The 62,675-nt window shown below is 37.5% G+C and overlaps 9 protein-coding genes across 15 annotated transcripts in view; 6 read left to right on the plus strand and 3 right to left on the minus strand.

The window, feature by feature from the left end:
• LOC137708858 (GBF-interacting protein 1-like) overlaps positions 1–6,410 on the minus strand; it is an 8,515-nt gene extending 2,105 nt beyond the window's left edge. The window contains exons 1-8 of one of the 4 annotated variants that reach the window (XM_068448016.1): positions 5,959–6,410; positions 4,490–4,533; positions 4,176–4,281; positions 3,435–3,899; positions 3,145–3,318; positions 1,965–2,358; positions 999–1,299; positions 546–704 (exon numbers count right to left, since the gene is read on the minus strand). In XM_068448016.1, the coding sequence (XP_068304117.1) occupies positions 546–704; positions 999–1,299; positions 1,965–2,358; positions 3,145–3,318; positions 3,435–3,899; positions 4,176–4,281; positions 4,490–4,533; positions 5,959–6,121 (1,806 nt within the window). In that variant the 5' untranslated portion in view covers positions 6,122–6,410. Of the gene's footprint in view, positions 1–545; positions 705–998; positions 1,300–1,964; positions 2,359–3,144; positions 3,349–3,434; positions 3,900–4,175; positions 4,282–4,489; positions 4,534–5,958 lie in introns of all 4 variants that reach the window. The other 3 variants (XM_068448015.1, XM_068448014.1, XM_068448013.1) reach the window with 3 other exon arrangements.
• A 5,931-nt stretch (positions 6,411–12,341) lies between these two features.
• LOC137708284 (heterogeneous nuclear ribonucleoprotein 1-like) lies at positions 12,342–15,014 on the plus strand. Its single transcript, XM_068447328.1, has 6 exons — positions 12,342–12,492; positions 12,609–12,649; positions 12,955–13,118; positions 13,493–13,592; positions 13,702–13,871; positions 14,151–15,014. Exons 1-6 carry the CDS (start codon positions 12,437–12,439, stop codon positions 14,655–14,657), a joined length of 1,038 nt encoding a protein of 345 aa, XP_068303429.1. The 5' UTR covers positions 12,342–12,436; the 3' UTR covers positions 14,658–15,014.
• A 1,382-nt stretch (positions 15,015–16,396) lies between these two features.
• On the plus strand, positions 16,397–21,838 carry LOC137708330 (long chain acyl-CoA synthetase 8-like). 3 transcript variants are annotated; one of them, XM_068447388.1, is made up of 13 exons: positions 16,397–16,596; positions 17,124–17,224; positions 17,439–18,033; positions 18,163–18,243; positions 18,382–18,651; positions 18,971–19,102; positions 19,178–19,351; positions 19,462–19,691; positions 20,044–20,161; positions 20,509–20,640; positions 20,748–20,882; positions 20,995–21,201; positions 21,291–21,838. In XM_068447388.1, the coding sequence occupies exons 3-13, from the start codon at positions 17,494–17,496 to the stop codon at positions 21,453–21,455; spliced, it is 2,184 nt and encodes a 727-aa protein (XP_068303489.1). In that variant the 5' UTR covers positions 16,397–16,596; positions 17,124–17,224; positions 17,439–17,493; the 3' UTR covers positions 21,456–21,838. The 3 variants fall into 3 exon arrangements, with proteins under 3 accessions (XP_068303489.1, XP_068303488.1, XP_068303487.1); XM_068447387.1 differs by having other exon boundaries at positions 17,124–17,204; XM_068447386.1 differs by lacking the exon at positions 17,124–17,224 and having other exon boundaries at positions 16,399–16,596.
• A 3,695-nt stretch (positions 21,839–25,533) lies between these two features.
• Positions 25,534–29,805, plus strand: LOC137708347 (ribulose-1,5 bisphosphate carboxylase/oxygenase large subunit N-methyltransferase, chloroplastic-like). The gene is made up of 12 exons (XM_068447403.1): positions 25,534–25,976; positions 26,630–26,793; positions 26,920–27,003; positions 27,154–27,211; positions 27,329–27,382; positions 27,706–27,777; positions 27,870–27,950; positions 28,049–28,221; positions 28,358–28,460; positions 28,538–28,669; positions 28,788–28,910; positions 29,293–29,805. Exons 1-12 carry the CDS (start codon positions 25,614–25,616, stop codon positions 29,377–29,379), a joined length of 1,494 nt encoding a protein of 497 aa, XP_068303504.1. The 5' UTR covers positions 25,534–25,613; the 3' UTR covers positions 29,380–29,805.
• A 1,910-nt stretch (positions 29,806–31,715) lies between these two features.
• LOC137708170 (indole-3-glycerol phosphate synthase, chloroplastic-like) lies at positions 31,716–34,809 on the plus strand. Its single transcript, XM_068447180.1, has 8 exons — positions 31,716–31,957; positions 32,068–32,337; positions 32,504–32,680; positions 33,049–33,123; positions 33,218–33,262; positions 33,362–33,526; positions 33,815–33,893; positions 34,436–34,809. Exons 1-8 carry the CDS (start codon positions 31,814–31,816, stop codon positions 34,669–34,671), a joined length of 1,191 nt encoding a protein of 396 aa, XP_068303281.1. The 5' UTR covers positions 31,716–31,813; the 3' UTR covers positions 34,672–34,809.
• Positions 34,810–36,139: 1,330 nt separating this feature from the next.
• On the plus strand, positions 36,140–39,200 carry LOC137708825 (uncharacterized). Of its 2 annotated transcripts, none has more exons than XM_068447982.1 (6): positions 36,140–36,676; positions 36,780–37,082; positions 37,662–37,701; positions 37,931–38,198; positions 38,418–38,496; positions 38,701–39,200. In XM_068447982.1, the coding sequence occupies exons 1-6, from the start codon at positions 36,353–36,355 to the stop codon at positions 38,884–38,886; spliced, it is 1,200 nt and encodes a 399-aa protein (XP_068304083.1). In that variant the 5' UTR covers positions 36,140–36,352; the 3' UTR covers positions 38,887–39,200. The 2 variants fall into 2 exon arrangements, with proteins under 2 accessions (XP_068304083.1, XP_068304084.1); XM_068447983.1 differs by having other exon boundaries at positions 37,946–38,198.
• A 1,481-nt stretch (positions 39,201–40,681) lies between these two features.
• Positions 40,682–42,693, plus strand: LOC137707750 (transmembrane emp24 domain-containing protein p24beta2-like). The gene is made up of 5 exons (XM_068446662.1): positions 40,682–40,828; positions 40,956–41,185; positions 41,762–41,948; positions 42,028–42,135; positions 42,435–42,693. The coding sequence occupies exons 2-5, from the start codon at positions 40,964–40,966 to the stop codon at positions 42,566–42,568; spliced, it is 651 nt and encodes a 216-aa protein (XP_068302763.1). The 5' UTR covers positions 40,682–40,828; positions 40,956–40,963; the 3' UTR covers positions 42,569–42,693.
• A 503-nt stretch (positions 42,694–43,196) lies between these two features.
• Positions 43,197–46,121, minus strand: LOC137707747 (protein NOI4-like). Its single transcript, XM_068446661.1, has 3 exons — positions 45,991–46,121; positions 44,484–44,666; positions 43,197–43,568 (listed from the first exon to the last, which is right to left on the minus strand). Exons 1-3 carry the CDS (start codon positions 45,994–45,996, stop codon positions 43,533–43,535), a joined length of 225 nt encoding a protein of 74 aa, XP_068302762.1. The 5' UTR covers positions 45,997–46,121; the 3' UTR covers positions 43,197–43,532.
• A 1,179-nt stretch (positions 46,122–47,300) lies between these two features.
• Positions 47,301–51,624, minus strand: LOC137708063 (acetyl-CoA acetyltransferase 2). The gene is made up of 14 exons (XM_068447046.1): positions 51,500–51,624; positions 50,471–50,539; positions 50,242–50,340; positions 49,953–50,126; positions 49,735–49,840; positions 49,510–49,648; positions 49,277–49,420; positions 48,813–48,898; positions 48,497–48,596; positions 48,280–48,390; positions 48,149–48,190; positions 47,917–48,003; positions 47,613–47,724; positions 47,301–47,474 (listed from the first exon to the last, which is right to left on the minus strand). Exons 2-13 carry the CDS (start codon positions 50,517–50,519, stop codon positions 47,635–47,637), a joined length of 1,227 nt encoding a protein of 408 aa, XP_068303147.1. The 5' UTR covers positions 50,520–50,539; positions 51,500–51,624; the 3' UTR covers positions 47,301–47,474; positions 47,613–47,634.
• Between the last annotated feature and the right edge of the window lie 11,051 nt (positions 51,625–62,675).

The following is a 62,675-nucleotide window of genomic DNA, read 5'->3' on the forward strand; positions in this document are numbered from 1 at the left end:
TTTCATGAGAAAAAACCAGAGTTGAATGGACTATTAATGTCAACATCAGATATTTTGGTGCTTGAGTATGCGATGCCTTTGTTCCATTCATGCTAGCATCTTTGGTTGATACTTGGTAATATGGAAAAGTTGCTATGCCTAGTACGCAAGTAGCGGTATCAGAACAACATAATTTTAAAAATTAATAAATTAGTAAGGTGTTATTATCTGTGATTTCCTTTGGAAAGAATTATGATGTTATAAAAAATATAATTTAAGGCTCACTTTCAATATGACCATGTATATTAAGATGAAATCTCTTATGCTTGGATAGGCTTCTTTATAATCTTCTCAATAAGAATTACATCTAGTAGTGAACACATATTAATCAATCAAGACAACTCGGTGCTCAAATTTTGGAAATTGCAACTAAGTCAATTAAGAACTAATCTATATCGATTAAAGCTATAGAGACATGGCACCGAGGAGACCTCAGATAATGCGATTACGTTACAAACCCACAACTCTCTTAACTTTTAAAAAATGAAGGTGCTATTTGTGCAAACCTCTTGGGGAGACTGAGAACTTTGAGGCAATACTGCAACATTCGCATTGTACTTGGTGGAAACCCCAGGAGAAGGAAATGGAGAAAGGCGGCCATCACTATCAGCACCTGAGCGGTAATATTGGGCATAATAACTTGCTGGGTCAAAGGGTGGTTGTACCTATTGACAAACACAATTAAAGCCACTATCAATTGATTGCAAAATCAAAGAAAATTCTATTTGCAAGGAATGTCAAATCATATTTCACACCAGATAAGGCAGAAAACGTTTCACATCAATCAACATGTGAACTTTAAAAGTCACTGGACATTTAATCTCGCACTCCAACTAACTGAGATCAAGGATTAGTAGAATTGGGTTCTAGACATAAGAAATTAAAGTAATGCACAAAATATAAGCAGTTACAATATGGCTATAACCAATAGTATAGGAAGCTTAGGTTTGAGAACTCACTACAAAGCTTGGAAGGCGAGAAACATCACGTGCTTGAGACTCAGAGTTTTCAAATGGTGCAAGCTGACTCCCTAAAATTGGGGGCACAAACCCAAAACTGTAGTTCGGAGAAGTATGAGCCACCGAGAACTGATGGCCCCCAGATGGCAATGCAGTGTCATGCTTAGATTCATTGTGTCCTGGGGCTACACTGGATGATACATCACCCTCACCGGATGATATATTTTCGGATACTAGAGGAGGTGATTGCGGATGATCGGGATAATCACCTTCATCAGCAGTTGCCGAAGTATTTTGATTGCTGCTCCAAGAAGAAAGGAAAGCAAACAGTAATGAATTAACATCAGCACACATTTAGTACAAGATAATAATACAAAGAATATACCACACTAAAGATGGAAATGCAGGGATCAGAAACATGTTTGTTTACTGATGTACACTATAATGGCTAAATCCAAGCACAGGCTAAAACAAAATGATGGAAACGGGGAAAGGGATTGCTTGCGAATGAACCTTATTGGATGAATTAGGATCTGATGAAGTTTGTTGGTTTACCACTAACCCCAAAAGCTTAAGCCCTTAGAATTTGGATCAACAATTATTTTATATTCTAATATTCCCCCCTCTAATATAGGACTCTTTCACATACTAAAGTCCAAAATGTAAAATTGGGATGTCGCAATTGCAGAGATTTGAACTCAAGATTTCCTACCAGGATGAGGTTTGATGCTTTACCATTATCGTGAAAAAGCTTTAGTTGGAATCGAATTGATCAACAGTTTATCTCAAGATAGGTCAAAGTTCAAACACAAGCCAATTAAAAGCGGATTGATAAATGAACATGCTCCAAATATCTGGGGCAATGATCAATCTTCTTTATCCAGAAAGTTCCTTGCAAATGAAATTGCAGTAAACATAAAAATCATGCCAAAGTAAAATAAATAATGATCACTACAAAGGACAAACCTTGAGGATTGTTCCTCCACAGATTCTTCAACAACCTGAGAAGTCTCAGATCGTGGTGTTGAGCTCCTATCACTCTCAGGAGCACTCACATAGCCAGTACTTATTCCAAACATAGCACCAAAACTTCCAAAACTCAACTTGGTTCTTTCAGATTCTGGAACATGGATGTGATTTGGAAGAATAACTACTTTGCGCTGAGGAAGGTGTAATTCCTCTAGTTTTCTCTGCAGTTTTGAAGTTGCTTCTTCTGAATCAAGGACTCTGGAGACCAGCTGTGACTGGGAAGGGGCCTCTATGGAATCGGCAGAAAGCTCAGATGCGGGAGCAGTTCCCAGACCTTGGACAACAGCAGAATTGATTGGTTTTGGTTTCCACTCTTTGTTGGTACCAACTGCTGAAGAGAAACAAAACATTACAAAAACAGTGCAAGTCAAAAGCTATCATAAATTATTATGCATGGTAGAACACATCAAATCGTCAAGCGTAATTTTTCTTGAGAAAACTTGTGTACCAAGTAACCAACTTAGGAATTATGTCCTCCACGCAGATTCCTGTTATGATTGATTTCACTTTTCTAGTAGTTAGAAATTCACCCTGTATCATGATACTGATTATCTCCAAATTTACTAAAGACTGAACTGACTCTTATTTCTTTCTTTGCAAAGGAGAAATGAAAAATCTAAAAGTGAATTAAGCAGTAGGGACCAAACACAGAGACAAAACTCCATTTTGTCAAGCAGTAAACCATGGCTATCTTTCAGAAGAATGTAAGTCAACCATTCTGACCATGAATTACCTTAGTTAGGCAGATTCAGCCATGTCAGAATCAGAAGCCACATTAACACACACGTAAGGACAAACAGTTCGAGGACAATTGTCAATGTTTTAAATGCTTCAAACAGATAAGAACAACTTCAATACTAAGCTCAGTGTATTAGTATAATGCAAAATAACGTCAATAAAATAACAAAAGCAAAAGACAGGTCACCATATTTTCTTCTTTTTAGGGAGGAAGTTTGGAGGTGAAGTCTAACTTTTAATAATACCCCTAATGTTTGAAAGAGACTCATATGACCTCTCGACAATTTCAAGGACACAACACAATCATTATGGCAAGAAGCATATAGGATTTTATACTATATACACACTCGCACGCAAACAAATGAAACCAATATCATACCTTTTTGAGTGCCAATCAATTGTTGTGACCGGCTACTGTAGTTAGATGATGGTCGACTACCCGAACCACCATGAGTTGATGTAGATGAAGAGCGTGAAAGATCAGAAACCTGACTTTTCCCAACTCCGTGAGTCTTGCTTGCCACTTTACCTTGTGCAGGAGAGCTACCAACCTCTGAAGCTGTTATATTGTCATCCAAAAATGCTAATTCGGTTTATAATTAACAACTCAGTACTAAAGGCGGAGGGTGTCTCTGAAACTAATAATCACAACAGTTACATTTGACTCACCTGGAGGATGATGGCTCCCTACTTCACGTTTAATTGTGCCCACAGAACCTGGGAGCCGTGAATCATTAGATGGCACGAGTACAGGATCTGAAGTTGAGAAACAAGCTGCCAGTGTAGATGCTGGGTTTGCCAACACTGAGTTGTTACTGGAGCTTGGTGCGGGCTGCTCCTGCAAGTCCTCAGTGCCAAATTTAATGCTGGCGCTTTCTTTTGCATCCACTGGGGGGAATGAACTACCCAAATTATCCCCAACCCGTGACAAACTTATTTCAGGACCACTTCCAGCAGACAAATGGGGGGGATGCACAACACTAGGACTTCCAGAAGCCACATTGGTAGGCCCATGCACACTTCCATCTTTATTTTTTGTCTCATGAGAGGGTGGGAAAGAGAGAGAACCACCTTCGGCACCCTGACTGGGTCCATTTTCCGTTGCAGGACCAGCATTTCTGCCACCACCAGCATCTGACAAGAATTATGCAGAAGACAGTTAGCTTGGACATTGGTGGCACAATAAAAGTCAAACTCTTAGAACAGTTGAGGAGCATGTAAGTAAAAATTTTGAAATCTATTAAGTGCACTTATATAATTATATTGGAGAAGAGGTAGAGATAAACATTTTATCTTAATCAACAAACACACAGAAATTTCATATAATTGAACCGAGATGCTTTGCAAGGGTAAAAAAGACCGTACAAGAAATATGATCCTGACACAGGATCTAACTTGAGCATCACCTACCATGTGGCATATGACGAGGTGCAAAATTCACCCGGCCACCCCTACCCCCCCGTCCCTGCCCTCCAGGTCTCCACCGGGATTCTGCAGAGTCTTTGTTGTTCAGATTCTGAATGATAGAAGACAACTAATTGTTATTCAAAATAAAAAGTACCAAAAACTAACTCCGCATACTAGTATCGAAACCACCTTATAAATTTTGTTAAAAAAAGGCTTGATAATAGAACATGCTAAAAATTCACGACCTTAACTACCACTTTCCCAAATTAACTGATTTAGCTGATGAAAAAACTCAACTTGTGATTAGAACTTCGTACCTCTTTTCTCTTGTCGCGTTTCCTTTTAACCTCATGGAATGGATCTGCATACCAATACATAAAATTTAATTTCAGTTAAGAAAAAATAAACAGAAGGAGAAGGAACAACAAAAACATAAAAAAACAATAGCCTTTCGCGCAGAAGAGATAGACACAGATACCATTAAACATATTATCACCTTCGTTTCTTAGAAGCTACTACATAGAAAGTGCACAACAACATGCAACCATGAATACCAGAACCTAAGGGAATAATATTTGCAATAGTATGCAAAGATGACAAGTAGAACCTTCGCTTAATCTGTGTGTGAGTGTCTTTACACACACGAAAGAAATATATGAGAGAAAGGAAAATATGGGAATCCATATAGATAGAAAGACACTGCAGGTCAACAAAAACCAGAAGACAGCAAACCCAACAAGCCAACAACACATATTATCGATATCAGTTCCATCCATCATCACAACAAAGCCAAGCTATTTCTTTCTACATGGATCTATAACGTTGTTATTAGTTCCCTCCGTCTGCAAAAGAAAATACTACTGAGAATCTTTTTTGGATAATTTTTGTGAAATATAATTAATACAAAAGTGTGAGCAATAAGTTCACCCCACACATTCATCATAAACCTACATTACCTCATTTAGAACACTCACAACTCTAAGGCAAGACTAGACGAAACCAGCTAATCTACAATGGCCTTCCAATCTAGTATAGTAGTATATAAAAGAGAAAAAGAAAGCCCTAAACTCTACGGTTACAAATGACCCCACTGAAGCCAAATCCGACTCTGTTCTAGGGATCCTTCACCCAAACCCCTGAGTAGTCTTAAAAAATCCTCCTATTTCTTTTCATCCAAAGGGAGAGTAAATTTAGGAAATGACAAAGCAGATGACTTCACTGGCCGCAATGCAACTAATTTCAACATGAATGTAGCTTTCAAAAAGTTTGAACCAAAACGACAATGAATCCTAAACTTACTTTTCTTTTCACCTAAACGGAGAACATGTGTTCAGCTTCAATGAAAGCTGTAGGCTTGTAGTTTACTTCTGGTCACCAAATATAAACAAAGTTTAATGTCAAATAAAGTCCCTAATTTTACCCAAATGCATCTCACTGTTGCCGTAATCACTCTGAACTGCCTGACCATGATTGCAAAGAACCAACGTAGAACCAGCTCAATCCCTAATGATTTCAGAATCCAACCAAGCCCTTATAAAAGCAGACCACAAACAGTGAAAACCCATTACAGCAAATAAAAAACACAACTGTTTTCCCACTTCCCACACAACCAAAACAAAAAATCAAATCAACCAAACAAAAAATCAAATCACCAAACCAACACGACCCAGAAGAAAAAAATCAAAACTTTAACACACCAAATCACCAAAAGCAAAAACAAGACAATCCCAAATTAGAAAAACGAGCAGAGGAGAAGCAAAAGCGGAAAAAAGCAATTATGGGTTACCCTGAAGGAGAAGCTTCTGGGCGGTCTCGTTAGGATCCATGTTGCATTCTTTGAGCATTGCGTAGATTTCCTCCTCACTGTGTTTGCCGGTGATCTCCTTGATGTCCTGGATCGTCTTCCTCACACTGTTGGGGATTGAAACCCTAAGCCCGCCGCCACTCATGGTTGCGAACCCACAAAGCGAAAGGACCCAGAAGACTTGGGAGTGTATGTGAGAATGTGAGAACAGAGACTTCAGATGGAGGAAAGGGAACTGCTGGGTTGGGAAGATTGGGGCTTTTAGATGGCCGCTATATGAAACATGGACTAAAATAAACAAAAAATTCTCGAAGGGAGAAAAATATAAGCTTTTGTGGCTGTTCGAATTGATCTGCCACAAATAAGAGAAGAAGAAGAAAGAAAGGGGGAGAGAGTTGAGGGAGAGGGGGAGAGGGAGGAGGGAGCTAAGTGCAAGTCTGTTTGGAGTGTAGGGCTTTTTGGTTTACTTGCCTTTTCCTTAATTTTAATTATTTCATTACGAAATAAAAAATAATAATAATACACACTATATATTTACACCAAAAGCAAGTGGAATGTTATTTACTAGTTCCATCTAATTATATTTTTTTTTAACAAACGATATTATTTATATTGAGAGAGATATGGGCTTAGCTTCACAATAGACTTGTAATAGTGTGGTTTAAATTCGCTTTTAGCGATAATCGAACCAATTTATTTTTCTATCATTTAGTGTAAATACATAGTAGTATAAAAAAGAAGCTAGAGAATAAATTGATTTCGAATCGCCGTTACGAGATTTGAATATAAGATCTTTTACTCACCTATAAAAACACCATTGGATGATTGGACCGCATATTATGTACCAATTTCTTATTATTATTATTATTATTATTATTGTGTGTTTGATTCCATTTCCCAAATGGGGGAAATATTTGTGCTAACCACCGTTAAGTGATAGTGATGTTCACCACTCTATTTATCACCATTAGATGAGTTTAAATTTTGAGATTTGATTAAATCTAAACTCATCTGATAGTAATAAACAAATTGGTGCGCGTTACAGTTACTTGAGAGTAGTGAACAAAAATACACCCTAAATGGGGTGTGTTGTTTTTGCTTAGGGTTAATTTTATGGACCAAGTGCAATCCTTTCTATGAATGCAGTGTGCACTTTTCAATGCGTGTGATCCCTAGCTCAACCATACCTTGACAATCAAATCTAATACATATCACCATATAAATTTTTTCTTAATAAAGTGATATTCTAAATTACGTTGAAATAATTTCTTTTTTTAATCGCAATAACTACATTGAAAAAAATTCAAATAGTACAACTCAAACACTAACAAGCCCAAACATGCAAAATGAAAGGGGATAAAAACTGCTCAAACAACTAAAAAAGCTCACATCACTAAAATTACATATGATCTCAGTTTCAAGTCCATAAAAACACATATAACTACCGTCGTAAACAACTCATAAACCTAAATGAAAAGTATCACTATCACTTCAGGGTCATCGTCAAAACCTACTACGTCTAGTCATGAAGAAAATAAGAGAAAATTCGTTATACTGTAACAATTTTGCATGTGGTATAATATCCTAGTGAATTGGATGTTGGATTTTTATCTATGGGTCTCAAGTTCAAAACTCCTCACTCTCTTAAATTACTGTAATAGTTTCGATTTCTCCTCCTTCTCCTTATTATTGCAATGGTTTCTTTAATTTATGGATCGAACTACCAATATGAACAAAAATAAATAAACTTCGTGAACGAAAGTGAAAATTTAAATAAAACAATAGGAACTATGAGCTCGTTTGGATGTGTTTTTAAAATAACTGAAAGCGCTTTTTGTGAAAATATTTTTGGAACCAATCCTTAGTTTAAATGCAAGTTATCGGAAAAACATTTAAAGTGCTTTTGGAAATCGAAAACATTTTCTCTACAAACGCTTTCAGTCATTTTAAAAGCACGTCCAAACAAGTCATATATTAGTAAAATTGGGCTTTGAATAAAATTGCAAAATATAATATTATTTTATATGAAAAAAATATACGATGAGCGTATGAGAATTAGCTTAAAAAGGTTAATTAATTGGCTTATCCTAAGACCAGTTGAAGATAATGTAATATCCGAATATACTTGAGTAGTTAAAAAGGTACCATTCCCATGGTGCGTGCGTATGTAAACAATGGAATGAGATGGGATTAATAGGGTTTGGGTGGTCAAGAATATACGCCCACTATGTTAATCTATGTCCTATTACTATTAGCAAAGTTGATGTTTCTAAATCATGGCCATTACTACCTAATAAAGTCCTAAATTATATGCAATAATGACATAATTTTTGTGATTTACTTTTTAAACTATATGATTAAAGGCTTGTTTCAAAGTGCTTTTAAAATGACTGAAAGTGCTTTTGGTGAAAGTGTTATCAGGGGGTTCCAAAATCATTTTAAGTGCTTTTATAGGATTCACTTGCATTTTACTAAGGATTGCTTTCAAAAACACTCTTATCAAAACTGCTTCCAGTCATTTTAAAGACACTTTCAAACAAGTCGTAATTCGATAAATGTTTGATTGACCAGTTGACTTCTGTAGTGTGTTTGACATGTATTCCTCTTTCATGTTTGTTTTAAGACCAATTGTTAATTATCACTTAGTACTACGGTCTAATGATATTTTTCTTTATTTATAAGTAAGAGGTCTTAGGTTCAATTCTCGCCGAAGGCGATTTTGAACCATATTATTGCTAGTTTATTATGAGGCTAAGCCTACCCCTCCCGCTTAGTGTAGATAATATCGTTTGTAAAAATAAAAAAATAAAAAAAAGGACAAATGGTTAATTAGCCATGCAATAATTAAAACTTACACCTCTTTGAGTACTAATTTTAACGGGAGATAACACTTTTCCTATTTTATACGAGAAAGTTTAAGGAGGCTGTATTCAATTGGGAAATTGAGAGATTTTGATGGATTTATAAATTTATGGATTTTTATGTTAACTGATTTGTAGATATTACATGTAAAATTTTGATTCAATTCCCTTGAAATTTCATGGGAAGATGTGAGATTTGTGGATGCTTAAAATACACTACAAAATCCTTCTAATTCCTCGACTTTTTCAAATTCTTTAAATTCTAATTCTAATTGAATACATCTGGAATGTTATAAACTTCTTTAAAATTCTAATTGAATATATCCGGATTTCTAAGGATTTTAATAAACTATCTTAAAATTCTGATTGAATACACATTGAATTCCAGATAATCACTTAAAATCCAGATTTAATACCCTTGGATTCATTAAAAGAATTAAAATCCCTTAAAATCTCAATTGAATACACCCCCTAAAGGTTAAATGACTCTCGCACTTACATTTTAGTAAACCCATGGAACTCAATAAATAATAATCAAATTGATTTAAATTTATTCTTCATTGTGCCACTTACCACAACATAATATGATCCAATAATATTATTTTAAATTATTCTTGTATACAAGTATCAATTGTGATTTGTGGGTTGAGACAAAAATTAAGATAATAATTTTGTTTTAAAATAAGACAAATAAAGAAAATTGGGTGAAAGTATAATATCATCTCAAAAGAGATGTCAAATTTAAAACATCAAAATAATGTTTGATGACTTATGTGCAATTTGATATGACACACCCCGACCGAGATCAGGGCGTGCTGCCCGTCACACAAAGGTGACGTAACCATGTGCACGTGCGGAAGCTAATAAGATAGTAATGTAAGAAGTACAATTAAATTAAAACTAGCATGCAAGGTACTAAAAACAAGTGCTAGCGTAAGTGAGATACAAATTCAGAGCAAGACTACAGCAGTCCAAAAGAAAAGTTGCGACATAAGTACACCCAAAGGTGACCCTACGCTGGTGAGTGTCTGTCAGAAAAGCCGGAAGAACCCTCTGGGAAAACCACCGAACCTGCTAAGCAACTAGAACCTGGAGGGGCGCAAAACAAAAGCGTGAGTGGGCAAAAACAAATCTTTTCTAAAACCATTTAGTAAAATACTTTCTAACCCCTCGCCGTAAAACCTGTATACTTCCCAGAAAATAACATATATACGTATGTATATAGATGCGCCAAACATGCTCAAGGGTATGCCAATCATGCTCAAGATATGCCATGTCGAATCTCATGATGAAATGCAAGTGCTCAGGTATAACTCAAATCAATAATATGTAATCTGGCAGCCGGAGTCACCTAACGTGACCTGTACGGCTGCATATAGAGCTCAAATCTCAAAATCAATAACTGAACCTGCCCACGAGTCGGAACCACCTAAAGTGGTCTGTACGACAGGCCTGGGTGTAATACATATGTACGCTCTAGTGCTACGATCACGTGAAGGCTGTGCGAATAATCGCGGGTCACCTACGAGTCGGAACCACCTAAAGTGGTTTGTACGACAGGACTGTGCACCTAACTTGGATCCAAGCTGAGCGTGTGGTGCGGGAGGTGAACATCACGTGAAGGACTGTGCCCTACTCTGGGCGGGAGCACTAACACGGGGGGTGCAGGTTATGAGCTCTCTAAGCATTTCAAATCGCTACTGAATATAAACATGTATACCACTTACCTGGCACTTACCTGTGCGTCCACAACACCAAATATGCATATGTATATGTATACCACTACTAATGTATGCAATGATGCATAAACTATATTAATATGGTGCATGGCATAAAACACTTAACCCTTATTAAACAATTTCTGGGAAAATAAATGTATATAGGTATATACGGAAAACAAAAGCCCACTCACTGGTAAGTGGAAGGGTCGTAGCCCCCCTGCCTCGAGTGCGCACGCTCGTCCTCGGGGTACGTGTCACCTATATGCGAAAAAACTATAAAAACATTAACTTTAAAGCACATAACCAACTTCTCGTAATAACTTCTCATACATTGCTCAAATTGGACAAATGAATATACCAACGTGCTCTACACAACCTCAGGATCACAACCGTATTTTTAGAAAAATTTTCCTCCGCCGCACGCGCCCCCACGTGCCGGCCAAGGCACGGCCACACGCGTCGGCCACGCGCAGGCACGTGCGGTGCACACGGACGGCGTCAACTGACGCCGTGAGGAATATTCCGTTATTTCTAACGGATTCCGTCAACGGCGTCAGGAATATTCCGTCAACTCTGACGGAATATTCCGTCAACTCTGACGGAATATTCCGTCTTCTTCCCCGTTCAATCTCCGGTGCCGTCGCCGGCGCCGGAAAACTGGAAAACCTGTAAACTGTGTTTTCTCACTCGTTTTTCAACCTTTTTCCACGATTCTTGAACCAAAATAACACCTAGAACTAGGAGAACACGACCCAACAACTTTTAAGGCCTAAAAACTACTAGATCATACCTGTCCACAAACTCCAAAATCGGCCAACTTCGAACCAGGCTATCCCGACGTCCAAAATCGTCCAACGAAGTACTCCGAGGCTCCTTGGGACACCACCAAGCTACCTACGAGCTTCAAAATCCCAAAAACGTGCTACAATAAGTTTGCATGAATAGTACCCAAATCGGACCACCTCGAATCGACATGAAAACATTAGAGTTCTCACCTGAAAATGGTATGGTTGCACTCGCACGAGCCTCACGAGTTCAAAATTGTACTTGGTTCCTTCGATCTGTGAACGTTTGAGGGAGTTGTGTGTTTGTCCGTACGTTTATGGTGAAAGGGAAGGGAGAGAGAGACACGGGACAGAGACAGAGAAAGGGATAGAGACAGAGAGACAGTGAAGATGATTGTGTGTGTGTGTGGCCCAGCACCTGCCAACCCCACACCAAGTAACCAAAAACATAACGAAAACGAACTAGGGGCAAATTTGTAATTTCACACGTACGTTCTAATAATCTCGGGACGGGATGTCACATGATATTTATACAATTTTTGCTTCACCTGATATGTTAATTAATAATATCATTTTATAATTTTTTTTTCTTTTTTTGTAGGGTCCAATTATTGAGATAATCAACCAAATACGTGAAACGCATAGTAACATTTATTTTATATTGCATCACATTTCTTAAAAAGTTATTAAATGGATATGACACTTGCTGTCAAATTTGACAGCAGAACGCCTTGCCTTCAAATGATTCAGCACCACATAGGAAGTTGAAAGCTCGGTTGAAAAGAGTTTGCTGCTATTTTTTACTGTTATATATCTATGTCGCAGTTTGATATTTTGTTTGGAGATGTTCTAATTACTTAGGAATTAATTTACCGCAGTACAATATTACAAAATTGATCAGTATTTAACAACACGAGGCCCAAACTCAAGGCCCAGGCCCAACCCTAGCCTTCAAACTCTGATCGCTTTCTTCCCCTTTGCTTATAGATAATGAGCAGAGTGTGTTTTTCCACTTTTTGGTTCCTCGTTGGCTCTAAAAAACCAAAATTCGCTGGTAATTTCAGGATCGTCGACCACTCAAATCCCGACGGACATGGCTTACAAGAAGAGTAACTATAACCCTCTCTCCGGCGATGGTGCTAGCCCCGGGTTCTTCCTCTCTCTCTCTCTCTCTCTCTCTCTCTCTCTCTCTCTAAGGGTTGTTTCATCTCCGACTGTGATAATAAGCTAATGGGTTGTATGTTTTGTGTGTTCTTGTTTTGCAGAAAGATCTTCATCGGTGGTTTAGCTAAAGACACCACTTTGAGTAAGATTCCTTCTATTAACTTTGATGGGTTTTCTTTAGTTCCGTGATTTTATGGGGTTTTAGCTTTAATTAACAGTTTCTATCAAGATTATCCATCGAAATTTTGATGGGTTTTTTGAAGGTTATGTTTTTATTGCTTTCTAGTATGATTTTAACTACAATTCGTATGAATTTTGGTGAATTATGATGTTCAATGGACTTTGTTGACAACTTGTATCCGTGTTTTGCTTTAAAATTTTGATGGGTTATCGTCGAATTTTGCTCATATCTACCTGCAATGTGTTTGTTGTATTATCTGGTTACAGATACCTTCGTTCATTACTTTGAGAAGTATGGGGAGATAATTGACTCTGTGATCATGAAAGACCGTGAAACTGGTCGACCTAGGGGGTTCGGGTTCATCACCTACGAGGATCCTGCTGTTGTTGACCAATTAATTGAAGAGACTCATGTGATCAACGGAAAACAGGTAAGCAGCATCCTCTTCCTTCTTTTGTTATGATTGGTTGTATGGAGAATTGTTTAGTTCGCTTAAGTGTTGAATCCTTCATTGGACTGTGCGATTGAGAATGAATGCAACGGACATTATATGGAATTGGTGTTCCTTTTAATATCCATAAAGATAAGGAATTGTTCCTTCTATTAGCAAATATATGTAGGCCTGTTCTGCAGTACAATGTCTAGATTCGAGTAGTAAATATTGAGGTTATTTTTATCAAATTGTGACAGTTGATGTGAAGTTTGTATTCAGATTAAAGCTCCTTGATGTTTCCACTGTTAAATTGATTTCAATGTTCCTTTAGGAATTTTCTTTTACATAATTTTGTGGTCAATTTCAACCAGGTTGAGATAAAGAGAACCATTCCAAAGGGGGCTGGTCAGGGAAATGATTTTAAAACAAAGAAAATTTTTGTTGGTGGGATTCCACCGACCTTCCCTGAAGGTTTGTTGTAATTATTTTTCTTTTGTTGGATGTTTACTAATGCTATATTTTTCGTTGCACAACTGATGAATTGTTTGCTTCTAACTCAAATTGTCCATTTGAATATCAGATGAGTTCAAAAGCTTCTTTTCACAATTTGGTAAGGTGGTGGAGCATGAGATCATACGTGATCATGTCACTAAGCGCCCTCGAGGATTTGGATTTGTTGTATTTGACAGCGATCATGTTGTTGATAATGTTCTCGCAAATGGAAATAGGATTGATATGGCAGGTACACAGGTGAGTTATTGGCAACAGTCATTCATGGTGTTGGCTATATATTATGGGCGTCTTATGTATAAAGGAATATTTGAAGGTTTTCCTTTAAAGTATTCTCAGAATTGTGAGATTTTTGTTGTATACATTTGTCATAGTTTCAGTCACCCTAGTTTTATCCGGATTTCATCATTAGTGGACTACTGGACTTGAATGCAGGGTTTTCTCCCTCTACATAAATCCAAGTCCTACAGAAAACTTGTGAAGTATAAAAACCTAGGTTAACTCACTTCTTTATTGTAGGTTGAGATCAAGAAGGCTGAACCAAAGAAGGCCTCAAACCCCGCACGTGTTCCTGCATTTGGTACTGACTCTAGGGCACACCCTTACAATGATAGATTCGGTGCATTTGGCGACCCCATGAGTAGTTTCGGTCCTGGTGGTTATGGCCCTCCTCCTTATAGGTCACTTGGACGTTTTGGCAGTAGATTTGGTGATTATGGTGGATATCCAGATACTACTGATTTTGGAGGTGGTTTTAGAGGTGCATTTTCTGTTTATCATGGGGAGTCATCATTCGGCTATCCTAGTCGCTTTGGTTCCTACGGTGAAGGGCTTGGTGGGGGATATGATGGTAGTGGGTTAGGTGCATATGGGCATGAAGTTAGGGGCTATGGTGGTTACGATGGTTCAGGCTCTGGTGATGGCTATGATTCAGGCCCTGCTGCTACTTATGGTGGGCCTCGAGGCATGTATGGTAGTAGGGCAGGTTATGGTGGGAGTAGTCGTTACCATCCCTACGGAAGGTAGAATTATGCTTAAGCTTCCCAATAGGTGTTGCATGCAGGTTACTGCAAGAGGCTCTAAGCTAGGAGATCAAATCAACCATTAGTTTGTTCGATGGTCTACTCTATCGCACGGACAACCAAAGTTAGATCATCACTAATTTAGAGACCTCTGTCGTTTATCAGTTAGGCATCTTATTGTCGTCGTATGTTGGGATTTAGAAACTTACTGTTATGTTGTAACATATTTTTGGTAGAATCAGCCTAGACTAGAGTTATCTGCCTATTATCTTTCGTTGCATTGGTTTCTCTATAGTGTGCACAGTGTGAAATATTCAAATTAGTTTCAACTCTTTTGTTGATATACAGCTACTTTCAGTGAGTTGACATAACTAATATAAATATGTCTAGATATATTACAGGCCTGTTTTGAAGTGTTTTTAAAATAACTAAAAACGCTTTTTGGTTACAAAAATTCCTTTCAGATTACCAAATGTTCGACAGAAAAAGTTGAAGGTGCCTCTTAAACATTTGAATGTACTACAAAAAGAAGTGCTTTTACTGGAAGCGCTTATGAGCATAAGTGTTTTTTAAAGAAGCATTTCCAAACAGGCCTATAATTCGAATGATATAAGATTTGGTTGAAACTATGTTGGTCTTGCTTCCCTTGCTAGCAAATAGGCTAAGAGACAGTTTGAGTCTTGTGCTTGGTTAATGCAACCGCATTGTAGGTTTTCTAATTCTTTGTAAATCCTGTATGATTTGTATTTTCTCCAAATCATACAGGATTTACAGTGACAAACTAATGTCATGTCCTGGTATGGTCCAACGAAACTGAGTTTCTTTTGTTTCGAGCGGCATTCTAAAATAATCTAAATTACGGAGTGAGGGATCATGCTTGTTGAAATTGTACAAGATTCTCACTAAGATTGACACATTGCCGGTGGCCTTCTCTACAAATTGATCTGAGAATTAGTAAATATCATATGCGAAAATTTTATTATGCTCCTGTGTACGACGTGCATTGGACAAATTAACCGATTTGATAATGGATAAGGATTCAATAGTTGCGGATTATGCGATAGACCTGTGCATACTAGAAAATAATATCAGACTGGAACTTCTTACTCAGAATATTAAACCGGATTTGTATTTAGTCCGGCTTAAGGGTTGGACTAAAACACATTCGATGTAAATACAATTTTGTGAGCCATTGTTAGGATTAGTTCACTTCATTAAATTACGCCTAATGCTTGAGACTACGTAAGTTTATTTTTATATTTTTACCAAATTAATATCAAAAGCTCCAATATATGTGGAACGACAAATGCCGAAGCCAGATTACAAAATCTTAGTAAAATGGCAGGTTATGTAATCGCTCACGTGTCACTTCTCGATACGTCACTCAGTACGCCAGCCGTCCGCCTCGTGGCAGTTGCTTGTCCCTGGAAGTGTTCTATTTTATTTTCTCCTTTTCCGGAAACATCCGATTTTGCAAAGATTATAATAGAATATTACGATATTACGAGATCTCAATTACATCTGTAATTAACAATCGATAATAAAAAAAAGAGCCTGTTTAAAAAATATTGGACTCAAACTACATGACAAATCCAAATAAGACAAACCATTAATAAATTTTCTTTTTCACAATTAATATGATGAATTCACAAGTTTAACAAAGTTCTTTTTATTTTGCACTTTGGACCCTACGGTTGGAAGCTAAACGGAGAGCATGTCCGACGAAGTAAATTACCGAAACCACCCCTCTCTGATTCTAAAGTCCATTGAATTCAGCACTGTCGTTTTCGTAATTTTACCATAAATACGGTGGCATAAAAGTAAAGGCAAAAATCAGAGCCGAGCAATCTGTCTCGCTGCCACCTTCGATACTCTGCTCTGCTTTTTTCCAAGCTCCAAAGATTGTTCCTTCTCCTTTGCAATCGCCTTCTTCGATTCCAGAGGTGAGCTTTTCGGGGTTTTTTCATCTTTTAATCCCAGACCCATATATTTTTTTGCACTATTTTCTCTTGGTGATGATAAATACTGTTGTTTTTGTTAAGATTTGGTTTATTTAAAAGTTGATTGTTTTTTCTAGTTGATGCAGAATACTTTTGTGTGATAATCTGTGGGTTTTTGTGGCAATTGGGTTATTGATTTATTATTTTTCTGTGATATTGTATTGGAATCTGTTGATTGTGTTTGCTAATAGTGAGGTGGGGTGGCTGCCTGCCTGTTCATGTTCGAGTGAGCATTTGATCGAATTCAACAATTTTAGATCATGGGTTTGGGGTTATATTCTTTGATTTTAATACCGGAGGAAGAAATATATGGACTTTCTGCCATCTGGGTTTCGATTACGTGTGGTATCACCGTTTGATCGTATTGTTTTGTTCGGGTTGGTAGTGTTTTGGAAATGAGGAGTTCTTCAGTTGGATGGAAGTTGTTTTGGATTAATTCGGGTTTTTATTTGTAACTGTGGAAGTTGCAGAATCGGCTCGGTGGTTTGCTGAGAAAAAAGTTATGAAATTCCATTGTCGATGATGTTGCACTTCTCATTTGTGCATTCCATGTGGGTGACAACTTGCTCTTGTACGGTGGAATCAGATTTAGTTATATGTTGTGTACATGGGATATAGATGGAATACTACTATAGTAGTGACACTAACCATTAGACATTGCAATCTTTTTTTCGTCCACACAGATTAGTGGACGTCTGCAATTTTTTTCTAACAATAGAATTTATTTCCTTATTTAACTGCCTGTAGCTATTGATGATATTACTAATCAGTGTCATCTATATTAGGTAACTATTCGGTCTATTGAGGGAGGAGTTATTTGTTATTAATAAACATTTAGTGATGGAGGATTCTGAGAAAATTGTGTCGGTGCAAGACAACATGGTTGCTGATGATCACTTGTCAGTTCTGAAAGGCTATGGAACATACGGCATTGTTGGTGCTGTTGTTGTTGCCATACTTATACCTGCATTTCTGTCCACTCTGTTTGGGGGAAAGAAAAGGGCGAAGCAGAGAGGAGTTCCAGTTGAAGTTAGTGGTGAGGCAGGTTATGCAATGCGCAATGCTCGAGAAACTGAGTTGATTGAAGTTCCTCAGAAAGGAGCCACAACCATGGCAGCCCTTTTTGAACAATCTTGTAAAAAGTACTCGCATAATCGATTTCTTGGAACAAGGAAGTTTATTGGAAGGGAATTTGTTACAGCTAGCGATGGAAGGAAGTTTGAGAAGCTTCACTTGGGAGACTATGAATGGCAATCTTATGGAGAAGTGTTTGATCGTGCTTGCAACTTTGCATCTGGGCTTATTAAGTTAGGTCATAATATGGATAACCGTGCAGCAATTTTTTCAGAAACCCGCGCAGAGTGGTTTATAGCCTTTCAGGTACCTTTCATTATTTTTTTCTTTGTCTGCCTTGAGGTGTCCGTTGTCGTTCTTGGAAATTTCTCTATTTTTTGTCTAAGGACTTGCAAGTGCATGGCCAGTTCTAAAATTAGTTGGTTTTGATTCCAGGGATTCTTCCGGCAAAATATCACCGTTGTCACCATTTATGCTTCGCTAGGAGAGGAAGCGTTAATTCACTCCCTCAATGAGGTGTGTGGCAAAATCCCTGCTTTTCTATTCTTTATGAGTTTACTAAATTTATTTAACCGGCTATAGTACTGTTTACCTATAATGACTGAAAATGGAGAACATGGATTGTCCTCATATAGAGCTTTTATACTTTGACAGACCCAAGTTTCGACATTGATCTGTGATTCCAAGCAGTTGAAAAAGTTGGCTGCTATAACCTCAAGCCTAAACACTATTCAAAATGTTATTTATTTTGAAGATGAGGGAAGTTCAGATGCTAGGGTATCTGGAAGTATGGGCGATTTGAAAGTTGCATCCTTTTCTGAAGTTGAGAAGCTTGGACAAGAGAGTTGTGTTCCTCCAAGTTTACCTTCCAAGAATGATATTGCTGTTATTATGTATACAAGTGGAAGTACAGGTCTACCGAAGGTTTGTTTCACTAGCCCTTCATTGCAAACTTATTGTTTTCTATTTGAGCAGTAAGGCTGATCCAGAATATGGTCTTGGAAATCTGTCCATTTGGCCATCTGTGAAAAACAATATTTATTAGTGTGTCTTCTTTTAAATTGTAGATTCCCAAAGTTTAAAAACTTGAGTACTTATTATGATTTAAGAATTTCTATCTGGCCATGTGGCATCATCGTTAATTGAATAACGTAGTGTGTGATGTATCCGAACATGACTATTTATTTCTAAAACCCAATGTTGTTTATTTTCCTTTAACACGATCTGGTGTGTAATGATATAGGGAGTCATGATAACTCATGGCAACGTTGTAGCCACTACTGCAGCGGTTATGACAGTGGTTCCAAGTCTGGGTAGCGCTGATGTCTACCTGGCATACTTGCCATTGGCTCATGTTTTCGAATTGGCAGCTGAGGTACGCTTGTTTTCGTATTTGTATTACCTTACTACTGTACATATGTTAAATTGTAATCATGTTGTGGTTGTCCAGTCTGTGATGCTGGCTGCAGGCTGTTCAATTGGTTATGGTTCAGCATTGACTTTAACAGACACTTCAAATAAAGTTAAAAAAGGAACCAAGGGAGATGCAACTATGTTACAGCCAACCATCATGACAGCAGTTCCTGCTATTTTAGATCGTGTTCGAGATGGAGTTCTGAAAAAGGTGAAGTTGATATTATTCACCTTGTACGCGGTTGTATAGCATCTGTTATTCACTCATATAGATTCAGTCACAAAGGTTGAGCTTGCACTAATCACTACGGTGTATTACAGGTTGATGAGAAAGGGGGCTATGCTAAGAATCTTTTTAATCTTGGGTTTAGACGGCGACTGGCGGCTGTAGAAGGAAGCTGGTTTGGGGCTTGGGGTTTGGAAAGGATGTTGTGGGATGTCGTTGTCTTCAAAAAAATACGCTCATTACTTGGAGGACGCATTCGTTTTATGCTCTGTGGTGGTGCTCCTTTGTCTGGTGATTCACAGCGATTCATCAATATTTGCATGGGGTAATTGCTCTCTCATCTTGAGATAACCAGATAGTTGGAAGAATAACCTATTTTCATTTTATTTTTCCTTCGAGATAACCAGATATCTGATCAAGGAAAATGAAATTTCATGGCAGGAAGTGCTTTATATTCTTATTCTAATATTGGTAACAGAACACGATATGTCCAATGGGTTAACATCTCTTTGTTTACAACAGTTAGAATCAACATTGATCTTTCTACTGTGTTAGGATTAGTATCTATACCTATTCTTTTAGTTTTATTAATGTGCGGTCAGTATTGTCACAAAGGTTCTGTTGATTCTTATCGTGTATGCAACGTATTTAATTTGCATGCCATTGTTTTTTAACAGGGCTCCTATTGGGCAAGCATATGGTTTGACAGAAACATTTGCTGGAGCTACGTTTTCCGAGGCGGATGACACAACTGTGGGCCGTGTTGGTCCTCCCCTTCCTTGTGGATACATTAAGGTACTAATTCCTGGAAAAAAAATTGCTGCAAGTTTATGATCAGAGCAGGATGTTTAACAGGAGAGAATTTACCGTGTGTCATGGCCAGCACATTTTTCAGTTATTCTAGCTTTTGTTCTCAGAGTACCGCTTCCTTTTTCTTACAGGATGATATATCATCATATGAGTAGGAAAATATAGTAATTTAGTTTCACTGAACAAGAGAAGATGTTCTTGTTTAGGTCGAAAAACAAGAGAAGACATGATGGTGTACAGTTTTAAGGGTTTTATGTTGTATATTATGTGAGATGTGCCAGGCAGGATTTTGAAGAGTTCAATATGACAGTTATCCTTATTTGATAATGCAGCTTGTTTCTTGGGAAGAAGGAGGATACTTGCCATCTGACAAGCCTATGCCTCGTGGGGAGATTGTAGTCGGGGGATACAGTGTAACTGCTGGTTACTTTAAGAACCAAGAAAAGACTGATGAGGTGTTTAAGGTAAAATTCTAAAGATCCTGTACGTCTTTTTGTGTGTGTACATGTTTTGCTTCATGATCGTCACTCCTCAGAGGCCCTAATGATTAATGACTTGCTACATGCTGCAGGTTGATGAGAAGGGCATGCGTTGGTTTTATACCGGTGACATTGGAATGTTTCATCCTGATGGATGCCTTGAAATTATTGATAGGAAGAAGGATATCGTTAAACTCCAGCATGGAGAGTACATTTCCCTTGGAAAGGTGCCTTTTTTAAGTTTCGTACTATTTCTGATAAATTATGTTTCCAAATGAACGCTCCCCATAAATTTTCTTCTCTGGAATACTAATTAAATTCGTCACTGACCTGCTGCAGGTTGAAGCGGCATTAGCATCAAGTAATTATGTGGACAACATCATGGCATATGCTGATCCCTCACACAACTTTTGCGTAGCTCTAATTGTCCCTGCACGTCAGGCCCTCGAGAAGTGGGCACAGGAAGCTGGTGTCCAGTACAATGATTTTCCCGAGCTGTGTGAAAAAGCCGAAACAGTCAGTGAGGTTCAGCAATCCCTCTCCAAGGTCAGTCCGTCCATCCTTATAACCTAGTAGACGATTGGGCAAGAGTTGAATCCTTTCGTTCCATAAATAAATTTTTAGCATCTTTACAGGTAGCAAAAGCATCGAAATTGGATAAGTTCGAACTTCCTGCGAAGATTCGGTTGCTGTCCGAGCCTTGGACGCCCGAGTCCGGATTGGTTACTGCTGCTATGAAGATCAAGAGAGAACAGATCAAGGCCAAGTTCAAAAATGAGCTCAACAAGTTGTATGCTTGAACACGAACCGCTAAGGTCTCTTTTACTCTGCTGTGCTACATTGTTCTTGATTTTTAGATATTTTTTCGGTTTAAATTTTTCGATATTCCAGTAATTCAATGCTGCTGTTGCAGATGTTTAGTTTGATGCGTGTATGTGGCTAAAACCTTCATGGACAAGGAATAGGTCTAGCATGTTTCACATGATAGTTAGAAAGCATAATGCTCTAGCACAACTTTACGTAACTGTGTTCGAAAACAGTATTACAACACGAACACGAGAACACGAATATGTATGGTAACAACTTTGTCAAGTGGTCGTTACAACACAAATCGTTGTTACGTATACAATTCAATGAATCTTGTCAAAAAAATAAAGGGTAAATTACATAATATCTTCTTAGATTTTGGTGCAATTACAACTTCATACATTTTTAAAACATTTCAATCTCATACATTTACTATTATTATTTTTTAATATCATAACCGTCTCTTTTCCTGTTAATCCTTCTGTTAAACTGCCTACGTGGCTGAAGCAAGTAGGACATGTTAATTAAAAAATTAAATTTTTATTATGTTTAAAATTAATTAGAAATTCAACTAAAAATTTGAAAAGATAATTGAATAATTAAAACATAGAAAAAAGTTTCAAACACCCAGAAATTCATCTCTTCATGTTCTTCCATCTCCACTTGGTCCACTCAAGGACCAGAAGTCCCAGCAGAAGCTCAACCTCGAATTCGACGAAGCCGCACTGAGATCTAAACCTCTGACGGAAGGGCAGAGGTCGTCCAGAAGTCGTCGAAGGTGAGCTGGACGAAGCCGCACTGAACCTAAGAGCAACTCCACCCCTATCCACTTTGCGTCAGCACCCAGCCCATTTATTCACTTAATTGAACAGTAACAGACTCAATGAACAGTAATAGGCCAAAGCATCTCCACCCCAAAAAAAAATGTGCTGGCACCTAATCTAAAAATGCGCTGGCACAAACGATCTCCACCCCTACAAAATGCGCCGGCACCCAGTCCATTTAAAATATTAAATAATTTTTTTATAAAATAATAAAAAAAAATAGTTTTAATTTCGGATAGGATTTTTAACCAATCTCGTCACGTCACGTGTCATTATCCGAACGTACTATTTTTTGAATAGATTTCCGCTAAGATGGAAGATGAGGGTTAGGTATTTATAGAAAAAAAAAATTAATTTTTTAAAATTTTTCTGTATTTTTTTAAAATTTTTGACATTTTTTAATTAATTTTTAATAAATTTTAATGTTGTAATTAATCGGGACCGTTGGATTTGAAAAATAATCAAATCCAACAGCACTCATTACGCCACGTGGCCAACGATCAAATTTCTGACCGTTGGGCCTTTTTTTTTTTTTTTTTTAAATTTTTGGTGAAATAAACGTGGACCGTTGATCTGTGATCGGACGGTCCAATTTAAAATTTAAATTTAAATTTTTTTTACCGTTGGAAATCCAACGGCCTAAAAAACTAGCCGTTGGAAATCCAACGGCTCTGAGGAGGCTACGTATCCTTCACCCCGGACGACTGCAAGTGGGCCTGCACGCGGGCCCCAGCGCCTGCACAGCCTGTCGGCTACGCGCCCCGGGCACCGCGTGTGTTGCACGCGCCAGAAACAGACCGGGGAATGGGTCTGTCCATTTTGGGCTGGGCTGTTGACTGGCACGGGCTGGGTGCCAGTCAATTGCACGGGCTGGAGCAGAAAAATGTGGTGCCAGTCCATTTTCTTCACTTGGTGCCAGTCCATTGGGCATGGGCTGGAGTTGCGCAGCCCTTCGATTTCGTTCCAAGCAACCGGTCGAATACCAAAATCCCCAAACTCCCCTTCGATTTCGTTGCTGGCTGCGTCTCACGGTTCCGATCGACGCAAATTCGAGGTTAGAGTGAGAGAATGAAGAAAAGAAAGAGATGGAGGAGGTCGCCGGGATCAAGTGGGAGGGCAGCAATGGTGTTTGTAGGGGAGGGGAAATAGGTTCCATCTTTCTTTCTTTCTTTCTTTTATTTATTTATTTATTTATTTTTTTTTATGGGTAATCTGTTTCAGATCTTATATATTTTTTTGGTTGATTCTTGTGTTGAAAACAAATATGGGTATTTTTTTTTTATGGCGGAGAAATTGTTGTTTGATCATGCTGCTGGTTGTTGTTTGGGTTGCAGATGGGGGGAAGAAATGGGTAGCAGGTGAGGACACGACTTGGAAGAAGAAATCGAGGCAAGGGTTTGAGGTTGTGAGGAAGGTGGGGCAAAATTCATAGTGAGGCCTTGGGGTTTTCTGGGTTGCTCCGGGCTTTGCAGATGAGGAAATTGATGGTGGTAGTTCTGGAGGAAGAAGCTTTGTTGGTGCGGAAGTGATGGGGGATGGGGGTGGTTATGGTAGAAGGGTGGCTCGGGTGGGGAAAGGGTTGGTGGTGGTGGTGGGAGAAGGGGTGGCTCATGTGGTGAAGAAGATGAAGATTTGTGTTTTTTTTCTTTAATTAATTATTTTAATGTTTAATTTTTTTTATTAAGTGGTTAGCCATATGACACAAATGTGGTAACCACGTCATCACAAATAGGACTTTATATTTGCCACGTTATCACTTAACGGTTAACTTAACAGATTTTTTAACGGTTGTATGCAATTGAAAAAAAAAAAATAGTAAATGTATGAGATTGAAATGTTTTAAAGATGTATAAAATTGTAATTGCATCCAAACTTGACGGGGGTATTATGTAATTTACCCAAAAATAAAAGTTGAAAGAACTGTGAAATGTAGGGGGTGGGCACGGTTTGGTTTGGCCCAATTCCACCCTCAAAATGGAATCAGAATCGGAAAATTTCAGCGGTTCTGCTTAAATTTATTACTAAAATCGTACGATGGTTCATGACGGTTTACGGTTCTACCCAAAATTATAATATATGGTTTTTTCTAATTTTCTACTTCTAATACCAAACACATATTTCAACCACAAATTCAAGTAAATTTGAGTTTCCACTACTAGATCTACAAGATTTGTGACCGAAAGATAGAAAGTGGGCATATAAATATAAATCAAAAGATAGAAATGCTCATATCAAAACCGTAGATCTTAAATTAAAACTAAAATGTACATAATGCATAATATATTGAAAAAAATGGAGAAAAATAATGTAGGGAGAGAAAAGTGATAAAACAATGAAAGAGGGGGAGAGAAGTGAAGAACAATATTGGGCTTATGCATATGGTCTTCTTGGAAAAATGTCTTATTAATATAAATATAAAAATAAAAAAAAATAAAAAAATAAAAATTTATATTAAAAGCGGTTCGGTCTGGTTCCTCTGGTTCTTAATATTTTCAAACTAGAATCGAAACCATTTGAAATGATTCGGTTCGGTTTTTGTTCTGGTTTTGACTTTTTTGGTCGACGTGGTTTTTACCGTTTTTTTTGTTACAGTTCAATTCGATTTTCCGGTTTGGCGGTTTTTATGCCCACCCCTATTCAATTAACAATGCTTCTTAAACATATACCCGAGTTTCGTTTTCGTCCTCTAATTTAGTTTATAAATTATTGCATGCTCCGATTATGTTACGCGTGACTATTTCATCATTTAATCAAACGTATCGTTATAATATAAAAAATTATGTAATTGAAGTATCGATAATAGTAACAGTGAAACATATTGAAGAGTGACATCGAAATGTCTAATATGATAAATGCAATGGCTAATTTACCCCTAGTATTCAAAGAGAAGTTAATAAAATTGACGATAGGAGTAACTTGACCCTTATTTTTTACGGGATGTGATATCCACACACCTCTTTTACTTTTCACAGATCTTTCTTATTTTCGGCTGTCGGATCAGAGGAATTGAAGAAGATAAGTAAAAAAAGGTGTGTGAGAAGTAAATTATACAAAAGGGCGGACGGACTTGGGGTAAATTATACAAATATAAAACTCAGCAATCCACTCATGTAAATTTTTTATTGAAAAGTCACTAAACTGTAGTATTCGTAAGAAGATGATTGCTGTTAAAAAATGCCAACATTACATTTTCACCCCAAGACAAAGAAATGGGGAAAGGAAGGTAACAAAAGGGCGCCTGTCGTAACGGCAAAAACGACCACAAACCAAACACCCATAAAACTCAGATAAGGCTCCTCTCTTTTACTCTCTGAGCTTTCGTCAGCCATGGCTGAAGCTTCAAGAGTTCTGCAGACAACTCTCCTCCCCACCTTCCATCACCAACACAAAATCCACACATTCCACTCGCTTCCATTGAATTTCCGCAGACACCCAGTTCAGTGCTCGGTCTCCACGACCGACGGCGCCAAGGCCACGGTGGCGCAGAAGATTCCGTGGGGCTGCGACATTGACTCCTTGGAGAACGCTTCTGCTCTGCAGAAATGGCTGACGGATTCGGGGCTTCCGCCGCAGAAGATGGCGATACAGAAAGTGGAAGTTGGGGAGAGGGGACTGGTTGCTTTGAAGAATATAAGGAAGGGGGAGAAGCTGCTCTTTGTGCCTCCCTCTCTGTTTATCACTGCTGACTCTGTAAGACTCTTCTAAATTTGCTTTGTTTTTTATTTGTGTAGTGATTTGGATGCCGGTAATTATATGTTTTGTGCACCAATTGGACACTCCTGTTTGGACGTACTTTTCTAGAAAGCACTTTTACTTGTGTTTATGTAAGATGCACTTCTCCTCACAAGCCGTTTTACCTGGAAGTGCTTCTTGGTAAAGCAGTGCCACTTGAAGATACATTTGTTGGCGCTTCTCGGCAAAGCACTAAAAGTGTTTTGTAATTCAAAAGCACTAAAAGTGTTTTGTAATTCAAAAGCACTTTAGATTTAGAGTATTTCTGTCAAATATTTCCAGAAGTGCTTTTAGGCCTGAAGTGGGGCCCTTAATATAGTGGTTTAACTGCCAGTAATTATGTGTTATGCGTACAACTCCAGTTGAAAATGCTTCTTTAGAAAACACTTCTGCTCATAAGTGCTATCATAGAATTACATTAAATGTTTACTAAAAATTCAATTGCTTTTTGAAAAAGCATTTGGAAGTGTTTTCTGAAAACTAGGTGCTTCTCTAGAAAGCGCTTCTAACTGCTTTTATAACCCATAAGCAATTTTAACTTTTTCGGCCAAATGTTATTCCTAGTGCAGCCATTCTGAAAGTGCTTGTTTTGCCGTGTTTGTAAATGTTAGGAATGGACTTGCGGTGAAGCTGGTGAGGTGCTGAAGAAAAACGGTGTACCTGATTGGCCATTTCTGGCAACCTATCTGATCAGTGAAGCAAGTTACCTTCAATCTTCTAGATGGAGCAACTATATCTCTGCCCTACCAAGACAGCCTTATTCCCTTCTGTATTGGTAAGTACTAACTAACTAGTAACTACCTCCTTTCCATGTTTTGATGGCGGAATTTTATGAGTCTGTCATTTACTTTGGGAAGAGTCTACTCTCAGATTTTTCTACAGCCTTTATGTATCCTTTCAGGACTCGTGAAGAACTTGATCGGTATTTGGAAGCATCACAAATCAGGCAACGGGCGATTGAAAGAGTTACTAATGTTGTTGGAACGTATGGAATTGTATTTGTTAGTATAATTTTCTTCATTTGAAATATTTGACGTATGTTATTCTCGAATGATAATAGTGCTTCGGTGAGTCCAACTTCATGAATCATGATCTCGTAGTTATGGAGTTGAATACTTATTCCTCTCTGGTGCAGATACAACGATTTAAGGATGAGGATATTTTCCAAGTATCCTGCTTTATTTCCTGAAGAGGTATTAAACTTAAACGATGAGCTCAATGCGTGTTGCTAGTGTTGAATATAGCCACATATCTTCTTCGTTTTTTCACCATGTGCGACTTTTTTACTCCGCTCCATGTTTTGTTTACAGGTGTTCAACATTGAAACCTGCAAATGGTCATTTGGAATTCTTTTCTCCCGCTTGGTGAGTTAACTATTCCATTGATAATGACACTGCCATCGTAAATTTGTTTCTGTATCTGCAGAATGGTGTCAAATTGTGTTCAGTGTGTGATGATGATGGCGATTTGGTTGTTAATATAAGTAAAGTACACAAATTTATGATGTGTAATGATGTCACCGTCAATTAATTGGAAGGTATTACTCAAAATTTCTCTAGTTACTGCTTCTAGGTCTAAAATTCTGATATGAAATCCAGAAGTAGGTTGAAGTCTGATATTGGATATTTCCTAAGCACAGTGATTTGTCGAAAACATGACCTCAACATCTTCTTTCTCCTAAGCACAGGTTCGGTTACCCTCATTGGGTGGAAAGGTTGCGTTGGTTCCTTGGGCAGATATGCTGAATCATAGTTGTAAGGTCTGTCAACGAGTCTCTTTTAATAAACACAACCCGAAGTATGAGCTGCACAGATTTTACTCACATTGTGAATCTTAATTTGCCTGGTGTAGGTAGATGCATTTTTGGATTATGATAAATCATCACAGGGAGTTGTCTTTTCAACAGATGTGGCATATGAGCCAGGTGAGCAGGTAAACAATAATTTTTTTCACAACTTTAGGTCTAAATCCATTGTTGAAGTTGCAAAGAAATCAAGACCTCTAGTGATGCTTTTGGTCACTTAATGCAGGTTTTCATTTCCTACGGAAAGAAATCTAACGGAGAGCTGTTGTTATCTTATGGGTTTGTTCCAAGGGAGGGCACCAACCCTAGAGATTCTGTTGAGCTGCCACTGTCGCTTTCAAAATCCGACAAATGTTATAAGGAGAAGTTGGAAGTTTTGAGAAAGTATGGATTGTCAGCGTGAGTACCCGATAGCTCAGAAAAATCATGCTTAGTCTTCAGTCACTCTTTCCATTCCTTTCCCTCTTTCAGTTGAATCTCCAAAATTTATGTTCCTCCTTTACGTTGTACCAATCTGGGATACCTTATCAAGCAGATCTCAGTGCTATCCTATACAAATCACCGGTTGGCCATTGGAGCTAATGGCGTACGCTTATTTAGCCGTGAGTCCTCCAAGTATGAGTGGACAATTTGACGAGGTGCGACAGTTTTAGCTTCCTATTGTTATTCAAAGTTTCCATATTGTTGAACATTATCTGAAAGTTCTTTACTGTAGATGGCTGCTGCAGCGTCAAACAAATCTACAGCGAAGAAGGATTTGCAATACAGTGAAATAGAGGAAGAAGCGTTACAGTTTATACTGGACACCTGTGAAGCCAGCATATCAAAGTATAACAAATTCTTACAGGTGAGGGACTAATTTGCAACAGAATTTCTACATCTGTCCATGACTCTATGAACACTCTAGATCGGTTGAAGCTGAGAGATTTAAACATTGAAACCCACAATTGATTTTTCGCTGACAGGCAAGTGGATCCATGGATTTGGACGTGACGTCTCCAAAGCAACTAAACCGAAGGTTGTTTCTGAAACAGCTAGCGGTAGACTTGAGTACTAGTGAGCGGAGAATCCTATTTCGTGCCCAATATGTAAGAAAATTACATCTTTCGTTCTCTATAGACTGATTGTTCTAGTAAGACTGAAGCAGGTTTCATCTGTTGTGTGCTTTTACTCTAAGTTTTGACACAGATCAGCTCTTGTGAATGCTTCTTTGATTCACTCTGTGCTCTGTGCCTCATATGTTTCTGCTTTACCTTAGCTGAAAACGTTGTGATCACCGGAGATTTTCAAAAAAGAATAACTGAAAATTGTGGATGAGTAATGAGTTGATCTTATGAGCTCAAGAACTTAAACAATAAAAGTTCCGGCTGAGATTGCATGTCTTCTGCAAGGATTATGCATTACTGTTGTGCTTCATAGCAAAATCTGCCTTGTTTTATTGCGCTGATAAGAAGTCGTGACTGGTTTCAGATACTGAGAAGGAGATTGAGGGACATAAGAAGCGGTGAACTGAAAGCTCTAACAATCTTCAACGGATTCCGAAAGTTTTTCAAGTGAGAAGAGCTTCAAGCAAGCATGATGTGCTGCTGGGTTTTCTGATGAGCCCTGCCTTTTTGCTCAAGCTACATCTAGTGGCATTTCTTTTGTGACTTTTGGGACCAAATCAATTGAGACAGCTTTCATTTGGAAAGGAGTTGAGGTTCCAATTCATACGATGCCATGAACATGTAACTACCAAAGGAAGCAAGAAAAATGCTACAACTTTGAGGTTTTTCTGGTTAATTTGAATGTATTATAGTATGTGTCATGAGCTCTCTTTCCACCTTCATGCTAGCTACCACACCTTTGGACCAATTTCAATAAATTCATCAATGTAGTTGGTTAAAGTGTCAGGGTACCAAATTTTATGCGTTGTAACGCGATTTTATTTATATGATCATATCTAATGGAGATATCAAATTAAAATGTCAAATTTCGGTTTTATAGCTATTGTGGCAAAATAACATTTTTAAAGTTGCTTACTCTAACTGAGATGTCAAATTAATTTTCTTCGGTTATTTTATTTATAAAATTAAGTGGGCCCAAAATTTAATAATAAATAAATATGTGGGCTCGTCACTAAATAAAACAAAAAGAAATTTTTGACGTTGTTTTCAAATTTGACAGCAAAGTGGAGAATGTTAATCCATGTAAAATTTTGGTATCTCCTTTGAAACCTAAAAACCACCTCTTTTTTTATGTCAAACCGTCCACGTAGATTTTTTGACATCTCATTTGAAAATATTGTAACAATTTTGTTTGGATAATGTTAGGGAGACTAAATTTATAGACAAAGTTTTGAAAACTAAATGAAATGGAAGTTAATGATTGATTTATCATTTAAGCGTTGATAAACATGCTCATTCATATTGGTGACACACCATTTAGTTTGCAAATTCAGTCTCCCTATCATTACTTTTTTTTTTTTTTTTTTTGTTAAAAATATAAAAAATTGAGGTCAATGATTATTGGGACTAGTGTCAACCAATTTCCACTGGAGGAGGATTCTCTACCCTCCTAATCTCTCTATCCTTCCATGTCCTCCTATTTGAACATTCACGGTTAAATCACGTCAACATCTTATATTGATTTTTTTTATAGAGATAATAAGACAAAAAACAATGTGTGAGAGGAGGGGATGAAAAAGGATGATAATAGGAGGGTAGAGAATCCTCCTCCATTTCCACTCTCTCAAAGTTCAAAGCTCATAAATATGGAGGAAGATTTTCTTCCCTCCTAATCTCTCTCATTTTCTCATCTTCTACTTGAACAATTACGATTAAGTCACGTCAACATTTTATATTGGTTTTTCTATAAAAAAAAAAAGAGACAAAAAACAGAATATGAGAAGAGGAAAAGGAAAAAAATGAGAATAGGAGGTGAGAGAATTATACTCTTATAAATATAGTTGTTGAAAATATGAAGTATAAATTATAATAAAGAAAACCACTATAACGTTCTCGCTCACCAAAAAAAGGTATAACGGTTTTAACTTTTTGTTGAGTTGAGCAAAAAAATAGTATAACGGCTTACTTTTCACACTTATTATTATTTTTTTGTCTTTTTTTTTTATATAAATTTGGTTAATTGATAATTAAAGGATGTGTGAAAAATCAAAATGAGTGCGTGTACAACACTACCCAAATTAATATAATTTAGAATGAAATATTGTAAAAAAACTGATAAGCAAAAAAGAAATGATTAAATCTACCCAAAAAAGGAAAATAAAAATCCTTAAATAGAAGGAAAGTAAAATGAGGAGTGTATTAAATTAAGATTTTGAGGGATTTTAATTCTTTTAATGAATCTAGGGATATTCAATTAGGATTTTAAGTGATTATCTGAAATTCAAGATGTATTCAATTAGAATTTTAAGTTAGTTTATTAAAATCCTTAGAAATCCGGATGTATTCAATTAGAATTTTAAAGAAGTTTATAACATTCTAGGTGTATTCAATTAGAAATTGATTTTAAAGAATTTGAGAAAGTTGAAGAATTAGAGGGAATTGGAGAGATTGCGTAATGTATTTTAAACATCCACAAATCTCATCTCTCCCCATGAGATTTCGAGAGAATCAAATCAACATTTTATATAAAATTTCTACAAATCAATTAAACTTCATAAAAATTCATGGATTTATAAATTTATTAAAGTCTTTCAAATTCTCAATTGAATACACCATCTGAAAACAGAAATCAAATTCTAAAAATGGAAGCAAATCTCACATACATGATACACCCCACCTCTCACAATCAACCCCAAATTCCTAATTAATCATAAACCCTAATCCTAATCCTAATCCAAATTCCTAATACTAATTAAAAAGACTAATGCTTTCTTAGTACTTATAACTCTCACTTCTCAGATAATTTGACTTTCTCCAGCACATAGCCCCAATCAAGTGCCAAAGACATCCCCTTTCTTTTTGGCTCTGCAAAACCCCATCCAACAATGGAGGGCTTGGCTTCCTTCCGGGCTGTTGCTTCTCTCTCTTCCCGCCCCAGAAAACCCATTTCCGCCTCTGCTTTCGACGCGCGTAGAGTGAACTCGCTCTCTCTTCCGTCGTCGTCTTGCTCCATTGTTCGAGCTCAGCAGGTTCTTAGTTTTTCAGATTTCTTAATTTTCTTCTACATTTTCCTGGATTTTACTTTGAACTGCATTGAAATGGTGTCTGAATTTATGGGTAATTGTTTGTTTTTTATTAGATGGAGTCTAAGGGCACTCCGCCGTCGGCGGTTGCAGTGGAAGGCGAACCGGAGCCGGAGAAAATAGAGCTGGAAATCAAGGAATGGGAGGTGGGTATGTACCACAATGAGGTGGCTGCGAGTCAGGGAATTAGAATCAGGAGGAGGCCTCCCACAGGACCTCCTCAGCACTACGTGGGACCTTTCGAGTTCCGGTTGCAGAACGAGGGCAACACTCCCCGGAATATTCTGGAGGAGATCATATGGCACAAGGACACTCAAGTTGCTCAGGTAAAGTCATCAGCTTTGTGTTTTTGGTGAATTGGGTTGTTCGATAAATCGAAAAGTTTTGGGGGTTTTGAAGACCCAATTGGATAAAAAAAAGCATAGTGATTTGGTCAAGTTTTGTATATATGATGTGTTACTAATTTGGCTACTGCTAATGATGTTGATTCAGTTGAAGCAGAGGCAACCTCTGTATTCATTGAAGAAAGCTCTTGACAATGCTCCTCCTGTGAGGGATTTTGTTGGATCTCTGAGGGCAGCACATTCACGAACTGGTCTGCCCGGTTTGATTGCTGAAGTGAAGAAGGCATCCCCAAGTAGAGGAGTTTTGAGAGAAAATTTTGATCCGGTAAGTCTGCATTGTTTCATCCTTATTCCTGTGTTTGGGAGTGATTCTATTCCTGTTGTGCCCGTATGAGATTCAGTGTGCTGAACTAATGAATTCATGCTCATCGGAATAGAGGAAAGCATCATTGTCTATTTTTCAAACCTTAAAAACTGTATTTCTGATCAGGATGTATTTGATATCCTCCTTGGAATGGAACAAAAGCATTGTATGCATGTGTGCGTTGATTCATTTCTAATATAACTCTGTAACTTTTGAGAAAAGAGAACTTGAGTGGGGATAGCTGCCCCCGGTCATTGTTCTATGTATGTGAAAATAATTTTCTCCCCCAATCTCACCAGTTCTTGTTCTTTTATAAACTATCATGATAGGTTGAAATTGCACGAGCTTATGAAAAAGGGGGAGCTGCTTGTCTTAGTGTTTTGGCAGATGAAAAATATTTTCAGGTGAGCAAATCAATTTGATCTCTCTTAGAAGTCATTGACGTTAAAAACAAAACTATTAGCTGTATCTCACTTGCTTTTTGCTCAATAAATATAGGGAAGCTATGAAAATATGGTGGCGATAAGAAATGCTGGAGTTAAGGTTTGTCTGTAAGCAGTGTTCCTCATTTTGTAGTATTCTGCACATGCTAGGATGTACTTTGGGTATAATTTATTCTTCTAACACTAGCAAAATATGCAGTGCCCTCTGTTGTGCAAAGAATTTATCATTGAGGCTTGGCAAATCTACTATGCTCGAACCAAAGGTGCAGATGCAATTCTTTTGATTGCTGCTGTTTTGCCTGACCTTGACATCAAATACATGACAAAGATCTGCAAGATGCTTGGCATGGCAACACTTGTTGAGGTTTGAGTTGCACTTCTTTCTCCATTGTTAGTTTTTTATGCTTCTGTTTGTATGTTGGAAGTTTGGTGGGTTTCAACTGGGAAAATCCGCCCTTGTCTATGTGAGTTAGACTGATTTTACGATTCTTTAATGTCTGGCCTATTCTGGGCTTCGTTTGGATACAGAGTTATGCATCAGTTACAACATATCCTTGTGTGTGCGTGTGTATGTGTATCCTTTTGTCAAAAAGAAAAAACCATATCCAATGAAATCTAATCCCAAAACATCTCGTGTGTTACATTGTTACAGGTGCATGATGAGAGGGAAATGGACCGTGTTCTGGGCATTGAGGGGGTTGAGTTTATTGGCATCAACAACCGCAATCTTGGTAAAATTTCCTAAGCTCTGTGAATTGGTTTATGCTATGAAACTTCTGTTTCCTTGTCATTTACAATATGGCTGTTTGCTGATCATTTCATCTTTATCTATTATCTATATTATGAAAGACTAACGTCATTAACCGTCAACCAGTATTTTGCTGTAATATGTGAGAGCTTTTTGAAAGCCTTCAATAATGTGCTTCCTGTTTGAATTTGTGATAGGATCCTCAAAACACCTTCCCCTTTTGCCCCCTAACATGCATTATTATAGGCATAATAACCGTGTGTGGTATTCTTCTCAAAAAAATAACTGTGTGTGGTTCAGGCACCATAATTGGTAGTTCAGTCTTCTTATATTAATTAAATTATTAATTTATTTTTAAGTGAGGATGTTGATAGGGTTTGAATAAGATGGGTCGGCAAGCTATATATAGAAGGGGATGACGTTGAACCTGCCAATGTTCATGTTTGCTATCTGTCAAAATCGGGCTGTGTATTGCATGTGAACTTTAATCGCAATATGATAACCCTATATTTGATTTGACTGCAGAAACATTTAAGGTTGATACTAGTAACACAAAGAAGCTTCTTGAAGGAGAGCGTGGCGAATTGATCCGTCAGAGAGACATCATTGTGGTAGGAGAATCTGGGCTGTTTACACCGGATGATATTGCCTATGTACAAGAAGCTGGTGTCAAAGCGGTTTTGGTAGGAGAGTCGATTGTGAAACAGAATGACCCTCAGAAGGGAATAGCTGAACTTTTCGGTAAAGACATTTCCTTGTAAGTCGGTTTAGGGAGACTACAACCTGCTTGCTCAAACACAAAATTGACCAAAAAAAGTTCAAACAGAGACTTAAGTTGGACCTGAGAATGTGACAATTGTATTTATGTATCAATGAGTAAAGTGGAATAAGTTTGGATGCCTCAACTGCTTATGAGTTCTGATAGAGAGTTTTGTAACTCAGTTTTTCGTTCTAGTTCGTGCGCTTTGATGAGAATCTCACTTTTCCAAACTTGCAGTTGTGTGACTTTGCTCCCTTATGCTTTCGTTTTGTGTCTTACGTTACCCTATTCCGTCAAGTTGCCGAGGAAAATTGTTAAACTTGTTGTGGAGCTATAGCCCAACAATGAGTGCCAAGTTTTGAGCAAAACGCTAGTCCTACATTAACTAAGGTACAATTTTTCAAATGAACTTGATGGAACAAGTTTAACATAGTTTACCGCTATAGCGCACTTTTAGCCCTCCTGAAGTAGTCCCAAAGAGACTTTAATAGTGTTTTTGTGTTATAGAATTGCTTTTTGGAGAATAAGCACTTCCAACTGCTTTTATAGGAAAGACTTGAATGGTGGTACAAATTTCAATGTGTTTTAGGACTCGTTTAGAAGTGCTTTTTAAAATGGTTAAAACCATTTTTAGTGAAAATGTTTTTGGGACCGATTCTTGGTAAAAGTCTTGTGCTTTTTGCAGAGAGCATTTAAAGGATTTTAGAATTCAAAAATATTTTGTCTAAAAGCGCTTTTAGTCATTTCCAAAATATTTACAAACAATCCTTTAATAAAAATAAAATGGAAAATTAATAAAAATGGCTTCAAAACTTTGAGTTTTAACGATAAGGATCAAAATAAAGGGTAAAGTGAATAATACTAGGATTGTCTTTTTAGTGTAAAAATATGGTCTTTCGTTAAAGTACACAGTACTGGAAACTTTTCATTGAAGTTCCCTTGATAAAAAGCAACATAAAGTCATCTAAATTTCCCGATGATTGTGATTTTGTACGATACTCACGACTATACCCAACTAGGGATTCAAAGATATTTTACTTGTTAAGAATTTGACTGAACGAGTTTCACATATGGATACTCATTGCTATACCGAATTAGGAATTAAACCATTGGATACTCTGAGTCTTTTAACTGATGATCTAGGGTTAAAAACACAAAAATCAGTATCTGATGATCAAAATACTCGAAGTATCCTACATTCCAGAGCACCGTAGAATTTTTGTACCCACATATACACTGTACCAAAAAAAACACAGCCACTGCTGGCCCTTTTTTCTTCATTGGGTATAAAATACCATTTCAATTTGCATGTATCATCATTAGGTCCACATGTCCACGTCATTAGGTCCACATGTATCTAAATGGGAAAGGGTATTTGATTTAAAGGTCCACATGTCCACATCATTAGGTCAAAATTATTCACACACCCTCATGAATTATTCAATTATTGTTCAAGTGAATTTTAGAAATCCAAAAGAAAAAAAGTGGGAAAATTACAGTGAGCGCATGATGATGATGTCATGGAGGCAGAGTTGCGGTCGCTCCGCTGACACAGCATAGCATGGGCTTCGCGCCTGCCAGCGAGCCGTAACCGAAAGAAGCGAAACGCCACCAACAAAGGCAAAAGCAGCAGGCAAGTCGATTTTCCAAGAGAAAGGTGGTGGCGGAACGGCGACGCGCGGATGGCGATGGAGTTCAGGTCCTACAAGGACGACGCGTGGTACGACGTGAGAATCGAGACGGAGGGCGGCAATGGCGGCGGCGGCGGCTACGGCATGAGACTGAGAGTCAAGTTCGCCGGGTTCCACGACGACCAGGACGAGTTCATCGACGCCAACAACTTCAGGTCGGTGTGTGACGTGGCCGAGTTGAGGTCTCGGTTCCGGTCCATGTCGGCTCAGCTTCAGGACTCGGAGTGCTCTCAGGTGAACAGGGGGATGATCGTCTGTGCTGCTCACTCCGCTCTCCCCGACGATCGCCGCTTCTACGACGCCGTCGTGGATGACGTCAGTTACCTTTTTCCCAATTTTCCCTCGTCCTCTATGTAATCTTAATTTCTTCTTAATCATGGCTTAATTAGGTGATTAATCGGTGAGTAATGATGATTAGGTTGTGCATAGTAAGCATGTGTTTGCAAACGGAGAAGAACAATGCACATGCACCTTCATCCTCTCATGGCAGCACGGTCCGTTCGCCAGGACGCTGACCGCCGAAGCTCTCGAGCACATTTGCAGAGTCCTGCCTCCGGTTGCTGATGGCGAACTGAATCCACTGCTCACCTCTTTTCTGAACTTGGTAAGGAAGAGAATTGAAGCAACTGGCTTTTCGGATTCGAATGTGAGTTCTGCTGAAGCTGCTGCTGCAAGCAATGGCCGAAATGGGCCCCCCGGCTTTCCTCAACGCCGAAATCAGGTAAGTTTCTGGTTACTTGTGTATGAAGATGTTTAGCTTTTTAATTGGAATTGTGCTGCTGCCTGCTGCATTTGATCTTTGTTAGAATTAGTCTGGATTCATTTCGATTTGAGTTTGCTTTCCTTTGCTGGATGGGGTTATTGTTCTTGAATTTTTCCTAATTTTTGAAGGATTTTTCTTCTTCTATTTTTTCCCATATGATAATAATATATAGACTGCTTGGTGTTGGTGGTATTTAATAGTGTGCAAGATTAAGGTAAGAGGAAACGAGAATTTGCGCGGGTGAGTTTCCGATAGCGTGCAAGATTGCAAGATTGTAAGCAGAACAGGAGTGAGTGAAATAGAGCTGACTTGGGAGGTTGAGAGTTTGGGAATTTAATTATATGGTTTGTAGTGGGATTTCCGATCCCCCTGTCCATGGATGTTGACAAGTTTGTCGAAAATCTTAAGCTTTTGAGACCTGACAGGAACTTTGTGTGGCTCCTCGTCTTTTACATGTGTGCTGAATGCTTGTGGTATATTGTTTGGATGATTGATGCGGGCTTTTTTTTTTTCGTATGCTCGGCTGTTTTTTTGCAGGAAACAAGGCCTTCTAGGTTGTTCTCAGGTCATGTCAAAGGTTTGTACTGATTTGCTTAAGTTCTTTTTTTAATCTTTAACTACTCTTCAAAGGCAAAGGTGAATGTAAAATCTAAATTTATGATCCATTTAGTTTGAATGGATGATTAAATAAAGCTCTTCGGTGAAATCTGACGTTGGAAGTAGTTGATCACCGTGAATATTCTCCACATATTATTGGACTATATTTAAACAAGTCAAACCTATCGGTTACTTTATCTTGTATATAGTATATGAACGAACAGGACATGACGTGGATATTGGAGGGGTGCCACATATGATCATCATAGACAATCTTGAGAAGGGGTTATCGCCATCAACAATTATGGAGTTTATTCATCAACAACTTTCAATCTCATGTCAAGCGTTTGTCTCACCAAGTAAGTTGTTAGAGATATATACACGAGGAGGCATTCTGTTGCACAGCAAAAGGAACTTTGACAAGTTATTGGCCTTTTTGGAGAATCCAGATCACATCATTGTTTCCTCGGGAGGAAGGTATAGTGTAAATCTCTTTCCAGTAATTATAAATCACGCAAACTAGTCTTAAAATGGTGTTTGTTAAAATTTAGTAATTAGATATCCAAGCAAAAGATTTTACGGCCTTTATGTAACTTAAACAGCCAGCTGGAACCTGGATGTAAGTTTTGGCATTCTGAACCCCTTGATTTGTTGATTGATTGTTAAAATTTTCATCGTTTTGTATTTTCTCCGCAGGCCTTGGTTTGTGACTGAAAAATTACCGTTACATAACTCGCTAAAGGCAGTTACTGAAACATTCGCACTTGCATCTCAGGTCAGTTTCCTTTAATTCTTCATGTGTTTGCGGCTAATGATTATAACAGTGAAATGTCATTCTAGAAGCCAGAGCGTTTCGTTGACTAATCATTGATCATTGGACGCAACCACTGTATGCACGAAAACCTGATAGAACATGAAATAACTAGTATATAAAAGCACCGGGTTTCCTCTAAAATTACCGTTCTTATTGATTTTGCAGAAAGTATTAGAGAGCAGAACCAGAACTTGCAATGAATTGAAGGTTGTCGTTTCTGGGACTAAAGAGTACGAGCAGGCTAAGCAGCTACGTGAGTTGTTTAAGCAATTTGCCAAGCATCAATGCATGATTCAGCAGAGATTAGTTATTGAAGAGGGAAGGATCTTGCAGCTGTCTGATCTGGTGTAGAGATGACAAACGTTTAAAGCTTAAGTCCTTGTGAATACTTTTTGTTACGTTGCAGGTATGTGGTATCTGCAACGAAGGCGACGCACTCTGACTGCACAAAAATGTAAATGTGACGAGCAAATGAGGCACCTCCGACCACCTCCTATATGGATATCTGGGCTGAATCAAAGGTACATGGATATACTTAAAATTTTGGTTTGTAAAATCTGGGGCTGAACCAAAGGTTTTTCGGAATTCGGTTAAATTGTGAATTTTCAGTGTGATGCTTCTGCTGTAAAATCTGGTATATCAGTTGGTGCATTTGCTTTGAGGATCATTGTGTGTGGTCTTTAACTTTTTTCTCCTACACACTTTTTTTTTTGTTTGTTTGTTTCTTCTCTACCTTATTCGGTCGAATAATTAGAAGATAAATAGCGGTGTGCATGGAGGGAAAAAAATGAGTGAGGAAATCGTTTTCCAAAATTTCATGCTAATTGCGATGGCAAAAGATCCAGTGAGGGCGGACTTGTACAAAAATGCCATTGTGGCGTATCCCATCTCGTAACGATGGATCGATCATTTGTGAATTGAAAATAATAAGGAAGAGAACAAAGATAGTGGTCTGGAAAATTCAACGGATATATGAGTCTAATAGAAGTGGAAACGGTCAGCTTTTGCATAAATCCGTACCGCATGGTGGGACATAGTTTTGCAGCCGAATCTCACGTAGCATTGTAGCTTGACCCCAAATTAGAACGAACCAGGATCCTCGCCGGATCCATTCTTAGGGATTACGCAATCGTGTTCGTTTATCGTATATCGTGCGGTTAATTTTCGCTAGGTACTATTTATATTTGAATTTTAAATTTTAAATTTTAAATAATTTATAATCGTACGATATATGATGAACGGACACGATTGCGTGATCTTTAGGGAATGGATCCGGCCAAGGATCTCTTTTTTTTTTTTTTTTTTGAAAAATATTATCAAATCACTCGACTTACCAAAATAAATAAAAAATATATATTCTAACAGATGGCGATATTTGATATCGCATCCCACGCAAGTCAAATTCCAGCTTTTTTTTTTTTCCACGGAAAAGGATCCATGCCGGATCTTTTTAAAAGGGATCTTAACATTCCGTGATCTTGTAATCGTTTATCATACATTGTACGGTCCATTTTCGTTAGGTATTATTTATATTTAATTTTAAATTTTAAATTTTGAAATGATTTCTAACGGTATGATGCACAATGAACGATCATGATCTCCAGATCCTTTTCTTTTTTCCACTTGGCAAAACATCATCCTATGTGGAGCGTTCCCATTGGCTAGTGGGTCAAGCTATTGAATCACACGAATCCGGATCCTCTTTGTGAGGATCTAAGAATCTGTTCATTGTATATCATGCGGTCAGAAATTATTTTAAAATTTTTAGTTAAAATTGAACACAAATAATATTTGACGAAAGCTGACCACACGATGTACAATGAACGGACACGATTCACGAATTTCCTGAATGCTCACAAAGAGGATCTAGAGAGGATCCTGTTGGGAATCACACCCCGCCTCGTTGGCTTAAGCCCATAAATGAAGGAAGGGGATCCTCTCCGGATCTCTTTCACCAAATCCACTAAGTCAAGAAATCCGGGCTCTTGAAATTTGATTTAACGGGTAAAGTTATTATAAGTTTTAAAGATATCCATGATTTTAGGCGTTGGATCAAATTTCAAGGGTCGGGATCCTTTGACTTGATGGATTTGGTGGAAGGGATCCGAAAGGATCCTTTCCATTTGAAAACGAAACGACATCGTCCTTAGTCCTTTTATTCTGGTCTGGTTCAACAAGAAGTGCCTGGTCCGACAGCCGAGTTCGAGTTCGGCACTTCCCAAATCCCAGTTCATCCTAAAATCCCAAGAACTTCAAACCTCCGCCAAATACAAAACTAGAACCTATTTCCGAGGTGATTTTTCGCCTTCTTCTCGATCTGTGTATTTAGATCTCGGAATACCAATCCGGGTAACGATTATTTGTGACTAAAAACTCCGTGATTGTTGACTTTGTGTGCTGGAAATTTGACGGATTTGCAGGGAGGAAGATGGAGTTCTGGGGCGGAGGACACGTGTCCCTGAGTTTGGTGCTGGTGGGTTTTCTGGTTCTGTGCCAGTTAGAAGGGTCGTCAGGGTTGAGGTTCGTGATAGACAGGGAAGAGTGCTTTTCTCATGATGCAAAGTACATGGGAGACACGATTCACGTCTCTTTCGTGGTAATCAAAGTCGATTCGACCTGGCATTACACCGACGACGGCGTTGATCTCGTGGTATGAGTGAATACTATGATGTTTCATATGTGTTTGTTTTTCCCAATTGTTTGATGTTTCAGAATTTTGCCTGTTTGATCTTGTTGTGGAGAAGATTTAATGGTTGTTGCTGATTTGTATTACTTTTTCTGCCTCGGCACAAAACCGAGCGCTTTGGCGTTATAGGATTCATATAGCCGACCCTAGTTAGTGGGATAAGGCTTGTTGTTGTTGGCAAGTTGAATTTTGATGCAAGATTAAGCTTGCGGGTTTTCATTTATGATTCGTTGGTTATAAGAGGGTAAAATAATCTGTTTCCTTCGAAAACAGGGGGAAAGAACGGGGCATGTAGCTCGACCCGTTACGATCATTCATGATATATCCTGTACATGAGGTCCTGTGTTTGCCCAATATCGATTGTATCAGAACAAGAAATAAATAAAATGGTAGATTGAATAGAATGTTGTTATTGTTGGTATATAAGACCGTCCCAATTGGTTTCTCGGTTAGGACATTGCTTTTTTGTTCAATAATGATGGTAGTGGTTCCTGTTTCTGAAATCTTTCTTATACTTGTGAACTATGTTGCCGATATCAGATAAAGGGACCTGGTGGCGAACAAATTCATGACATACGCGACAAGACAAGCGAGAAGTATGACCTTGTCGTTCAGAAGCAAGGTGTTCACCAGTTCTGCTTCACTAACAAGTCTCCTTACCACGAAACTATTGACTTTGATGTACATGCTGCTCACTTTACATACTATGACCAGCATGCTAAAGACGGTGAGAGGCCATTTCCGTTCTGGAGGAATCTTCTTTATAGCTGAATAATGATCACTGAATGTTATTTGAATTTATGCAGAGCATTTCACACCCTTGCTGGAGCAGATACAAAAGTTGGAGGAAGCCCTCTACAACATCCAATTCGAACAACATTGGTTAGAAGCTGAGACTGACCGCCAGGCAATAGGTATTAATCTGAAGAACCGTCTTTTCTCTGTCAAATTTTAATTTATTTTCGTTAAAAGAAGTTGGGAGTCTCGTGCATAGTCGGGCTGCATAAACGATTTTAATAAGATCCGAGAATGATTTCAACTATAGTAATTCGAGGAGTACATCATTTTGAACTTGCATCTGCATGTCATACACGGGCACACAAAGCTTCAGATCAAGTCATAAACGATATTTAAAAGTTATGAATACGACTTCAACTGTAGTACATCAAGAAGTAGACGATTTTGCATCTGTTGATCTTCGATTTTCGTGTAGTGAATGAAGGAATGAGCCGCAGAGCAACGCACAAGGCATTGATAGAATCAGCAGCGCTTATTGGAGCTAGCTGCCTGCAAGTTTTTCTTTTGAAACGTTTGTTTGAACGCAAGCTTGGATCCTCTAGAGTTTAGATTAGTCGGTTGTCTACGTGCCTTGGGGTATTTACTGGTTGTACTATTTAGAAAATGGAAAGAATGTTTATATACTGAAACCATTGGCTCGACTTCTAATATTTTGAAGATGGTATTTTTGCTTATTGCCTTGAGTTTTAATGGTAGCTTACATGTTTAACTGGAGATAGCAAGACCCAAGACACTTTGCTGTTAGTGCTATCAGATTTTTTGGATGCTTATTTGGGGGCCGTCCGGGATTGCTTGTGTAGGAAGTACTTCTTATAAGCACGTTTGCTATGAACACTAGCGATGAAATAGAAATTTCTCCTTCGGGGAGATGCCTGAGTGGTTGATAGCTTTGGCCTTGAAAATAGGTGTTGATTACCATGCAATTCAGTTTTGTGGTGCGTAAAGCTTTCTGTACTATTTACTTTAACGAAAAACCATATTTTTACATTAAAAAGTCAATTCTGGTACTATTCACTTTATCCTTTATTTTGTCCTTATCGTTAAAACTCAAAGTTTTCAAGCCATTTTCATTAGTTTTTCTTTGAAAATTCTGTAGATCTTGAGTTCCTCTATGACCAAAAAAATGGATCACTGAATCGTAAAAGCTTAGAATCCAAAGCTTCACAGTGCACATATATGCAGTTAAACATGAACGAAACTCAAATTGAATCGATAACAGGAAACAAACAGTCACGATTATCTCAGAAACAAGCATTGATTCAAGAAGAGGAAGCTGCATGCAAATATAGTTCACCAGTTTACGTAAACATAAAACAGTAACATTTTTCAATCATTCATCTCCCAAAACAAGCCCAGAATTTCTACCAATGTTCAGAAGGACAGCAAACAGATTCCAGCGGGACCAATCATGGCTTCTGAACACAGCTCCAGTCTTCTGGAATATATATCGTCGTGGGGGGCATAGATACGTAGTAATATCTTCTGTAAAATTTATGACATGGTACGTGCCTCCTCATGACTCCGCACGCAAGCAGCAAAACCATTTTTTCTACACATCAAAGCACGAAAAGCAAAAAAAATCCAACCATTATATTTTTGAAGCTATCATCTTTTTCTTCATCACATTAGGGTTAGGGTGGCTTAAGATCAATTGGCAGCATTCTTTTCTTTTTCCCTCTCTTTTTCTTTTTTGGTGCCAGCTTAGTTGGACATCATTCAACAAAGCAAGATTCGTGCTTTACCAAAGTCAGGATGTTAAAATTTTGCAAGCGAATAGATAAAAATATGAAACAGATAGGTTTATAAAATCAACGGGTGCCACCAGAGTGAGGACAGCAAAAGAGAAATTTGTTTAAGATGGTTCAGTGAGGGTGAATGCAGACATTAACAAAGTCGAGAGAATAAAAGTTGCACGTAACAAAAACTAATTAGACAGGAAAACGTAAGTGCTAAGGTGATTTAGCGATCTGGTAGAGAAGTAATATGCATTATCCACAGGGGCATGTATAACAAAGATTTATAACTAGCCCTAAGCTTGGATTAGGAAATTGTCAAATCATATTGAGTTCACTTGCAGTTCACTACTATGAATGAAGAATATTATGTATATTGTGAAACCACAATTTCCCAGTTGCAAATAGATTGGTTGGGAAAATAACAACTACTCAGCACCCAAAAAATCCAAATTTAAGAGGGAAACAAAAACGTTGAGAAGATTTTGAAATTAAAGGATTAAATGCAAACTTAGTCACATGCAAAATGTGATGCTAAAGATGTAAAGATTCCAACGTACTGTGCATCCAAAGCTCGTAATAGTCCAAGTAATTCTTCTATGTTCTCAACCTAAACCACCCTTTAGGCTTTAGGGAAAGATATGACTATGTAATACAGACAGCGTCAAGTATAAAAGAGATAAAGGCATTCCAAAGTGCGGAGAACTATAAGGTCAGTGAATCCAACTTACAGATGGAGGCTTTCCGAGAACTGCTTCATGCTTATATGTGTGATCCTCCTTTGATGGTGAGTCAGGTCTGCCACCTGTCTTCTTCTCAGTCCTAGCCTTGTTGAAGATTACAGTGAATCCCTCAGCTGATGCTGGATCATTGACATCCCATTCACCAAATTTTGGCAACGGTACACCCTTTTCCTGTGGATTTACATAATTTTGATTAAGGGAATCAATCATCTAAAGTCATTGCATACCAAATTGAGATGTATAAATAACACAATTGTGTACAAAGTTCAATGATTCATATGTTCTTGCATGAAATTATGAAGGAAAACAAAATCCAAGTAACGAAGATGATTAAGATTAAGGTGAAGGTTGGCTCCCACGCATCAGCAGAAAAACAGCTTATGAATCCTACTGTATCCTCAATCCTACTGCATAAGAATACAACACCAAGATATATAAAGTCAAGTGTATTCATGAATCGGTTTACAAACGCCGATGCCTGTAATTATTCTTCAATATGAAGGTATTCCAAAAAGAAGAAGAGGTTTGAAATTCGACAAGCTTGTAAGAGATCTACTATCAACTCTATACATGCCTAAAATGAACAGAAAGAAATCTTCTTCTTGTAAAGTCAGATTGGGTGACACTATAACCACTACACAGGATACTACGTAATAGTCCATTGTAAGGACAGTCAAGTGCACCAAACCCAGACCATTTGACCATTCTGAGTATTGACCTGCAACTAAGCAACAGAACAAACCTTACCCATTGAGCTAGGCTCACCCTCAGGTAAGAACCCAATTGTAAGTTTTTAACATCTACAACAACAACAACAGAGCCTTATCCCACTAAGTGGGGTCGGCTGTATGAATCCTAGAATGTCACTGTGCTCGGTTTTGTGCTAAGTCTTCCGTTAGATCCAAGTACTCTGAGTCTACCAGTACTCCAAGTTGTAAGTGTTTAACATCTAAATCATAAAAATCTAAACCACTGAGTACTCAACCCACTAAACTACACTTGACCATTCAACACAACAAACACAGAGAGAGTTTTTCACACAAGTTAGCAATCGGATAAGCTGCTTATCGGTCGAAGCCGAATCTACAGACATACAACGTCCAATTTGATTCCCAAATACTCAAAAGTCTGGTTGGTATAAACCAGACAAGAAGCTAAAAATACAAACTTTATCTACAAAATATAAAAACCCAGAAAGCAAAAGTGACCCCAGATAGCAAACACCAGCTAGATACATGATATTCATACAGAACAACCTTCTGCTGAAAAATTAGAAACCAGAAGGATGAAATGACAGCAGAAAGCATCGGACGAAGGACAATACAGTAATTTCAACTCCACCACCAAGCTGGAGCTGGAAACGAATCGAATCGAATCGCTCCACAAACAAAACTCAAGAGTCTCAGATCAAACACAGAACCATACGCAAACATACACCGATACAAATTCAATAACTAAATTAAAAGACAAAAAAAAAAGAGACTAGCTTGCATACCCCCATGAGTTCTGCTTCGAGATTTCTGAGAGTAGCGACGAAAAACGGCGAGTGATATGCTCTGGTTGTAGGTATTTGAGGTGGTGGGGTCTGAATAATGAAGGTGGTGTGGAATGAGATGATGATGGATTGATGAGTCTTGAATTTTTCAGGTGGGGTTCGATGGAAGAGAGAGAGAGAGAGAGAGAGAGAGTATGAAGTGGGCCAGTGGATGGATGTAGTTAATGGGGGCCCACTGTTTGAAGAGCCAATTAGACGGTGTGCGGTGCTTCCAGCTATGCATCCCATACAGCTTTTGTCTGTTTCCCCATGACTGTATTGACTATATTACCCTCCCTCAAGAATGTTCTAGTATAAATGTTGTTTTGAAAACCAAAAAGTTAAAAATTGAAAAACGAAAGTACGAATGTTCATTGCGTTTATTCATTTTTATATAAAATGACAAGCAAATCTAACAGTTAAAACATTTGTTACATTGAAGTTGCATTTGGATATTTGCGGGACCATTTTCATAATTCGATAATTCATCAACTACATCATAGCAATAGTCAATCACCAATCACAATTAAGAGTCGAAATTATCATAAATATGTAGTGTTCTCATATTTATGTGAGTTAAACTTAAAAGAGTTATTTCAACAAAATAAATGCAACTATCTATATGCAATTATTGACAAAATATAAACTCAGCGTCCTCTCATATCATAAAAGATGAAAAATAATTTACGTATACCGCATGTCTGTATTTTGACTTTCCTTTTCAATTTATTGCTCAATAAGTATCCAACCCAAAACAACATTTAAGCAATTGAGAGAGAGAGAGAGAGAGAGAGAGAGAGAGAGAGAGAGAGAGAGAGAGAGAGAGAGAGAGAGAGAGAGGAATGGACGCAACTATTAAGAGTCAAACTCATCACTAATCACAATTGAGTGAGAGAGAGAGAGAGAGAGAGAGAGAGGAATGGACGCAACTATTAAGAGTCGAACTCATCACAAATACGTAATGTTCTCATATTTATGTGAGTTAAACTTAAAGAGTTATTCCAACAAAATGGACGCAACTATCTATATGCAATTATTGACAAAATATAGACTCATCGTCCTCTCATATCATAAAAGACGAAAAATTAAAAATGAAAAATAATTTAAGTATACCGCATGTCCGTATTTCGACTTTCTTTTTCAATTTTGTTCGTACAGGCCATTAGCTCCATATTATTGCTCAGTACCAAGCATCCAAGTTACCAAGTATCCAACACAAAACAACATTCAAGCAATTGAGAGAGAGAGAGAGAGAGAGAGAGAGAGAGGAATGGTGAAACTGAACTGTATTGGGAATATACTTCTACAATCTAAATACATTCTGTAATTTATTGGGGAAGCAAATCAAATACAACGAAGGGGAAGAAAAAAATGCACAACAGGGAACTTTGCTGGTGGCAGTTTCATCTCTCACACGAACAAGGTCCGACCTCAGCCATTCTGACCTGAAACACAAGTCATGTATACTGATAAGCGAACTGACATCGACATTCAGAGGATACAAATCAAGTATATGAAAAGCTCTCGTTTCGCAGAAGAGCAAGACCACCAAGCTAAAATTACATGGAACACGCGACACTTACCAGTTATCGACTTGAAAGTGGCTTACAAAAGCTCCAAAACAAGGGCAGATGCACCTCCTCCGCCGTTGCAAATACCAGCAGCACCATATTTCCCGTTCTTCTGCTTCAGTACCTACAATAGGATTGCACTCTGAATAAGGGGTTTGAAAGAAAAAGATATCGTTCGATGGTAAATAATTCCAGGTAAGCTACAACGGAAAGGAGAGGTGCGGGAGAGTAGCAGCAAAAAGTAAATCAGAGCCTATTCATTCTTAAAGTTTAACATATTCTCTTTTAGTTTAATAGAATAGGAAGTGAAATGTACCCCTAAAAGGGTGACCAAGATACGAGCTCCACTGCAACCAAGAGGATGTCCCAATGCTACAGCTCCACCATGCACATTAACTTTTTCCTGAAATCAGAACAGAAAATGAGTTAAGGAACAAATGCGGATTCCTATGCTGGTAAAAGCCCGACAGAAGGAGTTGAGACTGCTTAATTAAACAAAAATTAAATTGGATTCATTCTAAGCATTCGGTCAGAGAGAGAGAACTCACTGGGTTAAGTCCAAGAAGTTTCTGATTTGCAAGAGCCACAACCTGTACACATAAAATCGTTCCAATTAATATTCGCAGCCTTGAGATGCTTCACCCTATTTTAAAGATTGCCACAAATTATGATAGCTTACAGCAAATGCTTCATTAATTTCATAGAAGTCAATTTGAGAAGCTTCCAACCCAGCATTTGAAATAGCTTTTGGAATCGCAAGAGCCGGAGCTGTTGTAAATAGTTCTGGTGCCTGTGCAGTCAATCTCATGTAAGCATATTGGTATGAATGATATGAAAACAAAAATGCACTTTAAAGCTCTACAATCTTGTTCAGATATATAAAACTTCTACAGTACCTGAGCAGCATCGGCATATCCACTGATCTTTGCAATCACTTGTAGCCCAAGCTTTAATACCTTTTCTCCACTCGCTAAAACTAATGCTGCAGCACCATCACTGTTGATGAATGGTGTTTCAAATTTCAGAAAAACTTGCATTGTAAAGACTTATGAAACAAAAAATGAAGGTGGTTCCATCAATTTAAAATCAAACCAATGACAATTTAAGAAGTAACTTTTGTGCTAATTCAAGTAAACAAATATAAACATCAAATAATTAGATGAAGGTGAATAAATATCAATCATTTAACAGAAACATATACAAACTAATAACCTGATACTAGAAGCATTTCCAGCAGTAACAGAACCTCCACTCTCCTTAAAACTTGGTCGGAGCTTCCGCAATTTGGCAGCGTCAAACTGACATGATAGCAAAGCAAACAATAAGGACGTCTGAGATGGGTAAACTCACGTAATGTGATTCAGATATATCCTAGACTCCGAGTATATGGTATATTTATTACAATCACTGGCAACATTGGATAATAGACTGGAACTCAAAAATAGTTTGTAGAATGCACTTCCCCACCCCATCTTCCTCTCTAAGCAAATAAAAATGCTGGCTAAACAAACTGCAAATGATAAAAATGAGATATCTCGACTGTGAAGCATCAAAACTATCTACTCTAGAAACTGCATTCCAGTTAGCAGGGGACACCTGATGGACATTTTATATTGTGCAAGAAAAACATAGATATGCCTACGTGTCTGACTGAAACAAACATGATTTATTATTACCTTGCCTAGACCTTCATCCTTATCAACAATTGTTGATGGCCTTCCCCTTCCTCCAGAAACTTCAACCGGAACAATTTCCCATGAAAAGGCATCACAGCCTTGGGCAGCAATACCACGCTCGAAGCTCTGAACAGCGAAGTTATCCTGCAGTGGTCACAAACAAATATATGAATAACCTTGTATAATGGTATGCGCTACAGTATTTAAAATGCACAAAAGGACTTATATATTACCTGCTCCTCCCTTGTCACTGAATGCTGCTCAGCACATAATTCAGCGCACACTCCCATGCCATAATCATTGTAGACATCCCACAAACCGTCCTTCAGCATTCCATCAACAAGAGAATCATGTCCAAGTCGAGAACCCTTCCTGCATTGTTTTTTTTGTATCAAATCAGTGCCTGTCAAAGTTTCATTTAAAGTTCAAAAGAGTCGTGCATCAGAAGAAGTATTAACCTTGCTTCGGCAAAATACTTGGGCACGTTAGACATGCTTTCCATGCCACCAGCCACAACAACGTCATTGATACCCAACTGTATGCTCTGTGCTGCGAGCATAGTAGCTGCAATCATTGAAATTAAATTTGTGTTATTCTAATATCATCTTTTTTCCTGCGGAAAAACAAATTTTGTCGCCTAAAAACAAAAACAGATTCTAAAAACTGGGTGTTGCACCTTTCAACCCTGATGCGCAGACTTTGTTAACTGTGGTACAGATCACTGAATTAGGGAGTCCTGCACCTAATGCAGCTTGTCTAGCAGGGGCCTGCCCCAAGTTTGCACTGAGAACATTGCCGAAGAAAACTTCTTCTACAAGTGCTGGATCAACATTTGCCCTCTTGAGAGCAGCTGCAGGTTGACATAAAATAATATGTAAAATCAGTCGATGCTACCTACAAAAACTTAAAAAACTAAAAACCGTGAAATAATATCTGCTTAAGTAAGCAGGAGATATTGTGCTCACCCTCAATAGCTATAGACCCAAGCTTGGTGGCAGGTACAGATGAAAGTGCACCCAGAAAACCACCCATCGGTGTTCTTGCAACACCAACGATGCAAACATCTGCATTCGAATCAATAATATTAACCATAGAAAAAAATTTGAAACTTAGATTCTACTGCAGCGCCTTCACCACGTAACCAACAAATATTATGAATTTAGAAAAACATTTAAAAGCAGGGGAAATAAAAACCTCTCGGCTTGATTGAATCGGAACATGCTTCTGCTGCAACTGGAGCCATTGATACAAGCAAATGGAAATCTGCAATAATTACACGGTACTTGGTTAGTGAATCAAACAGAACAACGAAACAGAATACGTGACAGAGTACCATGTTGAATTACAAGTAGAACAAAGCGAAGGCTCGAAATAAACCATCAAATGTTCAAAATTAAGAGGGAAAATTGAAAAGAAACAAATGGCTGTGCTTTTTATTTTCGTTTTACCCCAATTAAATTCTGTTGGTGGACTTTTAAGCTTCATTTAAAAAAAGAAACAAACGGCTTTGCTTTTTAATTTCTTGTTATCCAACTAATCAAAACGCACGTTTAGGCTATAGACTTAAAAATAAGGAAAAAATTGAGTGGCTTCTTCTTCTTCGCGAACCAGAACCAGAACCAAACAGAAACGTCGTCGTTGTCGAGGTAAAATTTTCTCGGTAACTCATTTTCGTCTATAACATCGCCGATTTGGCCGATATTTCCGATATATCTAGCGATAATCGCTGATTTCGGAGATATGGGTGAAAAAATAAGCTTCATACACACACCCTTTCCATCTCGAGCGCTCAAAATTCCGATGTATCGAGCAAATTTCGGCCATTTTAACGATAAATAGATTAAACATTCTGGAAAATCGTAGAAAAAAAAGTTTCCCAATTCAATTTCACAGAAAACTAGAAGAGAACCCAGTTTCCATTTTCCCATAAGCAATGCCAAGTTCATTTTTTTTTTCTCAGGAAACAAACAGAAAGTGAGTGATTTTTCAATCAGAGCTAGATCTATCATCAGAAAACAAACAAAGCATGCACAAAATCATTATAATTCTTCAAAATTATCGACTAAATCACAGATCCTAATCAATCCAACGACGCAAATGCTAAGAAAAACAAACAGTGTGAAGAACGATCGCACTCTATCCATCGGATGGATGAATCGAGTGAATGGTGAGCTGAGTGAGAGAGAAAAAATCGAGAACGAGAGAGACTGAGAGAATTGTTACCTTTTGGGTTAGGGGTGTTGGTGGGAGGAAGAAGAAGACTGACTGGCAAGTCTCTCTGGATTGGCGTTTGTCAGCTGCAAATGCAAAAGCACGGCTCACGTGTTATTAAATAGCGGGGGGGAGAGCGCTCGCGAGCACGTTATAAAGTCAAATTATCAAAATGCCCCTGAACAATGAAGATCCACTTTAATAATTTTTCTTTTCTTTTCTTTCTCCTTTTGATTTGATGTGTATCATGTAGTACTTTCCGGATTTGAATTCAATCTTGATCTAAATTGTAAGGATTCTAGAAATCCTCACATCTTAATTATTTATTATGCATTATATGATCACAAATCATTCGATTTTTTTATTTAAAATTAAAAGTAAATAGTACCTGATCAAAACTAGTTGTACGATATATGTAAAGATCCCTATGATTCCCTGGATCCAGGGTCCTCTTCCGTAGTTTCCTTCTTGTTTCCCTGGGTAGTTAGTTGATTAGGGGTAGCTACTCAACTGCTAATGTTATCTTTGTTTCTTAAAAAAAAAAAAAAAAATTAGTAGTGTTATCTTGTGGACATATGCTAATATTATTAGACGGTAAATCTCGACAACATGTTCAGTTAAACGAAAAACTAACACGACTGATCATTCATTGGTTATATAATTAAGGAAGTGTACTTAATGCAAATAATTTGTAGTTTTCAGTGATTAACAGCATTTACATTTGCATCCGAGATCCTAAGTTTTATTCTCATTTTTCTCAATATTGCTTGTATATATATTAAAAAAAAAGTGCTTAACAAGTAGTGTTTTCTTATGAATTGTTAAAAAATAAATCTTAATCACACATTCAGTATAAAACTCAATATGGTAACAAAATCGTATTGTTAAGTAAACAGTCGAATAAGAGCACATTGACATTTTCATACTCAATATTTTCTAGGTTGGAAACTTTTTTTTAAGTATTTTCTTTAGGGAAAAATGCATAACAAAACGTTTGTTTATTAGATTCTCATGTAGTTTATACTTTGGTGGGGAGTAAGATTCTCTTTCCTTTAAATCCTCTCCTTTCAGTCTCCTCCTCTCACTTTTTTTTTTTTTTTTATTCTTTTTCTATCTATGAAGAAGTCAACATCAGATGTTAATGTATTTTAATCATGACCGTTCAAAGAAGAAAATTAGAGAAAAAGAGAATTTAGAGGGGAGAAAATCTTACACCGAAGAGTGGTAGTATTGAATAATAATTGTGGAGCTGGCTTTGGGGGCACCAGCCAAAATTATGATTATTAAATGGGGATTTGTTCCATGTTACATGTGTCACTCTGTGTGTGTGGTTGAGGTACCAAGTTTGACATTGTTATTTTGTTCGTTGGTGGTGGTGGGAAGTACAAATTGGTCAACTAAGGAGAGCTGATCTAAATTTTGCAGCAGCAAAAGGCTAACATTAATATATGAAACCATCTTCTCTGCGCTTCCAGTTCTCATACATTTTCATCTTTTTCTATTTTGTATGATCACGATTAAACTACATTAGTATTTTATATTAATTTTTTTATAGAGATAATAAGACAAAAACTAATAGTGATATAAAATATTGACGTGATTTAATCGTGACCGCACAAAATAGGAGATGATGAAAGTGTATGGGAACTGGGAGGGCAGAGAAGCCAGTTCCAAAATATATTCCTTTGGATGGTTTTAGTTGCAGACTAGATGGTAAAATCGATGCAGATGGATTAAATTTATAATTAAATTTTTTATAATTGCAAAACAAAATATTATATTTTGTAATGGGTTCAAAACTCAGCATCATTTCCAGAGAGCGGCTGAGCAAGGCTTTGAAGTGGAGTTCTAACGTTCTATGATTCATGATTTTTTGTACATTGATATGTGTAAAACATAATTTGTTAAAGAGTCCTGCTCTCCTAAGATCCTTATTTTGATGACATGTGAGGATCGAATGTATATTAACCACAAGATTATATTAGTTTACATCCAAATGCTTAAAATATTTAACAACTTAGTAAAGAAAAACAACAAAATGAGTTTTGTAATGGTTCATAAATATTAAGTTGGTTTTTGGCTTATTATCTCTATAAAAAAAATCAATATTAAATGTTAACGTAGTTTAACATGACTGCACAAAATAGGAGAAGATGAGAGTATATGGAAACTGGGAGGGAAGAGAAGCCGGTCCAGAATATGTTCCTTTGGTTGGTTTTAGTTGCAGACTAGATGATAATATCGATGCAGATGGATTAAATTTTTTATAATTGCGAAACAAAATATTATTTTTTGTAATGGGTTCAAAACTTAGCATCATTTCCAGAGAGCGGCTGAGCGAGGCTTTGAAGTGGAGTTCTAAAGTTCTATAATTCACGATTTTTTTGTACATTGATATGTATAAAACATAATTTGTTAAAGAGTCCTGCTCTCCTAAGATCCTTAGTTTAACGACATATGAGGATCAAATGCATATTAACCACAAGATTATATTAGTTTACATCTAAAGACTTAAAATATTTAAAAACTTAGTAAAGAAAAACAACAAAATGAGTTTTGTAGTGGTTCATAGATATTAAGTTGGTTTTGTTTTATTAAGTTGTCAAATATTTTAAGCTTTTAGATCTAAAATAATACAATCTTATGACTACTATGCACTTGGTCGTCACATGTCCTATAATGAGGACCTCATGAGGGCATAAATGATTCGCTAAATACATGAAAAAGTCTACTTTTACATCAATATCATTTAAAATTAATATCAAAAGAAGAAAGATATACAAACATATACTTACATATTACATTTTTAGACACAAATGTCCTAATCAAGTTTACATAATCTAAATTGTCAACTAATTCTTTTTCAATTGATAAAATAACTAACTCATTCAATCTTTCTCGTGACATAGTTGATTAAAGATAAGATTTGAACTTTTAATTTTGAAAACTACTTTCTGCAGAGGCAACTGTAACTCGTATAGTTAACAAAATTCTATAAGCAAAGACTCAAAGCCTGTAAACTTCTTACTTGAACAAATACAAATTTGTAATATTAATATATACATATAATAAAATAGAAATTGGTGGCCCCTCCAAAGTGGAGGTCCTAGGTTGCTCGCCTATTCTGGCTACCCTCAAGGTTAGCCTTGTTTCCTGGTGGTGTATTATATATAGATTTCGATGGACTTTCATGATAGTTTGAATGCATTAGATTTTGAAGGAGTTTACTTGACTTCCATAGAATTCTTGTGGTTTTGAATAAATGTAAATGGATTTTAATAAAGTTTGTGAAACTTTTACCACATATTTAAATAAAAATTTGTGAATTGTCATCGACTTTTTCATAACCAATTTATTAATTAATTCCTATTTTTAAAATTTTATTATTTGAAATGATAACTATGACCATGGTAGTGTGACCATATAAGGTGGTGGCGGCAACGATAGTGGTGGAAGTGCCACATGGTGATTGTCGGCAAGATGATAGTAGTGATGGTGGTGTCATTGGTGGTGGTAATAGTAGTAGTGATTATGGTGGCGGCATGGAGCTGGGGTGGTGGAGGGGTAGGGGTGGGGTAGTGGTGATGATGATGATAGAGTTGGTGGTCATGGTGGCGGTCATGTACAGTGGTGGTGGTGATGTGATATCCCGTCGCTGAAATTAGTATTTTATTAATTTTTAAAGGGTAAATTGCACTTTCATACCTCAGGTTTAGGGTCTATTTCAATTCCTTACAACATCTTCAAAATATTTCACTTTCATACCTTAAGTACTATTTTATTTCAAAATAATACATCCGTTACATTTTCCATCAATTGATCCGTTAAGTGTTGACGTGGTTGCCAAATGTATTACACGTGGCAAAAAAAATATTAATTTAAAAAAAAATAATTCAAAAGCTGCAACCCACCCCCCGCTCATTATTCCTTTCCCCCAAAACCAAAACCCATTAATCCCCCCATCACCCCCCCAATTATTCCTTCCGCAGCCCCCCCTGCCCTCGACGCGCGAACGACCCACTCAAACCCACCTTCCTCCATGACCCACCTTACCCAGAAACCCATCCTCTTCTACACATCCCACTTCTTAAATCCACACATATTGGGAGGATCTGGGTTGCAGGGAAAGGATATGGATTTTTTTTTTTCCTTTTCTTTTCTGGGTTACAGGTAGTGGGTGCGGAGGAGGACGTGGAGGATGGGTGCACAGTGGGTTTGGGGAAGACGGGAGGGAGAAGAAAGGGTTGATATTTTTTTTTCCTTCTTCTAGGTTGCGGGTTAGGCTCGAGTTGGGGGGGGGGGATGGGAAGATGGGTGTGCGGAGGATAAGTGCGGAGGAGGATGTGGAGGATGGGTGGGAGTGGTTTTGGATTTGGGTTGCAGGGAGGGACAACGAATAGGGATGATGATGAAGGGGATGGGGTTTTGGCGGTGCCTGCAGGGCCGGGGGGGGGGGGGTGGGGATTAATGGGTTTTGGTTTTGGGGGGAAGGAATAATAGGCGGGGGTGGGTTGTAGCTTTTGAATTTTTATTTTTTTTTAAGATTAAGGTTTTTAAAAAAAAAAATTAATATTTTTTTTGCCACGTGTAATACATTTGGCAACCACGTCAGCACTTAACAGATCAATGGATGAAAAATGTAACAGAGGTATTATTTTGAAATAAAATAGTACTTAAGGTATGAAAGTGAAATGTTTTGAAGATGTTGTAAGGAATTGAAATAGACCCCAAACCTGAGGTGTGAAAGTGTAATTTACCCATTTTTAAATGTATTACGGAGATTTAATTGAAATTAGTTTGTTAATTCTTCAATTTCGAGAAAAGTGAAGTGAAGGGTATTTTTGGCATTTCAAATCTTGACCTTTTTGGTCAACTCTTGAGTTGGTTAGGTAGAGTTCGATTCCACGAGCGTGTAGGCAAAAAGGGATCTTAATTCCTAGTTAGAATGAAGAAGTTAGAAACGTTTAAAGTGGGGGATATTTTGGTTAGTTAGACCTTACCATAAATAGTGGGCTTATACAAGTGGATCCCATATTCTTGGAGGTTTCCATTTCGGGATACCTGACCCATAACCCAGAAAACCCACCCAAGAACCACCTTGATTAACCACCGTACGTGGTGGTGCGAGGCCACAAAAACTGATGAAAACCAACAGTGCTCTAGCCACCTTTTTCATTTTTTCAGCGAATCAGCAAAGCGATGGCCAGCACCACCACCTGAAACTTGTAACCCATCATCCCAAGAGTAAATCCCGACCAGCCTTGACCTTGCTGGACCACCATAAGCGACGAATTGACATTGGGAAGCTTTAGGCACCCGCAGGCTATATCGGCAAAATTGACCATTTTTCATCCACTTTTGGACTTCGTGACAGGCATAAAACTATTCCTCTTGTTGAGCTCTACCTTCCTATTAATTTTGGTAGAATTTGAAGTTAGTCGAAAAACTGGGTCTTCGATCATCGAAAACCACCAAGCATGGCAGTGCGTGGGGAAAAGTCAAAATTTATGGATTTTGGACAGCGAGATGTTCTCGATGTCTTGAGCCCATATCTAAAGCCCGTTTGTCATAATTCGATATGATGGTTCTATTATTCAATTCTTCGGATAATTGTACCATTGTACGATTTATATAATTGACGACAATTCGATCGTTGGATCATCATGCAATTTTGTGAGCACCTTAGTTATTATTTGTCGGACTTTTGAGAACTTATGGATCGGAAATCCGATGTGTGGATTTTCGTATTAAATAACCTTAGTTTGTTGACTTTAGTGGACCTACTTTAACAACGGTTGATTTTTAGTCAACATGCCCTATTCTAGTGTGTCGTTTGTTTGTAGTTGTTGTTAAGGCTTGATGGAGCTTAGTTGGCTCATCTCGATTTCTCGGTTGATGTGCGTCTCGATTTATGTGCAAGTGGCACTTAGGCTCGGTTTGTGTGTTAGTCTTATTAAGTTTCCTAAATGGGTTTTCGTGTATTGTATTAGGTTCCTTGGAGCGGAGTTGGTGAATCTAGAAGTGCAAATAACCCAGCTAAGGGACTTTAATGTTATGTGATATGGTTATTACCCATGAAATTCCTTGTTATATACTTTGTGGATATAGCATGGATTTACAAATGATTTTATGGAAATGTGTGCTACTATGATGTGTTTACTTGATGATGCTATCAGAAATATATATACTTATGATATGTGAGGGCTAGTAGAAGACCGTTAAACTAGTACATGGGCTAATGTGGGATAAAATCGGAATCTACACCATGTAACAGTGGTACATGGATGGTCCTGCTTGGTTATCCGTAATGGGGGACCATACTTTGGGATCGTGCTTGGTTAAAGTGATGGGCAATCCTTATTACTTAGTTATGGCCATACATACATATATAGGGGTGAGCATGCTTGGTTAATCCGTAACATGTGATCACTGCCTATTAGTATTCGTAAAAGTGACTATGCTTGGTTATTCCGCTATGAGGGGTCACTACCTACAATATGGTGTTTTCAGGAGTGGTTTTGCTTGGTTAATCCGCAATGGGGGACCACATCCTGATCTGTTGCCTAATGTAGGCTTAGACTGAATTGTGTCTCTTTATAGCCCTAGACTATTGTTTATTACATATATGAAAGATGAGATTGAAGGCCTATGTGGCTCAATCTAGAAAGTGATGATTGAATCAAATAGTTTACATGATGATGTTGCCTAAAAGAGAATGATTTTTTATGTGACTCATTTCTACTCGTAACGAAGAGATGCAATTATGAAAAAGATACCAATCTCATTCCTACACGTGATTGTATTATTTATGATGTGTCATTCCTACACAACTTCGAATTGTGTGATGATTGAATATTATCTTGATAGACATGTGGTGAGATTCAAAATTGAATAACCATTCCTATACGTATTAATGAGGCGTATGGTGGTTAAATTATAATATATGTGGAAATTGGACCCTTATGATTACTCGGAAATGATGATAGGCGAGTGGTGAGTCACAATCCGAAGAGAATGACAGAATAATATTGACGGTGATGACATTAACGGTTGATACGGTATACAGAATCCTGTGTGGACGTAGCACTACTTTTACATTTAATCATTTGATGTTATTTATATTCACATAGATGATATTATTGTCACTCACACGAGCTTTGCAGCTTATCCGGATTTTGCTTTGCCCGGTACGCCATTCCTACTGTGTAGGGTTATTTTGCAGATTAACGGGTAACGGTTGTAGGAGAAGATTGCAGGGTGTAGCTGTTGTGGGTAGTGCACTTGAGAGTAGGTATTGCCACCCTTTGTTGTAAGTTATTCCGCTGATGCTCTGATGTATATTATATGTATAAGTCTAAGTGACTCTATATATTTTATATTGTACCGCTACTGTCATACTGTTGCGCATCGATTCCGAGCGTATCTTGGAATCAAGACATGACAGGTGACATTGTGGTGAAAGTAGTGGTATTGATGGTCGTTGCATTTTGGTGAGTAGTGGAATATAGCATTAGAAATTAAAAAAAAAAAATGCAATCCTACAAAATCTGAGAAGGAGAGGTTGAATTTGCAATGACAAAAAACTTCCTACAAAAGCACTCAAAATCCATCAAAATCTATGACATTTTAAAGTCCTTCAAAATCATTGAAATTTCAATGCACCTAAATTTATGTGGACTTACGAAAAATTATAACTGAATACTACAAAATTTTCATAGATTTTTTAGAAGTCATAAATAGTCTTTATTTAATACATGGTGATTTTTATTGACTCGTTAAAAGTCTATATTGAATGTCCCGCAGACTTTTTTCTTCCCTTGCACTTTTATGTTTATCTTTTGCTTTAAATTGAATACATCAAAGGAGAATCAAGGGATGAAAATAAACAATTGTGTGCAAAAGCAAAAATAGGTACATGTAAATCATTTTCTAAAAATACAATATATTTCTATTCTAAGTCAAACAAAATAGCATGCGATGAAATCCCAATTACTCATTTCAATATCATGCTAAAGCGTAACTATTCTAACCTCGTTTGTCGTCGAAAGAAAGCGAGGCTATGACACTTTATCACCATATTTATTATGTATATAGCTGCTAAACTTTTACCAACTTAGTCTGTTGAAGTAGTAATCATTTAATAAGTTAAGTCGGTGGCAATCATTGTCAGCTGGACTAGATTAGAAATAATAGTATTATCAAGTTGAAGTTGATATTGGTAGGGATGAGTTCAAGTGTTCAACGATGTCCAGCCCAAAATAAGTGTCTGAATTTGAACTATGATTGATGTATGAACAAAAAAGACTGCAAGTTCTATAACTAAAGACACAATATTGAAATTTAGTTCCGTTTGTGAAATGAGTTATTATGAACATGACGACTATGCAGATACAGTTCGGAATTTGGATGGTGAAGTCAACCACCAATGAGCAAATGAGTACGAATCTCACTATGTTCCTCTTTGCATATATATTATGATATTTTTTCTCTACACTACACTAAAGTTAAAAAAAAAAAAAAAGTTTAAACTCAAAATGCAATGAATTTAAAAAGAATGAACTAAAAGAATTCACTACTTGCATATATTTATATACTTGAGTGCTCATAGAGGCAAATCCATGACGCTACATAACTTTTGATACATTTTTTGAAGTGCCTATTTCATAATGTATTTCAACGATCCGATTGTTTATCCTTTACGTCTTCCCTCAGAGATCATGTCTGCAAAAATCATCCAATCTGAAACCATATAGTCGTTGGATTAATATTTTAGGATTTCTTTGTAGAACAGTATTCGTTCATTTTCTTCATTATAAATGAATATCTTAATGATTTTAAATTTGTTTAATTTTTGTAAGGATGATCTATAAATGATGTTTTAAAAGACAGATGATTTGGATCGTTAAAATAAATTACGAAGTGAGTTCCAAAAAATATGTGTCAAAAGTTGAATAAAAAAAATAATGCCAAAGATCCGACCTATGTATATATGAGCCAATCGGTATAATTTAGTATATTTTATGGTTTTATAAGTTTCATAATGAAAAAAATAATAGTTTGGACATATTGACGACAAAATGAATGAAATTTAGGTAGCTAATCATCAATTTGGTGCTATTTAATATGAATGCGATAACTTCTTCGGATTATTTCGAAACGTTACCAAATTTCGTGGATGATGAGAGTTTGAGTCAAAGTTTACCAACCACCAAATTGTATGACAGTTTATGCAAGCCTTTGTTGACTCCAACAATTCAAATGCGTTTGTCCCCTTTTTGCAACTTCAGCCACTACTGTGCTGCCTTTCATTGACCAAAACAAAAAAAAGATGTGGTGCCTTTTAATTTTTTTAATTTTCACATTTATATCCTGAAAAATATAGTAATCGAAGCTGATATTGACATTTCAAAATTGTTGTCATATATTTTTTTATGTTTATTTTTTCTCTTGTTTTACAAGCGACTAATGTTAAGTAAACAAATTTTTTAGATTAGACTTGCAAACTGTCACATTCCAGTCTAGCTCTGCTGTAGCAAGATATTGTCCGTTTTGGGCTTACCATTCCCCTCGATCCGTCGGAAACCCTAGAATGGTGAGCCCAAAGCGAACAATATCGTGCTACGGCAGAGCCGGAGTGGGATGTGACAATTTGGTATTAGAGCCACTTTGCCGTGTGGTGCGAGTGTGCCGACAAGGACGTCAGGCCCCTAAGGGGGATGGATTGTAACATCCCACATCGACCAACGGAGAGGGGGTTATGTGCCTTATATGTACATACCTACCTCCATATAGCACGAGGCATTTTGGGAACTCACTGGCTTCAGATTCCATCGGAACTTCGAAGTTAAGCGAGTTCGGGCAAGAGCAATCCTAGGATGGGTGACCCACTGGGAAGTTCTCGTCTGAGTTCCCAGAAACAAAACCGTGAGGGAATGGTAAACCCATAGCGGACAATATCGTATTACAGCGGAGTCAAGTTTGGGATGTGACACAAGCCATATGATGTGTCATCAATAGAAAATAAGTAGGTTAATATATAGCCGATACATATGATGTGTAACAATTAATAACAATTCTTTAAAAGTAAAAATCTTCTTTCCGCCCATACTATTGATCTAACATGTTGCGTTTTCATAATGGTGTTTAGCATATGGTCAATACATTATATTGTCAAACTATTGATGTAGACCACTTACTAGTTAGAATATTATTTGAATATACCATCCAAATAATCTAACATGTTGTACTATCATAATAAAAACTCTATTAAAAAGTCGTGACGTGTTATGTTGTCTTAATCTAAACCATAAAAATATGATGGGATGCTACCAAACCTTTGTTGTTGAAGGTAGTTGTAGTATTAATACACCACAAACTTGCTCAAGTCACTTTCTTGTATTTATTTTTCTAATATTTGGGATAAAAGATAACCTCTTTGTACAGTCACCAATTGCTTATACATATACAGGGCTCAAATATCTGAGGCACTCATTGTTATTTTCCACGTTTGTGTGCATGTATACAAGGCATACAACTCTCGTGTATGCAAAAAATCAGACTATATGAAGACGAAGCCTATAAGTTGATCAAACATTTGACAGATGAACCGAGAATCGTGTAAATACGCTATACTGCACAATGGCAAGACGGGGTCTGGATTTTCGGGTTGAGAAATTAGGTCATCTTCTCCATTTTATCAAGTTTGTTCACCCTTTGCATAGACCTAGCTAGCTAACAGCGTGAGAAAGATTCCTGCAGAGTGGCAAAAGCTTTGATGAATGCAACGAAATGGAGCAGAAGGTGTTTTTATATCAAAGTTTTCTTGAGTAACAAGTTACCTGCACCGATGAACGATCCATTTGGTTGTGAAAGCTTGACTGCCTTGACATGCTCAACGTCCCCGAGGTTCACCAGGGTACCTCCTAAGACTGTATACATCGTCACCATATGTAGTATTGCTGCTTTTGGTGCTGATTTCCGACTGCCAAATGTAGTTTTATTCATGTTCATTGAACTTGGATAGCTGTGTTCGTATACATAACTTGATGGGAAGTTTGGACTGCTAAAGAAGCGTACTTATAGTCAAGATTGAATACCCAAAGTACCCCGGACTCGGAGTTTCAGATCCCTGATTCGAGCTCTTTCACAAACTCCTCTATTCGCTGAATTCTGTATGACATCGACATGG

This window comes from Pyrus communis, chromosome 11, assembly GCF_963583255.1.
Source record: "Pyrus communis chromosome 11, drPyrComm1.1, whole genome shotgun sequence".
NCBI lineage: Eukaryota > Viridiplantae > Streptophyta > Magnoliopsida > Rosales > Rosaceae > Pyrus > Pyrus communis.

Coding starts and splice junctions, on each gene's coding strand:
- LOC137708284 (XM_068447328.1), top strand. CDS start 12,437: ATGGCTTACAAGAAGAGTAACTATAACCCTCTCTCCGGCGATGGTGCT. Junction 12,493..12,608: donor GGCGATGGTGCTAGCCCCGG/GTTCTTCCTCTC, acceptor CTTGTTTTGCAG/AAAGATCTTCATCGGTGGTT. Junction 13,593..13,701: donor TCCACCGACCTTCCCTGAAG/GTTTGTTGTAAT, acceptor TTTGAATATCAG/ATGAGTTCAAAAGCTTCTTT.
- LOC137708330 (XM_068447388.1), top strand. CDS start 17,494: ATGGAGGATTCTGAGAAAATTGTGTCGGTGCAAGACAACATGGTTGCT. Junction 19,692..20,043: donor TTCATCAATATTTGCATGGG/GTAATTGCTCTC, acceptor GTTTTTTAACAG/GGCTCCTATTGGGCAAGCAT. Junction 20,162..20,508: donor TTCCTTGTGGATACATTAAG/GTACTAATTCCT, acceptor TTGATAATGCAG/CTTGTTTCTTGGGAAGAAGG.
- LOC137708347 (XM_068447403.1), top strand. CDS start 25,614: ATGGCTGAAGCTTCAAGAGTTCTGCAGACAACTCTCCTCCCCACCTTC. Junction 28,222..28,357: donor AGAAAGTATGGATTGTCAGC/GTGAGTACCCGA, acceptor CTTATCAAGCAG/ATCTCAGTGCTATCCTATAC. Junction 28,670..28,787: donor AGTATAACAAATTCTTACAG/GTGAGGGACTAA, acceptor TTTCGCTGACAG/GCAAGTGGATCCATGGATTT.
- LOC137708170 (XM_068447180.1), top strand. CDS start 31,814: ATGGAGGGCTTGGCTTCCTTCCGGGCTGTTGCTTCTCTCTCTTCCCGC. Junction 32,338..32,503: donor AGGACACTCAAGTTGCTCAG/GTAAAGTCATCA, acceptor ATGTTGATTCAG/TTGAAGCAGAGGCAACCTCT. Junction 33,527..33,814: donor GCATGGCAACACTTGTTGAG/GTTTGAGTTGCA, acceptor ACATTGTTACAG/GTGCATGATGAGAGGGAAAT.
- LOC137708825 (XM_068447982.1), top strand. CDS start 36,353: ATGGCGATGGAGTTCAGGTCCTACAAGGACGACGCGTGGTACGACGTG. Junction 36,677..36,779: donor ACGACGCCGTCGTGGATGAC/GTCAGTTACCTT, acceptor AATGATGATTAG/GTTGTGCATAGTAAGCATGT. Junction 38,497..38,700: donor CATTCGCACTTGCATCTCAG/GTCAGTTTCCTT, acceptor TTGATTTTGCAG/AAAGTATTAGAGAGCAGAAC.
- LOC137707750 (XM_068446662.1), top strand. CDS start 40,964: ATGGAGTTCTGGGGCGGAGGACACGTGTCCCTGAGTTTGGTGCTGGTG. Junction 41,949..42,027: donor TGACCAGCATGCTAAAGACG/GTGAGAGGCCAT, acceptor GAATTTATGCAG/AGCATTTCACACCCTTGCTG. Junction 42,136..42,434: donor GACTGACCGCCAGGCAATAG/GTATTAATCTGA, acceptor ATTTTCGTGTAG/TGAATGAAGGAATGAGCCGC.
- LOC137707747 (XM_068446661.1), bottom strand. Junction 43,569..44,483: donor TTCTCGGAAAGCCTCCATCT/GTAAGTTGGATT, acceptor TTTGATGTGTAG/AAAAAATGGTTTTGCTGCTT.
- LOC137708063 (XM_068447046.1), bottom strand. CDS start 50,519: ATGGCTCCAGTTGCAGCAGAAGCATGTTCCGATTCAATCAAGCCGAGA. Junction 50,341..50,470: donor CGATTCAATCAAGCCGAGAG/GTTTTTATTTCC, acceptor ATTCGAATGCAG/ATGTTTGCATCGTTGGTGTT. Junction 48,004..48,148: donor AACTTCTTGGACTTAACCCA/GTGAGTTCTCTC, acceptor TTCTGATTTCAG/GAAAAAGTTAATGTGCATGG.